We start from the raw sequence: 72089 nt of genomic DNA on the forward strand, positions 1-72089 counted from the left end.
ATGCGTGAATGCTCTGTATCTGGATAATTGTTAAGTGAGTTGTACTTGTTTATTTATCTGATTGAAAGGCTTGAGTTATAAGTCAAGGGCGGCAATAGCATGCTGAGCGTTGGCCGAAAGGATTGACTTATAAGTCAAGGGCGGAAATAGCACACTAACACTACAACAATTTTGACCAAATATAACACCAAAATATAGCATATTATTAAAAGCGTTATTGATACATACAAATGAAAAAGATACATAAAATATTTTTTATTAAATGTAAAGCCATAGGTGCCAAATGAAAATGACAAAAAGAAAAAAACTAAAACAATAAAAAATTAAGAATGTTTTCTGAAACCCTTTACACACTGCCTTTCTCTCACACACACTCCAGTCGGCTCTCTCCCACTCTCACTCGCTCTTTCTTTCTCTCAGAGTCTCTCTCCTGGGTTTCTCCCACTCTCCAGTCGGCTTTCTCCCACTCTCACCCTTCACATGGGTTCTTGCTTCTAGCTAGCTATAGAGATACACAGCGATGGAAAAGGACAAGAGCTCATCGCTTCAGCAATGGTTTGGTCATGGTGTGCTTCAGCTGCTCAATGGAAGGGATTGAAGCAAGAACCCAGGTGACTGTGAGGTATATGTTTTTTTTTTTTTTTTTTTTCAGATTTCAAATTAATATCCGTTCTTGAAACCAAATGCCTTTTCTCAACAGACTTCCTCATCCGTTGGACGCTGCACTCTCACTCTCTTTTCTCCATCAATAGTTTCTCAATCTCTAATCTTCTCATCTCGATCGATCTATCCATTTGAGCAGCAAGCCCCTGCTTTCCTTCAAAGTCGCTGCCACCAATGCCATAGATGAGCTTTGTGAGGACAACGATCTCTCCCTCTCCCTCTCTCTCTAGGTGAGCTCAACCCATCTCTCTTTATATGTATAAAAAATATTGCGTTGGGATTTATATGTGTATTTTTTTTATTTGATTCTAGAACTATTGATGATGTTTCGATTATGATATTATTGAAGTAAGTTTTGTTGTATGATTAAATGTAAAATATTTTTTGTTTTCAATTAAGTTGATAAATTTTGGGTTTGAAAAAGTTAATTTTCCAGTGTTTCTTGAGTGTTTAAATGTCAACTATATATGCACTTAATTTGATATTTTTGATATGCTGACTACATGATAAAACACATAATATATACTGAGTAAATGGCATATTTTGGGTCTTCAAGCTAATTTTTTTTTCAGTTCAGGTCTCCAATAATTTTCCGAATAGGGTATCTCTAGAACTTGAATATGATATAGTTTGGGTTTGAAGAAGTTGATTTTCAAGTGTTTTAGTCAGAACCTCTTGTTGTTATAAAACAGGGGAAGAGAATAGATTTTTGGCCTTTGAAGTTAAATGTTGGAAATTCGAATGATGCATATGATAAAGCTTTCTTGGTTGCATATAATGTGTTTGTTGAAATGCCTCCAAGAGAGTGATATAGATAAATGTCAAAATTTTTTTTATCTTAAGTGTTTGTGGTTGTATACTGGTTTAAAGATATTTAATTTTCTAATCTATTTATGTTAAAATACTCATGAATATTCTCTTCTTCTATATGATTTTCTCTCTTTCATTTTGTAATTTAATTGTTTGTTTTGTGGAAAAAAATTACTACTGCTTATCTTTTTCTTTTTTAATATACAGGCTGATAGGACCTAGATTGTTCTGGCATTGGAATATCTAATGGCAGCTATAATTGATTTCCATAATAGTGTATTTTTTTTCCTTCTATGTTGCAACATGTGCTTGTCTTCAATGATTCATGTTTTAGGAGATAAATTTCTATATTAAGATGTTCACAGCCATTGTAATTTGATATATTAAACATGTTAACAATATCATTAGATTATGAATGAACAAAACTTTAGCAGTTTTTCTTGTTTCTTATAATTTAAACAATTTTTCACTGAAGTTGAAGCAAAAATCAGGAGACATATTGATGTCAATAAAATTCATTATGTGTTTCTTTCATTGTGCTTATATTGCCAACTATGTCAATTTTGTAATGTTGATGGTTTTTTTCTTTCCAGATGTCACTTCTTGCGACCATTGTCTTGAGCTCCAGCTATGTCAACAATGACTTTGGTAATAACTATAATAAATTTATGATGAAGCAGTTCAAAAGAATCATTTGTTTAGTCTATGCTTCTAATGATGATTTTATTGAAATACTAATCCATGGTTGCCTTGTCTCATTATATCATTCCTCTCTAAAAATGCAGGGAGCAAGAAACAAATTTTTTGCCATGCAGCATGCACTGATTCAGGTTTCATGTATGGGTTTTCCAGAGACAACAAGTGCTAGTTACATCCATTACTTGGTAACTGATGAGGTATAATATGATCAAATTCTAATAATTGATACTTGATTTATCATTTTGGGATCTTGGTTTTTAATAAGGCTCTCTATTTGTTTTTAGTTTGTCTCACCTTTACTGTTATTAGATTTATTAGGATTCTATATTTGTGCTCAGTTCATAGATGTTGGAAATTAAAAAAAAAATTGGACTATAATTGAGACCAACAACATGCACCATTTGTTACAACAACCCTGAAATTTGTTCCATTACTTGGTACTAAAAACTAACATGTTTTATACTCTTATTGTTTGAGGTCTTAAATTCTCTATTTTCAATTTGAATAAAAATTACTATACAAATTTATGAAAAATAGGAACTACAAATTGAGGAAAATGATAAGACCTTGTTTATAAAAAGTAGGAAAACATTTTGTTGTAATTGTTGATTTTGCAAGGAGCACAAATTGACTTTAAAATCATTGAATTGTAATATTTTTTTATAAACCGTACTTTATAATTGCAATATTTATAGCCACATGTACTTTTTAATTGCATATGCTTGTGCCATCTATGTAAAAAATCAACATTCCCTTCCAACTAAATACTTTTTAATTGCATATGCTTGTGCAATATTTATGCTGAAAATTCATGTCTATTGTAGATTGTATTCTAGTGTTTTTTCTCTCTTTTACTTCAGAATATATTTGTTTGTTTGTGGAAAAATCACTGCTTCTTGGCCTTTTCTTTTTTGATGGGCCTTTTCTATAATTTCCATATATCTTAACTTCTTATTAGTTTTGATAGGATTTTCTTGATTTTGTTAGGATTTTCTTGATTTCTATAGTTCTTTCATGGAAATTCTTTTGTTAGAGTGCAATATTGCTTAATTGAACTGTTGAGACACTTAACTATGGAAAAACAATTGCTATTTTATTTGAGCTATGAAATCATATTGCTCAATTTACTGTGTTATCATTCGAGAAGGCAATTATATGAACTAGAAATGCCATATATCTTAATTTCTTATTAGTTTTGATAGGATTTTCTTGATTTTGGTTCCTTTCTTATAAGGTTGCATATCTTATTTTCTTATAATTTTTTTTAATTTTAAATCTTACAGCAGTAAAAAAGTAACTAGTAATGATTTCTTTTTATTTTCCCCTAAACATATGAGTTAGTCAGAGTTTGGTATTTGGTATTTGGAAATTTTGGAAGTTTCTTTGTTCTGATGTAATCCTTATTTCATGTGTTTTGGATTGTAGAAAAACTCACACCAACAGTTTGCAAGAGTTATCTTCTCTTACTTTAGTTTTTGTTATAATATTATGCTTGTGCAATATGTATACATTGCTGAATAATTAATTAGGTACGTGGTTGATTATAATTTGGATACAGATGTACATATTATTCTACATACTTCATAGTCTAGGAAACAACCCTTTTTCATTAGAATTATCTCTTAACTTCATATCTTAATAATTAATATAATATGCCATTTTCTATCTTCCATTCTAGTGTTTTATCTGAATAGAAAATCTTGCATGTTTGTACTTTTGGTCTAACGTAAAACTTAGTGATTGTATATACTATTCTATTTCATAACTTTTATGTGTTTATGGTCATTTTTCCATTAACAAAAAAGAATCCACACATGAAGCTATTTGAGTCACTACTCTATACAATCACTTTTCAATCTAAATGATTGAAGACAACATTTCTTTATTTCACTTTCCAATAAAAGCTTCAGAGAGTTTTATTGAGTTAACTCTAATCTAAGTATAAAATTAGTTTTATACTTCTTTAAGGGTCCTTAGCTAAGTCCTACAATGTTGGCCACTATAACATATTCAACAAATTTCATACAAGCTAACCATGGACCTGACCACTGGACTTACTTCTCATTAGTTGAAATGATGGGAGAAAACTTATTTTAGTATCATGTAAAGAATTTCAACTTCAAATGTCTAGTCTTAGATGATTTTCTTACAATCTATCAGCTTTTGATTCTACTTAACTTCAAAATGATGATACAACTTTCATTTTGAACTCACAGGACAAGAAGTCATCAACTTTCAAATGGCCATAGCACCTGTTGGCTTCACCTTTAAAGCTTCTGGTTACAGAATAGCTCTGCCAGAATATGCTCCAGGTATGTATCCCCAAATGAAAAATAGGGTTAAGTTTTGTGCTTTTGAAATATGGGGTTAATCTCACTTTAATCTCATTGTAGCTGGATTTACTTTTGGCTGCTGCTTGTGGTCTTTTCATCAGTGAAGAAGCTTTAAATATCTGGGTCTGTCTTCTATTATGGTACTTCTGTTTCACAAGTTCAAGAAATTTTCTTGCTCCTTTTAGTAAAATTTGTGTGTTTCATGGTTCCATTGTATGCCTGAATTCTTATTTATAGTAAATGATTTAGGTTGGGGTGCCATGGGGTGCCATAGGTTGACTAAATTTTGGAAATCATAATGCATGTATTTGCTGCTGGTCCAAAAATAATATTATAATGAATGTTAACAATATGGACAATAATTACATTGTCATGATCTCAACAGTATTAATATGATCACACATTAGATATTATATAAAATTTAGTACTAAAATTGTGACATCTTTAGTTCACTTCTATGTACATACTAACAGGAAAAACCAATACCAGAATAATTAAGCATCTGAGTCACCCTTTCAACTCAGATAGATTCACCTATAAATGTTTGATACTTTGTAACTATTTTACATATTTTTGGGCTCTCTATAATTGATTATTAACGTATACATGCTGAACTTTAATTATGATGCACTATGTTTAATTATATAAATTTTTATATATAATGTTCATACTTTATATATATATGTATTAGTTTTAAGTATTATTAATTAGAATATTGATGATTAATATATTGCTAAAAAAATAACATTGTTTATGTGGGGAAAGAACAAAAATCAGATTATAATATGTTTAAGTATAATTTGTATTATGAGTTTGAATTAGTAGTTTTCTATGAAGTTAATAAATAAATTAGAATAAAAAATTATGTTATATCTATGAAGTTAATAACTTGATCAAGTTATTGACAATGAAAGCTTATTTTGTCTTTACGATTTCGTTCTTGTGGTTTTTCAGGCCACATAAACAATCAGTATATTACTTGCTTCTGGGAGCTTGTTAAATCTGGAAAAAGTAAAATCGAGGCTCAAAATATATTAAAGGTGCAACACTTGCTCACTCTGTTACCGTTTTTTTTTTACAATTTATTGTTTTATGTTTAAGAGCACAATAACTTACTGAGTCCCAACTATTGTGGCAGTATTAGCTTGACTTTCAGTTCCTGCAAAAATCCTTGCCATTCCAAAGTCTGAAATCTTGGGATTCATATTCAAATCAAGTAGTATGTTACTGGCTTTCAAGTCTCTGTGGATGATTCAAAGCCTAGAATCCTCGTTAAGGTACAGAGCTCCTCTTGCTATTCCATTTTCAATATTAACCTGTGTGCTCCAATCTAGTTGTGCACATTTCCTTGAATCTAACCATCACAAGTGCGAGAAAAATGCAGTTTAGAGTAGGAAACATAACTATACATCTATAATTTAGTATGATGATACAAGGTCCTGAAATCAGAGGACTTCAGAGAAAAGAATGTATACAAATATTTATATTATTACTAAACAAAATGATGTCTATGCTGTTGGTTGGCAAGTATTCGTACACAAGTATCTTTTCCTTTCCATCTACACAGAAACCCAAAAGCTTGACAAGATTGTAATGTTGAAGTTTCAATATCAGTAGAACATCATTAGTGAATTCTTCTGAACCTTGCTCAGAACATATTGAGAGCCTCTTCACTGTCACTTCCTTTCCATCTCTTAGTGCCCCCTGCAAATAACCATTTTGTTTTTGTGTAATCCTATATATGTTGACTTCTTTTTCAGATTGAAAAAAAGATAATAAAGAAATACTTTATTAATTACCTTGTAAACAGGGCCAAAACCACCCTCTCCTAACTTGTTTGAATCAGAAGAGTTGTTAGTAGAAATTTTTATGGAAGCCAAATCAATGTATGGAAACTCCTGATCTGTTGAATCATCTCCATTGATGTTCTTATGAGAAATTTTCCAGAGATTTTCATTATTCCCTGAATAAGGAATCAAGCTGACGATTAAGTAGAGAACAAAAATAAAAAATAAAAAAGACAAGCAAGTTACTCTTAGATAAGCTTGAACAAAATCTTTATTACTCTTTTTGTGTCTTCTGTTAAGTGCATAATAGCAAGCATATGAACCAAGAACTTCTATCACAAGACATGATATAACAACAACTACCAATGCAAATTTCCATCTTTTATTTCTTCCATTATCTACAATTCAAATCAATCAATTAGATAATATCTCTCTATTTCTTTTTCACATAAGCTAGTAGGTAAAAGAAAAAAAAAAAGAAAAAAAAAACAAGAATCTTCATGATGAATAATTAAGAACCTTCTCCATTCTTATTATTAGCCATAGAATCAGATTCACCCATATAAAACGCATACAACTCATATCTCAAGTAGCAGCTTCGACTAAGAAGTCTAACTCCAATTGAGTAATAATAAACATCCAAAATCTCTTCTGTGGCACTTCCAAGACATTTCTTATAGTCATCTGGGGACAAGTCTCTAGTGCATTGTACTAAAGCGTATACAGTATTATCCATATGTTGGAGGTTATACTGAAACAGACTAAATTAGTATAATAGCTTTTTGATGCAAGGATAGTAGTTTTAGTTTCTTGTTCCCAGATACCGTTTCTTAATATTTGAGTTGTTTAAAATATGGTTTGAGTTGCTCCTTTTTGGGCAAGTGTTTTTTCTCTTTAGTTTTTGTTTGTGTGTTTTTGTCTCATCCCATTGCACTCACTTTAGTTCTTTTTTCTCTGTCCTGGACTGGTTACATTTGTTGAGTTCATGCAAAAAAAATTCAAATTTCACACCTGCAACTATTCTTTGAAAAAGTGATTGTTTGTTAATCAAAATATCAAAAATGTATTGTTATGCTCAATATTTTTGTTTATGAATGTCCTAAAATTGTGCCTAAAATATAGCTTCCAATCCTGTTTCGATTTAGGCTTCTTGGCTCCTTCATTTCCCCGTCTTTTTTCAACAAAGATTAAGAAGATTACTCAATTTACTATTCTCCAATCTAAAACATTTTTACTCAACTTACAGAACATATGTTCTGGATGTTATTTATCTTGGTTCTTAGCCTGCATCTGAAGCTTTGTTCTGCTTTCTTATTGAAATAGTTTTTATAAAAAAAAGGAACAGGAAAATTTAAGGACTTATGGATGCCATGCGCTATATGTTTTATGATGGCATGAAGATAATGAAAACCTTGAGGCTCTGGAGACCAACATTGTTAAAAAAAAGTTCACTAATAATTTTGTTTTACTTAGTGAAGATAAAAAATATTATGAAATGCTTGGTCCTGGTCCTTGGAGCTTGTTTTTTCACCCTGTGCTTTAACTTTGCAGCCTTTGCAGCTTTTGAGGGTTGTGTTCTGTCATGTTAATATGTATTACACATTCTTACAAAAAAGAAAAAACAAAAGGAAAAATTCTCAAACTTTTTATTCCATTAGACCATTCTCTTTTATTTCTTTATTTATTAGCCCAGTTTTCCAAGGTTCCTACTTTCCTAGTTGGTCCTGGTCTGGTGGTACAAAAAGTGTTTGATTATACAACTTGTTGTAAAGTATCTGATAAATTGGGTGTTAAAAGACAGGTTAATTAAGATATGTGTCATGATGTATCATTGGTTATTGGTTTAACATTTTTTTTTGAATTTATTTTAAGTGGGAATGTTTCTCTGCTTTGTCCTAAGATCTTCTATTCATGTTTAGTTTTGGTATTTGGGAATTTCAGCTATGCTAATGAAATATAAACACGGATAGAGATATGGAGTTTTGCTTTGCATAAGTCATTCATTAGTCCTGTAAATCAAAATGCATTCCATGCCAATCAGATTCGTTTTGTTTATGAATGTCCTAAAATTGTGCCTAAAATATAGTTGCTTATTTGAATATTTGTGGAAAGGGATAATGCTGTTTATTTGATACAATGAAAGACCACATTCTGAATCTCTTTGTAAGATCTTAACAAGTTTTTCTTAAGCTATTTTAGCAGCTAATGTTACTGATTGAGGTTCACTAATTTTATTATCATATCTAGTATCAAGAAAGACTACATGCTAACATTTTCTTGTGCAATAGTGACAACTTCTTTTATTCATACATTTTTCTTTTTTGGGAGTTTCCAACTTTCATGTTTCAGCTATATTAGGATTGATATTTAGTTAAATATAATACTAATATGTTTCAATCACTACACATTGTATGTATGTATGTACGTGTGTATATGGTTTTTCTCTGTTTTCTTTTGATTAATTTTTAGTCATTTTATTCAGCTCTCATTTTGCTCATTTTTTGTGGAAAAGTTTGTAATTATTATGCAACTTATATGAGCATAGAAGAGGTCTCTTTGACTCATTGGATTCGAGAGTGATAGATGCCAATCTTTTGAACTATTACCATACTGTTTATTTGACTAAATTTTGCAGTGTTTTAAAAAATTTCAGAGCAACATCATGAGAAGGTTTGCCTTGGAAACCTGAGGAGATTTCAATTTAGAGAGCTTCAGATGGCAACAAACAATTTCAGCAGTAAGTACTTGGTTGGATGATGAATTGAAGGATGGAGCAAGTTTCATGCATGATTTACTTTTGTGTATTTTGTAATGTTTCTGTTTTTCATTTTTAAAGTAAAAAATGTTCAAGATTATATAACTTTATTATGTTATGCTTTCAAATTTAAATTAGAACTAAGATCTCATGAATTAGACATATTCATGTTTTGAATTAGTTATTAATTAATGTAATACTTATGGTTTATCAATCTATTGAGAATTACATTTTATGATTAATTTTGATTTTTTTTTTATCAAAATACAATAATGAAAATCTTTTAATTAAAAAAAAAACCTTATAAGTATACTTATCAAAATAAAATTTAAAATATATTATCCACACTAAAGTAACAAAATTTTATTACTAGACTTTTAATATGTTATGATTTAAAAATATATTATAAGCATAACAAATCATTATGATTTATATAATATAACAAACTAAAAATGCTATCAAAATAATCAAATGTAACAGTGGAAAAGTGTTATGCATAAAGTATAAGATTAAACTCCAAATTTATAATCAAATACTCTAACTATATGTTATTATTTGAATATTATAGCAACTAAAAATGTGTTATTGAATAGTTTAAGATAACATTGAACATAACATTCGAATACTGTTATAGAAAAGACAGGACTTTTAATAACAGGGGTTATGTTAGCATTTTCAGAAGCGTTATCAATACTCCCGGTTAGCAGTTTTTAAGTGTTATGAATACTGTTTTTTCTTGTAGTGTAAGCGCAGACCGATATGGTTAGGCCTATCATGGAGCATGGTGTAAGGAAACTTATACAAGATCTTTATTTATTTTCATGTATATCTAATATTAAACAAATTAATACGAGATAGCCTAAAACATGTTTCTAAAATTGAATTCAAAGAGAAACAAAGAATAGAATACTTACAGTATACGTAGCGGAATGAAACAATCCTTCCTTCAGTTTCTCTAACTCTTATATCCTCTCTGTCGCGGAGTATTATCAACTAACTGAACCGATCTTCTATTTTCTTCACAATCTTCCAATGTATCATTAGAACCACCTAGATTGGTGTGGGAAATTCTCAACACATGAGATAGATACAGAGAAGAAGAAGAGAAAGTAATCAAAGAGGCTTAGAAAAGGACTTGTGTTTAGAGAGAATCTAAAACTATCAGAAAACCAGTGATCAAACTTATCTGTCGTCTCAGAAATCTTAACTAATGACTTCTCTCTAAGCACTCATTTTATAGACTCAATTATGCCCTTTAATTTAATTAAAAAATCAATAAAATAATAGCCATTTTGAAGCCCTAGGTCGAAATTATCATGGGCTTTAGGCCTGTGAAATTTTCCATTTGATTATAAGCCCATTGGACTTAAAATCAAGGCCTGGATTATTTTATATTGATTTAATTAATTAAATAATTATTTAAATCATTTATCAAATTAATTATTTATAATTTGAAATTTGATTTAAACTTATTTATTAATTTAGATACCAATTTATCTTAATTAATAAATCTGCCATAATTTCTCTTTTCTTCTCAAAATTACACAACTCTGTGAAACTATCCAAAATTGACCTGGTCAACTTTGATAATTCTAATTGATAATTAAATCAATTAATTGAGACTATCTAGATGATTTTATCCAAGGTACAATGAGGACCATGGGCCTATGAAATCAAGCTCCAATAAGTTATCATAAATCTAACAAATAAATTTACTAACTTATTAATTCCTCGTGACTCCACTATAGACTCGGAATTGCACTCTTGAATTTATAGAACGCTCTATAAAAAATATAGATACGCTATTAATTATCCATTGTTACAACCATAATTGTCACTCAATCTTCTATAGACGGTCTACAATGAGATAGGACTAAAATACCGTTTTAACCCTTATTGTATTTTATCCTTAAAACACTTAGTTCCTTGTAAATGATATTTCAGTAAACTAATTTAATTACTGAAATGAGATCTCTATCATTTAACACCTTGAACCAAACTAAAAGGAAACCATCATTTAACTTCTTCATCAGAAGCTATAGATATTCATATCTATCATTAACACTCCCACTCAATTATACTACCGAGTTCCTAAGATGTAAGTATGGGCTAGTCCGTAGGGTAAGCTGGTAACAAACAAGTCAAAGAACTCAAATAATACAATCAGTTAGAATTCTAACCACTCAGAATTGAGATTGAATTGACCTATGGTCAACTATATGATATGACTAGAATAGATAATAACGGTATGTTTACTTATCTTATCAACTGTCAATATCGGTCCTGTCCGATGTAACAAATACATCCGATCTTATCTACTTTGCTAATGTTATGGAAATAACATAACACTGTAATGTGTAAGTAGATCATATCGTAGATTGGCAAGTTAGTGTAAATCCGGTGCACTGACTAATCATAGGACTAACTTATTTTGAACATATAATCATATTTATATTCCACTGTGATTACGTCACTATAAATAAGATTAGATATATGCTCGAGATTTAATAGAAGTTTATATTAAACAAATAATCATGAAAATAAAACATGTGAGCAAAGTGATTGACCAAGTCATAAAATGATTTCTATTCTTTTATTGATAATAAAATGAGATTACAAAGAATTTGGGTTTTAATTAGGGCATAAAACCCCAGCAAACTCAAACTTGCACTAATTGAAACTAATGCCTTAATTCTACTAATCCCATCTCCTTGATAAGCTTATCAAATGTAGCTTCTGGTAGTGTCTTTGTAAACGGATCCGCAAGATTGTCTTTAGTTGCAATCTTCATTACCTTCACATCTCCCTTGGCCACATATTCTCGAATAATGTGATACTTCCTTTTTATATGCTTACTCCTCTTGTGACTTCGAGGTTCTTTCGAGTTGGCTATCGCTTTTGTATTGTCACAAAATAACACAAGTCGTTTATCCATTTCTGGAATAACACCAAGATCCTAATAGAACTTCTTTAGCCACACTATTTCCTTAGCTGCTTTTGATGCGACTGTGTACTCAGCCTCCATGGTGGAATTTGAGATTGCAGACTGCTTTACGCTTCTCCAAATCACAGCTCCACCCCCAAGAGTAAACACCATTCCAGAAGTAGACTTCCTGTCATCGACATCAGTCTGAAAAACGGAATCGGTGTAGCCTACAGGGTTCAGAACACCACCCTTGTAGACTAACATAAAATTCCTAGTCCGTCTCAAATACTTCAGGATATGCTTAATTGCTATCCAATGTTCCGGTCCTGGGTTTGACTGATACCTGCTCACTACTCCCATTGCATAGCAAATGTCTGGTCTAGTACACAACATGGCATACATCAGACTTCCAACTGCAGATGCTTAAGGAACTTTTCTCATTGCATCTTCCTCTTCAGGAGTCTGGGGAGACTGCTTCTTTGAAAGATGAATTCCATGGCGGGACGGTAGACGCCCTTTCTTGGAATTTGTCATTGAGAAACGTTCAAGCACTTTATCTATGTAAGCTGCTTGAGATAGAGTTAAGAATCTGTTCTTTCTATCCCTGATGATCTGGATACCTAGAACATAACTTGCTTCACCCAAATCCTTCATCTAGAATTGAGTGCTCAGCCAATTCTTCACATCTGATAATTTCTTAACATTGTTTCCAATGAGTAAGATATCATCTACATAAAGAACCAGGAATACCATTATTTGATTTGCCTTCTGTTGGTAAACACAAGGCTCATCAATATTTTGTTCAAAGCCATAGGTCTTGATTATTTCATCAAACCTAAGATTCTAGGAACGAGAAGCTTGCTTAAGTCCATAGATGGACCTATTCAACTTGCAAACTTTTCCTTCTTGTCCATATACTTTAAATCCTTCTGGCTGATCCATTAAGAAAAGTTGTCTTGACGTCCATTTTCCAGATCTCATAGTCGAGAGCGGCTGAGCATGGCTATCAGACTAAAAGTTTCTTCATAGTCCATGCCTTCTCTTTGGGTATAACCGTTTGCCACTAATCGAGCTTTATAAGTCTCGGTATTTCCATCAACACCTCATTTTTTCTTGTAGATCCACTTGCACCCAATGGCCCAAAAGTCACTAGGTGCTTCCACAAGATCCCAGACAGAATTTGAGTACATGGACTCCATTTCTTGTTTCATGGCTTCGAGCCATAGTTCCTTTTCAGGGCTAGCCATTGCCTGTTTGAAAGACAACAGATCATCATCACTAGTGTCACCAACAACCATATTGGTTTCACCATCAATACCATAGCGATCTGGGTTCCCAGAAACCCTCCCACTACGACGAGTCTCCGTGACTGTTTGCTCAGGAACAGTTGTACTTTCTTCATTTAAATCGACTAGTGTCGGTTGGACATGAAGAGTGGGAATTTCATCATCAACTCGCATTGATGACGATGGACCATTGGTTGGAGTCATGTCTTTGACCATCTCCTCTAAAACTACTTTGCTGCGAGGTTTAAAGTTCTATACAGTCATTTTTCAGAAAAGTAGCATTTGTAGAAGTAAACACTTTCTTTTCTGAATGACTATAAAAAATTCCACCCCGAGTACCTTTAGGATAGCCAACAAACATGCAAACTTCAGTTTGAGGTTCTAGATTTCCCTCCTTTTTCCTCAGGACGTGAGCGGGACACCCCCAGATTCTATAATGGCGTAAACTAGGTTCACGACCATTCCAGCATTCTAAAGGTGTTTTGGGGATTGATTTAGACGGCATGACATTGAGAATGTCATTCGCGGTTTCAATTTCATGTCCCAGAACGAATTTGGTAGAGTTGAGTAACTAAGCATGCATCTAACCATTTCCAATAAAGTTCTGTTCCGGCGTTCCGCTACACCATTTTGTTGCGGAGTACCTGGGGCAGTAAGTTGTGATAAAATCCCAAGTTTAGTTAAATGATCTTGGAACGGCATATCCAAATATTCTCCACCCCTATCATATCGCAAGATCTTTAACGTTTTACCTAATTGGTTCTGAGCCATTGCTAGGAATTCTTGAAACTTTGAAAATGTTTCTGATTTCATATGCATTAGGTAAAGAGATGAGTATCTAGAGTAATCGTCAATGAAAGTGACAAAAAACTCAAAACCACCCCTGGCATGTACATTCAAAGATCCACAAACATCTGAATGCACAAGACCAAGTGGTTCTTTGGCCCTATCACCCACAAACATCTGAATACACGCTTGGTCAGTTTTCCTTCTAGACAAGATTCACAGACATGTAATTCACCTAAAGTGAGTTCCCTCAAAGGTCTGTCCTTTGTAAGTCTTTGAATCCTATCATAGCCAATGTGACCTAGTCTTAAGTGCCATAAATACACCATATTATCGTTATCGGTCTTTTGATGTTTATTGGTCCTAGGTTTAACTACTTTGAATAAATCATTATTAAGAGCGAGGGGTTCGTTAGGTCGCAGAATATAAAGCCTGTTTTCCAAACATGCAATACACAATTTTAATCCATTGAAAGAAATAGATATATTAAAACTTGTGAAAGTTATAACAAATCGTTCTAATTGCAACATGGAAACTGAAATTAAATTTCTACTAAAATCCAGAATAAAAAATACATCTTTTAAAATTAAAAATTTATTTTCGAACTTCAGACGAGCTCTTCCTCTAGCTTGGATCGCAACGAATGCTCCGTTCCCAACTCTAAGCTTTAAGCCTCCTTTGTCCACTTCCTCCCACGATTCAAGAAGTTGTAAAGGGTTACAAACATGGTTGGTAGATGCAGAATCAATAATCCAAATGGAGTTATCATTCTCTAAAACACATGTTTCTAAGATAAATGAACTATAATCATTACCTTTGTTTTTCTCTGCTAGAAACTTGGGGCAATCTCGTTTCCAATGCCCCTTCTCTTTGCAGTGAAAACATTTATCTTTACCTTTCTTGTTTTTCATGTTCTTCCCCTTAGGCGTCTGTGCACGTGGTTGTGCACCCGTTTGGCGTCTGTGCACCTGTGCAGGCTTGGGGTTGTAGTTTTTTCCACCTTTCCTCTTGTTTCTAGCTTTCGAAGACGAAGCTGGGTTAGCTTCAGCCTTAGCTAGATCAACAGCAACATCAGTAGTCTTATTTTCTCCTCCTTTACTAGGTCCACCCATGACAGGTTCAATAATCTGAAGCTCGTTCATGAGTTGCGTCAGACCATAGTTGAGTTGAGCACGAACGTGCAGACACGATGCCATCCGAGAATTTACAAAGCCATCACGAATGTGCAGAGACAGTGATATCCAAGCATTTACGGTGTCATCACGAGCATTGGCGGTGCTATCACAAACGTGCGGACACAATGCCTGTTCTGGGGATTCCTCAATCATGACGAATTCAGATTTGTCACCAATCAACTCTATGTTGATATTCTGCTTCCAATTAAGGAAGTTTTCTCCGGTGAGTTTCTCCATCGAAAGTTGAGAAAGGATGGGAGTAGACACAGACACTACTTAGCTTAAAACTACAAATTACCAATAAAATAGAAATCAATCACATTTGCTCAATAAAACTTCTATTCACACAAATTTCAAGAAATATCACAACATATATAAAAAAATATGTAAGATATGAGAAAAAATACCAAAAACAATCATATCTCTATTTCTTTAGGTTTTAAACTAATCTATGATATCCTTGTCCCAGTTGGCGAGAGTAAAAAATATCACTAGTTAAATAAAGTTGTAAACTCATTTAATAATGGACACCACTATTAACAACTTACTATTCGATCAAAATAAGAAAACAAAATCTCTTATTTTATGAGCTAGACCCACGGTTTCAATAATCATAGATTTAGTCCTAGTAGTCACCGTAGGGGTGAGTCTAGTAGAATTTGACCTATAATTATCTATCTTTCGAAATCTAACCTAGTCAAAATAACTAATGAACACCTTCTGTAGGGGGACGAATCAAAGTGCCTCGAGGCCCCATTAAGCTATTGACTATGTTAAACCAACGGTGGAGATAGAATAAAATTCTTAAAATAAGCTCATTATAAAATTGAAAATAGTATTTTTATTATTTATTTTTAGAAAATTAATGACTATGGTTTTCCAAAAAAATAAAACAAATTAAATTTTTTAAAACCAAAGTCCTATAATTTCCTATTAATTCTAAAGTTTCACATTGAAACAAATTCAATTAATTTAGAATTAATTTGTTGCTAACCAATATTTAGGTTTAACGTAGTGGGAGTGTGAGTTATCGAGTCGTACCATTGACAACACTGTAGGCAGATTACCCAAAAAAGGTTGTCAGGTCTTCCTCTGAGGCAGCTAATCTGCATTGGCTGACACCTGACTTATCCTTAAGACTTCGAGGAGTAGGTCCTTGGCCTGGAATATAACTGAGGGTATGGAAAAACGTGGACTACCAAGCATCCCCGGGATATAACCTCATGAAGACATTCATAGCTCTTGGGTCATGGCCCAGGAGAGATGTCGACGCCCTCTCATTATCCGAGGAGAATGTCCTCCAACCGTGGACTAACCTCCCGAGGACATATCCTTTGGGCGTTGCCTCATAAAAAAGAGGCACGTGTCCTACTCGGGTGATCACGTTGTTGGGAATTGTGCCCTGAATGCATATGTAGTAGACAATGTTTTATGAAATAAATAAATAAATTGAATTTGTTATGCATATATTTTATGGACTATATTATTCTGTGATAATATTATGTAAATATCATAAAATATTCCTAAGTTCATATATGTAATCTCAAACACGTATTGGTACGAGAGGACTGTGTTTGAGATAAATGAACTTAAATAGTTCGCAGTAAAATAAAGTTATGGAATCTTTAGATTAATTACTACAACTACAGTCCACTAGTATTATGAATACATGTGATCTAGATCCGGATCACTAGTGTGGTAGGATACTTTAGTGGAGGTGCTTTATATATTAGAGAATATATATAGAACAGGACTAAATATGTTTATTAATACTTAGTTAAATATCGTTTCGAAGTATTAATTAAATATATCAACTGATGATCATATACAAATAGACCTTAATCCTGAAGTTACTACGACCTCCTGTTTATGTTATATGAGTTATTTGATTCACTCGTTAGGGTCTGTCAGAATGATCAGGCTAGAAACTTTCGTTTTGGGAACTCATTAATGTAGATGGTTGGGGACATAGTATACATATATGGAATCTATGCCTTCTCATAAGAGATTGAATAATAGTTCTCTTAAGGGTTGACTTTTAGGACGGAAAAGTTATTGAGCTCAAATTCATAATTTAGTTATGAATTAACCTTCACCAGTAATAAATTAAGATTATTTAATTAAAGAGTTTGATTAATAATCTCAAATTTATTGGAGCTTGGAATTATAGGTCCATAGGTCCCCATAGTAGTTCTATCAACACTATTCAAGATAAGAGTTGATATGAAGGGAAATATAATTTAAAGACATATTTAAGAAGAAATTTGTTCTTCGAGCCAAATATGCAATTATATGATAATAGTGATTAATTAATTAATTACAAGTTAGTTGCAGTTAACAAAATTAATTAATATTTAATTATTATATAATTTTCAAAATTATATTAAATGAATAAATTAATTTTGAAATTTAATTAAATAATTAATTAATTATGATTTTTGAAATTATAATAAATTAAATATTTATTTTTGAAAATATTGGATTTAATTAATTAGTAAAATTAATTAAATATCTTTATTTGAGTGGGAGATAATAATATGATAAGTTAAAATTGGATTTGAATTTAAAAGATTAATATTTATTCAAATAATTAACTATATTTGATAATTAGTTAAAAAGATATTTAATTTAAATTTAAATTCAAATTTTAATTAGTTATCAGGTTGTTAGATCTTATCTGACAAAGTAGTTTGAATAAATAATTAAATAAAAATTGAAAAATCAACATTCCTAAAAATAGGGATGCTACACGTGCACACAAAGTCCATGGACTATGTGTGGTGTGTATTGCTATTTTTCAGGGATATAATTTTTATTTTTATTTAATTAATTAATTAATTTATGGATAATTCAAAAATAATTTTTGGATATTTTCATTAATAAAATAAATAATTAATTAAAAAGTAAATTGTAAGTTGGTTACAAATTTATTTTTTAAATTTGAATATTTTCTTTTAAGTGTGACTAATCAGAAAATATACAGATAACTCAAATATCTCAGAAAACTGAGTAAATTTGCTCTGTGAAAAATAGAACGATAGTTTTCTCTCCCTGAAAAATAAAGAACCATTTCTCAGGCCTATTCTCTTGATCTCATGTGTTGAGTACATCAAACATAATCACAAATAATCTATCCTTCATTATCTAAATGCCCACACATTTCTTGAGGTGTAGAGAATGCTTTGGAAGATCTTGGTGTGAGTACTTGAAAGCAGCTTGGATGGGAAGATCGTTCTAAATATGAAAAGATAGCAAGGACCCTTCATAGGCTTCAAGAGGTATGATTTCTATTCTTAACTTGCTTATGATTAATGTATGTATATTAATGGATCCGCATATTTAAAGGTAGTTTAAATATCTTACAAATTTTTTGTTGTACACTGGGCCAACCCCACCACCATTCCGCTGTGTATTAGGAAACTCGTTCCTAACAATTGGTACCAAAGCGGTCGTTAATCTCTGCATACATTAATTACTGTGTGGGCATAATATGCATTCTTATGTTATTGCAATATATCTGAATGGATGGATGTATGTATGATTGTTATTTATTCTTAAGGGTCGTTAATTATATGGTGTTTTGGGTTTAGGAAATGTTCTTAAAATTCTAGATGAAAAATGTAAGCCATTTTGGAGAATAGGAATTTTTGTAATTTTAATTTTCTGCGTTTGAATTATTTGAAAAATTCTGTAAGGCCCGAGCCCCGAAGCCCGAGCCTCACCCAGCTGCACTGCTGCGTGCCCAACCCCTGTGTGATGCCTGCCCAGCGCGCCCCACACACCTCGCCCAGCCGAGTGCACGCGCCCCTACGCACCATGCCTGCGCACCCAGCATGCCTAGCGCGCCCCTGCGTGCCGCACCTAGCAGCAGCCCGTGCGCCCCAGCCGCACCTCCCAGCTGCCAGCCGCATGCCCCATGCCGAGCCACCATATGCAGCCGCCCATAGGGTTTTTAAACCCTAGGGCTTGCATCCAAAAATTATCCATTTAAATTATGGGCTTAATTAATGTAGCGTTCTGGTTACCCCAGAACAGTTACGGTGAACCGGAAATTTGACCCGCCACCCGAGTCCTTTGGTTAAAAATGTGTTCTAAGTGTTATTAATAGGTTAAGGTGGAAAATAAATAAAAAGAAAGGATATATTTTATTAAATACATAAAACTGTTAATGGGCCCACAAGAACATTTTCAAGTTATTTACAACTCAAAATGGTCATTACTGTTTCAAAATTACAAACCCGCCGACCTAAGCGGCAAAAATAGGGTAAACCCCCTAGTTCCTCTGAGCAGTCCTTGGTCGTGGTGGTCAAGCTGCCGCATATGTACACATCACCACCTAAGCTCTCCACTCAAGGCTGGGTGAGCTTTTCTTTCCCTTTACCTGCACCACATAGCACCCATGAGCCAAGGCCCAGCAAGAAAACACAATAAAGCATGATATGATATCATCAATGATCATAATAATCATTCAGGACCATCAGTCCAAACAAATAGGTGACAATTGCAAAAGTCACTAAATTGGGTCTAGCTCCCTTTAGCCTTGTGACGATAAGGTCACCGGGGCTTAATAGATAAGTGAACTTTTATTAGTTCGAAAAGGATAGGTGCATGGTGACTAGTCACCAACATAACCTTCCTCATGACCATAGAGTCATAACTCTAGAACATCGTTCCCTAGCCATGTGACAAACAGTCACCTGGGCCTTTGGCCCTGGCTCTAGTAACTAGTCTTAGACTAGACAAGCGCTTATAAGTTCATCGACCTTAGAGTTGGTCCAGCGTTAATGCCTTAGAGCCATTCAACGCTGATATTGATTAGATCTAATCTTCATTTGGCCCTACGTTCATGACGCTATGCCATTTCTGACTCTTAGGTCAGTATCCCTAACTAGTCAGTACATATACAAGTATACAACATTCGCTAGCATTTAATAGGCAATCCATGTCCACATTTATCAATCAACATGCCTCAATAACAATCACGCATGTCATATATATACAGGGTGCAGTTTTCTTACCTCCTGTTCAAGCGAGAGATAATAATAAGAACGATTCCTGAGAACGATCGACCTTTTGGCTAGCGCTACAGCGCTAGTCACAGACCAACAACACTTTGTTTTCCCCTCTTCGACTTTCCTCGAACCAAAAGCCCTTGGAACCTTTCCAACCCTCAATTACACACCAAATTGAGTCTACCATCACCTATATCTCACCCCATACAACTCAATAACACAAGACTTAACCACATGCATCATCAAACTAGAAAAACAAACATTGAACCTAAAAACTGAAAGATTCAACCAGAAACTCAGATACTTAGAACATCAAAGCCAGAACTAGTTACCTTCTATGGAGGATTTCGACCTTAAGTTATCCCTAGCATCCAACCAGCCTCAAGCCCTTCAACTCCACAGGTTCATATCCCTTTATTCCATCCAAAACTCAAACTTAGAAACCATCTCATTAAAACCTAGAAAAACACATTAGGAAAACTTAAAACTTACCTCAATTGACTGGCTAGACCCTGCTAGTTCTTCTAGTTCACCAAGGTCCTTAGCCCTAGGCTCCATCCTGAGCTTACTCTGGAATTCCAGCTCCAAAACTCACAAAGAATGGTGAAGAGATGACCCAGCTGAATGAGAGAGAGAGAGATAACTCTAAGTGTCCTGTTTTTCTTTCTTTCCTTCTTCTTTTCTTTTCCTTAAGCTTCCGAGTCTATCTACAACTTCCACTAAAATTATAAAGCAGAATATAGCCTATCCTTTAGTAAGCCAAATGACCACCTTGCCCTCCCAATAATAACTAAACCTTTAAATCATCCTAGGGGCATTTTGGTCATTACTCCCAATTCCCGCTAATTCCTTTAATGTCTTTCATATTTACCGCTTACTTTCCAATACCCAACTAATCACCAATTATATTTCTCAATATCAAATCGTCTTCAATATATTCTCCAAATTCCCAGATACATCCCCAGGCTCACCCCGAGCCGGGTATAAATCCCCACTGTGACTTTCTCGCTAAACCGCTTGTTAGGATCGCCTTGAGCCACAAGCTGCAAACATACCCACATAATAATGTGGTCTCAACATTAGCCTACCAATATACACACAAGTATGCAATTACGCTCTCAATGAGACAAATTACCAAAATACCCTCACAATAGAGTATATAACCCCATGCTTGCCTTTATCATCATATAATAATATGACCCACATAATCATGCATATAATCATATAATAGCACAATAAATCAATTATGGCCCTCCCGGCCTCCTAATCAAGGTCTTAAACCTTATTAGGAAATTTGGGTCGTTACAACTATCCCCTCCTTACAAAAATTTCTTCCTCGAAATTTTATCTGAACTGCTCGGAATATAAATTCCGCACAACTGATTCCAGTTACCCCGGTCATTCCTTGACCCTACTATTTCTAGAGCGTTACCTTGACTCAAGGTACAATCCTGTTCTTCAAAACCTTAATCTTTCTATCTCATAACTGAATTGGTCACTCCACATGGAATAACTCCATCTTTAACTGCAGATTCCTATCAATCAACACATGAGTTTCTCCAACACATGTCCTCAACATGGAGTACAGAATACACTGCGTACAACTAACAGTGCACAAAACTGTGATCAACTTAAAAACAACCTCACTGATCCTTTCTTGGATCCATACAGTCTTAATACTCTGGGGTCCAACTAGCTCTTCACCCCTTTATCTCTGGTAATATCCTAAGGAAGATACCATCTTCTACTTGAAACTCCATACTCCTGTTTCCTAATTCAGTAAAGCTTTTCCATTTACTTTGAAAGGTGAGTTTCCATGTTCTAACCTTTTAATAATCTCAATTATCCCCTGAACTACCTCAGGATCCAAATACAACATCTCATTTATCTCATTCCAACGAATGGGTGATATACAATCCTTATTATACTCCATCTTATCAAGTGTTCTTCCAATAACTAGATAACTCCATTTCTCTCTGATTTACCATCAGTCTGAAAATAATAAAATTCATCAGATTCCGATTATCTATTCATCGCCTTCCTTAATCCTCCCAAGACATGAGAGTAAAATAAAGTCCTCATTCAATGAAATTAACCCCGAATTCCATGGAGGCTTACCATCCATCTCGCTTAGAGTTCAGAATACTGGTCAGTTGAATAAATTATCCTTACTAATAAAAGCAAGTTCTCCCCAGATGTTGGTTGATAATTACCCAACCGTCTTGGCAACCTCTCTGCGATACCTATCACGATTTTTCCTTATTCCCATTATAGCATATTCAAAGGCTGCGATGCCTATCACGATTTGTTAAGAATTTTGTCCCTCATTCATTATATTCCTCTCCACCTAGGCCTCCAATACAAAACCTTCAGATTATGGTACCTTTTTCCTGATATCTGGATGAAAAGATCAAGAGAGTAATACAAGATTCATCCAGAATTTCCATGTAATTTCGGTGCCCATTAAAGTCCAGATTTGATCCTTATGTCACAATAAACTTATACATGACACTGTAAAATCCTTAGCTAACCCAATTACGATTTTGCCTTTAACTCCTTTTATTTGGGATTTCCTTAACTATCTTTCTTTGACCCTTCATATGATAATAATTCTAAGTATCAACTGGCTATCAAGCCCACTAGAAACTCCACTCTAGATCTAGTCGGATCCTTTAACCAACATCATGCATAGACCATCATTTCCTCCTATCCTTGAAGTGTCATAGAAACTCACCAATTGATTCTAACTTGTAAAAAAAAAACGTAGAACACCACCCAAATACATGTACCACCATGCCTGCCTAAGGAAACACTTACTCCCAAGGCATTCCTTAACCTTGACAAAGTTCCAACCAGAATACATCACTATGCCGTCGATCAAGACAATCACAAATCTAAATTAGATAATCTTTGAATACTCTTTTGACTTATTTCACAAAAAAAAATTTGGCATTGACCAAACCCTCAACACATGACCCAGCATCCTCAGTGCCCTTATCTAATATAATAGCAATCTCCCACCTATCCTCTTCTCTGATCTCCAGCTGGTAATAACCAGATCAAAGATCCCTAACTGTTCCTGATCTCTTCCCTTCCTGTAGCTTAACCTTGAATACCTTTGAAGAATGAAGTTAATACCCTCTGAAACCTTACCTCTGACCCTGCTACTTCAGTCGTGATATCATCAGTATAGTAGTCGTTCACGTTCCACTTCTAGCTGGGGAGTAATTCAACTCTTCGTTAGTGAACCTGAATGCAACCCATCCATGTCATTTCTCTATTCTCTGCTTGTCGGACTTACCCATACTGTTGAAGTACAAAATGATTAGGAATCCTTACTATTAATGCATCACACCCCGCTCGGTACAAGTAATAATTCCTGAGATGTCTCTTTCCTTGATCCTTATCTAGTAATAACCAGATCGATGATCAACTCCTAAAGACATCGTCCAGTCTCGTAATGAGGCATTTAAACTCTTCATCCCTAGCAGGCAATATCCACGAGTCCCACGATACAATATTCTGTCCAATTCACTTGTAAGTCGCGTACTTTTCCAGGTGATCCAATAATTCCTTAAGCCAAACTAATATCCTTCCTCATAGCGTCCCTGATACCAAATCCTTCCATACCTAAGTTTCAAACTGTACTCAAAAGCTTCTAGCATACTCATCTGCACCCTTACTGACTAATTTAATTTCCATTCGGTCTAATCAATATACTTTAAGAGATGCTCATGACTATCTAAAGTTGTCCCTTATGTAACACATTAACTTTCCTCAACAAATACTCATCTGAATCTTTCCTATTAGACACACAGCACCAAGTCCTTTCAGTTCTTTTTCTAACCAGAGAAAAAGCTATCCAATCCACTGGTCACTTCCGAGGAACTAACCTTGGGCTCTAAATGAATAAAATATCCCAGTCTTCCCTATCTTGATGGCCAACCTGTAAATTGAACCCCCTTCCCGTCCAAACCAGGAGCCATAAAGCCACCGAAGGTTCTCATTATTCCGATCACTGAGTAGCCACACTTACTAAATTTCCACGAACGAAAATATCATCATTTGTATCCCTTTCATCTTAGATAATGAGGCCCTCTCCCTACTGCCCAAGCACAGACAACCATCTCAGAGTTTAACTCACAAATGACTTATCATCTCCGGCTACATCCATTTGTACCATAACCCATAGTGGATCGATCAATCCACCAAACTCGATAATATATATTGCCATTATCTTACCACTTTCGACATCCTTTTGCCACAAATGCCCAATACGGCTACTCTGTCCCAATTTATCCTTCTCATATTACTAAGAACAAGATTAACCACACCCATTCACTAATCGATTCCTGAACAAACCCAAACCTTCCTTGAAACTAGAGGATAATACTTCCAAGATCTGCCATACAATGATTCTTGTCTGTTCCCCCTCAGTAACCTGCTTTTTCATCCATCCAATCCCTTTTATCAGACCTCACAGCTAGCCTCATATATCAGCAAACATCTGCTGCGAATCTCAGGGGCAGGTGGAGGATTCCAACCCTAACTGTCATCTTTTATCCTTACCAAAACCAAAACTGAGTCCAATTAACCATTCTCAACACATACACCCTGAATTAACCTGTCTTCACCGACTAAACCCCTCAGCCCTGATGTTTATACCCAAAACCATCCCAAGGGCAGATCCAAATAACCATAACAATCAAACACACATAAAGCATATCAAACACCCACAATATGCATAAGTTATCAAATTTCTTTATCACTAGATGCGTTCATACCTATTATGCCTTCCATACCGATAAACAGGTATAGCATATAGGTTCAATTTAAACATATAATAATCTGCAATCCATATATCATCATTATCCATGTATTCATCCACATGCAAGAGCAATGCTAATCAGCATGCCTTAAAATCATCACATAGCAGTCAAGGGCCAGGCCCTATCAGTATCTCATGCTCCCTTTTAATCATACCAATTAATACACTCATATTTTATTCAAGCACTTAAGCATACAATTTCATGTATTCCACTACAAACCCTTGAGTCGAGCTTGTCTTTAGCGGCGAGTGTACATGTCCAGCTAATCTTTAGGAACCCATAAACCTAGACAGCTCTGATACCAAGTTGTAACACCCTGGATAACCAAGACCGTTACACTGTGTGTTTAGAATTAGTGCAAGACTTGCTAATCAAGTCATTTAAACAAAATGTGAACCCGACGTCATCAACAGATTAGGAACAAAAGATTTTGGTCACAAACAGTCTATTTTCACTAAAAATGACAGTTTAATACAGGGAAACTAATAACAGGGTTTAGATGACTCAGTTACAGCAAATCTCAAAAGTTATAAATAATTCAAGCCACTCTAATGGCAAAATACACATTTTAGGTTTCCGTCCCTGTACAATTCCTTGACTGTGGCGGCCGAGAAGCTGACAATGTACACCTCGCCCCCAGAGCTCTCCAACTCATGGTTGACTTAGCATACCCTTGCCTTTACTTGCACCACGTAGCACCCGTGAGCCGAGGCCCAGCAAGAAAGCATGATATCATAGCAAGACCAACATCAATAATCAAATATTCCACAATGCATAACTAGGAATTCGACAATTCATAACATTTAACCAATCAGTGATAACACTCAACAAATTAACAATTTTTCATCCAGATAGTCAACCAATCATATCCATAACACAATATTCACGTTCATAATCAACAGTTTATCACATCCATCAAACAATATTCGGGGTCGGCGCCCTTAGGTCGCACCCTCTATTTAATTGACTGTCTTCGGCTCACTTAGGCCGCCCCCAGTGTAATACTCACTGACTTCGGCTAGCTTAACCGAGCTCAGTGATAAATAAGCTGCCTCAGTTACCAGTGGCCGAGCTACGCCCTGTGCACAAATATTGATTTCGATACCCTTAGGCCGGTTATCGCATGTCCCATGGCATAATACCACCTTATGACATGATACACAAAGATAGGGAGCTCTTAGTCCCATCATGTTCACATGGTTAATCACATTCACATAACAAAGCACACAAACATAGGGAACACTTAGTCCCAGCCTAACCACATAATCAGGTGCAGCTTTCTTACCTTTAGATCTGGCTAGCTTGTTCAATTGATCCTCAAGCACGATCCCGTCTGAACCTTAGCGCGTACCAAGTCACAGCCATAGATCAGAATCACCACCAAACTTCAAATCCAAAACCTAGCCTCGGGACCAATCCTGAGCCCCCGGGAAACCCTAATTCCACCAAACGGGGTGGTGGAATCAAACCCCGAGCCTCCGGGCAAAAACCCTAAGGAAAAACTCAAAAACCCCTTTCTGGAGACAGGGTAGTGCTACAACGCTCTAAGGAGGGTGCTATAGGGCTACAAACATAACTAAAACGCCCAGGAAGGCCTAGCCTAGCGCTGTAGCGCCCAAAGGCTAGCGCTACAGCGCTAGTCACAGACCAGCAACACTCTGTTTTCCCCTCTTTGACTTTCCTCGAACCAAAAGCCCTTAGAACCCTTCCAACCCTCAATTACACACCAAATTGAGTCTACCATCACCTATATCTCACCCCATACAACTCAATAACACAAGACTTAACCGCGTGTATCATCAAACTAGAAAAACAAACATTAAACCCAAGAACTGAAAGATTCAACCAGAAACTCAGATACTTAGAACATCAAAGCTAGAACTTGTTACCTTCTATGGAGGATTTCGACCTTAAGTTATCCCTATCATCCAACTAGCCTCGAGCCCTTCAACTCCATAGGTTCATATCCCTTTATTCCATCCAAAAATCAAACTTAGAAACCATCTCATTAAAACCCAGAAAAACACATCAGGAAACCTTAAAACTTACCTCAATTGACTGGCTAGACCCTGCTAGTTCTTTTAGCTTCACCAAGGTCCTTAGCCCTAGGCTCCATCCTGAGCTTACTCTGGAATTCCAGCTCCAAAACTCACAAAGAATGGTGAAGAGATGACCCAGCTGAATGAGAGAGAGAGAGATAACTCTAAGTGTCCTGTTTTTCTTTCTTTCCTTCCTTCTTCTTTTCTTTTCCTTAAGCTTCCGAGTCTATCTACAACTTCCACTAAAATTATAAAGCAGAATATAGCCTATCCTTTAGTAAGCCAAATGACCACCTTGCCCTCCCAATAATAACTAAACCTTTAAATCATCCTAGGGGCATTTTGGTCATTACTCCCAATTCCCGCTAATTCCTTTAATGTCTTTCATATTTACCGCTTACTTTCCAATACCCAACTAATCACCAATTATATTTCTCAATATCAAATCGTCTTCAATATATTCTCCAAATTCCCAGATACATCCCCAGGCTCACCCCGAGCCGGGTATAAATCCCCACTGTGACTTTCCCGCTAAACCGCTTGTTAGGATCGCCTCGAGCCATAAGCTGCAAACATACCCACATAATAATGTAGTCTCAACATTAGCCTACAAATATACACACAAGTATGCAATTACGCTCTCAATGAGCCAAATTACCAAAATACCCTCACAATAGAGTATATAACCTCATGCATGCCTTTATCATCATATAATAATATGACCCACATAATCATGCATATAATCATATAATAGCACAATAAATCAATTATGGCCCTCCCGGCCTCCTAATCAAGGTCCTAAACCTTATTAGGAAATTTGGGTCGTTACAATATCATTTGGTAAAAATATATCACTTTATTTTTACAACCAATTAAAAAACATATGATGTTTTGAGAAAACACATATTCTAAAATAGTGAGTGGGAGAGGGAGTTATGAAAATAAGTCTCATGGTCTCCATTATTAGTTAGCACCGAGGTAGCATGGAGAGGGCCTCGCGGCACCATTGCTTGTGTCCCCCTAAGGAAGGCTTCCGTCTTGTGTTATTCTCAAGGCAAACTTCTTTTTCAAGAATAGGATTTAATGATGTATTTCAAGTTTGACTGACCCTAAGGCACACTCTTGAGTTAAGTCATTGATCTAAAATAATGGGTTACACTCACAAGGTACATTAGGCTTTCGAGCGGACTAGTGTATTTTTGACCAAACAAGCGGTTGTTTATAAGTCAAAAGAAAATTATTGATTTAAGTTTTCACTTATAAATTTATGAACTTGTCTCAAAATTAATTTGGAATTAGTCTAACCTACCCTAAGGCTGGTCCATTAATGTTCAAATTAATTAATCGTGGAATTAGTAATTATTTTTTATGTGTTCTTTAATTGTTGCATTCATGCATCACGTTTACTATTTCAAAAATGACTGATATTTATTATATGAATAAATTCATTTTTCTTATTTATTTATTTTTAGCAATTATGTCTAGCTCAAATCATGTATCTTCTTTACTTGCTAATGAAAAGTTGACTGGTGAAAACTACATGAAATGGAAATCAAAGTTGAACATTGTATTAATATGTGAGAACCACAAATTTGTCTTGACTGAGGAATGTCTTAAAGTCCCCCCCCCCCCCTATTGTTGCCAAAACTGTAAGGGAAAAGTTTGATAATTGGATCTTATCAAACAACAAAGCAAAGTGTTATATGTTTGCGAGTATGAGCGATGTGCTTAGAAAGAAGTTTGAAAACACTGAAAATGCTTATGAGATCTGGGATACCCTTCAAGATATGTTTCGACAGGAGTCAGACCAGTGCAGGCATGGGACCACCAGATCCGACATGATCAAGAAAATGAAGAAAGAAGTTTCTGTCAGAGAAAATGTATTAGACATGATCAATATAATGCACAATGCCATTATCCATGGGGCATTCATTGATGAAAGGGCTCAAGTAAGCATTATACTTGAATTGCTTTCCCCAGCTTTTAAAGGTTTCACAGCCAATTATGTCATGAACAAATTATCATATAACATGACACAGCTGTTGAATGAGTTGCAAACTTATGAATCTCTTAACAAAGGTTCAGAGAAAGAAGGAGAAGCAAATGTTGCTGATTCTAACCCATCCTCTTCAAAGGCTAAAACCAAAAAGAGGAAAAATGGACATGGCAAAGACAAGGAAAAAGAAAATAATACAAAGAAGCCTAAAAATTCATCCAAAGGCAAAGAGAACAAGAACACTAAAACCTCCAAAAAGTATCTCATTTGCTTTAGGGCGAGTGGGAGATTGTTGGGAATAGTGCCCAGAAAGCATATGTAGTAGACATTGTTTTATGAAATAAATAAATAAATTGAATTTTTTATGCATATATTTTAGGGACTATATTATTTTGTGATAATATTATGTAAATATCAGAAAAAATTCCTAAGTTCATATATGTAATCTCAAACACGTATTGGTACGAGAGGATTGTGTTTGAGATAAATGAACTTAAATAGTTCGCAGTAAAATAAAGTTATGGAATCTTTAGATTAATTACTTTAAGTACGGTCCACTAGTATTATGAATACATGTGATCTAGATCTGGATCACTGGTGTGGTAGGGCACTTTAGTGGATGTGCTTTATATATTGGAGAATATATAGAACTGGACCAGTTATGTTTATTAATACTTAATTAAATAATGTTTCGAAGTATTAATTAAATATATCAACTAATGATCATATACAAATAGACATTAATCCTGAAGTTAGTATGAACTCATGTTTATGTTATATGAGTTCTTTGATTCACTCGTTAGGGTTTGTCAGAATGATCAGGCTGGAAACTTTTGTTTTGGGAACTCATTAATGCAGATGGCTGGGGACATAGTATACAGATATGGAATCTATGCCTTCTCATAAGAGATTGAATAATGGTTCTCTTAAGGGTTGACTTTTGGGACTAAATGGTTATTGAGCTCAAATTCATAATTTAGTTATGAATTAACCTTCACTAGTAAGGTCAATGGTACTTAAGGAAACAAGAGATAATTAAAAGGGTAAAACGGTAATTTTATTCCCGATTAATTATGAACCATTATTAGAGGGTCAATTTGTATGCAATGTTATATCAATGGACACTTTATAATTATAAAGTACTCAGTAAATGAAATGTCTATAATTACAAGAGTGCAGTCTCGTATTTATAGTGGAATAATCATGAGATTAATAAATTAAGATTATTTAATTAAAGAGTTTAATTAATAATCTCAAATTTATTGGAGCTTGAAATTATAGGTCCATAGGTACCCATAACGGCTCTATTAACACTATTCAATGTAAGAGTTGATATGAAGGGAAAAATAGTTTAAAGACATATTTAAGAAGAAATTTGTTCTTCGGGCCAAATATACAATTATATGATAATAGTGATTAATTAATTAATTACAAATTAGTTGTAGTTAACAAAATTAATTAATGTTTAATTATTATATAATTTTTGAAATTATATTAAATAATTAAATTAATTTCGAAATTTAATTAAATAATTAATTAATTATAATTTTTGAAATTATAATAAATTAAATATTTATTTTCGAAAATATTGGATTTAATTAACTAGTAAAATTAATTAAATATCTTTATTTGAGTAGGAGATAATAATCTGATAAGTTCAAATTGGATTTGATTTAAAAGATTAATATTTATTCAAATAATTAATTATATTTGATAATTAGTTAAAAATATATTTAATTTAAATTTGAATTCAAATTTGAATTAGTTATCAGGTTGTTAGACCTTATCTGACAAAGTAGTTTGAATAAATAATTAAATAAAAATTGAAAAAACCAACATCCCTAAAAATAGGGACGCTACAGGTGCACACACAGTCCATGGACTGTGTGTGGCGTGTACTGCTATTTTTCAAGAATAGGATTTTTATTTAATTAATTAATTAATTAGTGGATAATTCAAAAATTAGTTTTTGGATATTTTCATAAATAAAATATTTAATTAATTAAAAAGTAAATTGTAAGTTGGTTACAGATTTATTTTTTAAATTTGAATAATTTCTTTTAAGTATGACTAATCAGAAAATATACAGATAACTCAGATATCTCAGAAAACTAAGTCAATTCGCTCTGTGAAAAATAGAACGATAGTTTTCTCTCCCTGAAAAATAAAGAACTAATTCTCAGGCCTATTCTCTTGATCTCATGTGTTGAGTACATCAAGCAGAATCACAAATAAACTATCCTTCATTATCTATTCAAACTGTGCCACCTATATGTTTCGGGAGGATGCCCGGATTTGGTGGGAAGTGATTACCCAGACCAAGAATGTTAATGCCCTGACTTGGGAAGAGTTTCAGACTCTATTCAATGAAAAATATTATAATGATGCTATTAGAGTGGCGAAGGCTGAGGAGTTTATTAGGCTACTTCAAGGGAACTTATCAGTTACTGAGTACGCCTTGAAGTTTGATCGTTTGGCAAAGTTTGTCATGGAATTGGTGCCCACTGATGGGATCAGGAGGGAGAGATTCCTTCAGGGGATTTAGCCCAGATTAGCCCGAGATGTACGTATTACCACTGTGGCTGGGGTTACTACCTATGCACAGGTGGTTGAGAAGGCACTCACAGCTGAGAGTGCAGAGAACAAAATCTGGTGTGATAGTGCAGCCAGAAAGGAATTTAGGAGGCCAGGTCCTCCATTTGTGGGTTCAGGTAGGGGTGGAGGCCCTAGTGATCAGAAGAGGAAGGTTCCTGACACTTTCCCAGTTCTAGGTCCTGATAGGCGGCCCCGTGGTATTTCTATGGGTCGTATAGGTGGTAGTGAAGCCTGGAAGTCTTATCTTGAGTGCCCTAGATGTAAGAGGCATCACTTGGGAGAGTGTAGGGAAAAGGCCTACTTCTCATGTGGAGCAGTGAGTCATCTTAAAAAGGATCGCCCTAAGGAAAGAAAAGAAGAACCCAGAAAAGCGGACAGCTCGGCCCCAGCTCAAGTGTTCGCATTGACTCAAGCAGAAGCTGAGGCTTCTCCCTCAGTTATTACAGGTCAGCTTCTTAGCACTGGAACCCCTTATAATGTCTTGATTGATTCTGGTGCTACACAATCTTTAGTTGCTAGTAGTGTTATTGATAGATTGTGTAGACCCTGTGATTTTTATGCTGTGGGGTTTAGTACTTTGTTACCCACCGGAGAGTTAGTGGTATCCAAAAGGTGGGTCAGATCTTTGCCAGTGACAGTAGAGGGCAGAGAGTTATCGGTGGATTTAATAGAGTTGGTTATGACTGACTTTGATATGATACTGGGTATGGATTGGTTGGCAAAGTATGGGGCAACCATTGATTGCAGAAGGAAGATGGTCACCTTTGAGCCTGAGGGTGAGGATCCTTTTGTGTTTGTTGGTGCTGTGCATGGACCTCGCATCCCTATGGTTTATGCATTGAAGGCTAGGGATTTATTGCAAGGAGGTTGCATTGGATTCTTGGCCAATGTGGTTGATACCACTCAGGTCGTGCCAGTGAGACCAGAAGATACTAGACTGGTTTGTGAATTTCTGGATGTGTTTCCAGAGGATTTGTCAGGGTTGCCACCGCATAAAGAAATTGGGTTCGTTATAGAACTGGCACCAGGGATAGAGCTAGTTTCTAGAGCGCCTTACAGAATGACCCGGGCTGAGTTAAAAGAATTAAAAGTGCAGTTGCAAGAACTGTTGGATTTAGGTTTTATCAGACCTAGTTTCTCACCTTGGGGTGCGCCAGTTCTGTTTGTAAAGAAGAAAGATGGTTCTCTGAGAATGTGAATTGATTACAGGGAACTGAATAAGCTAACAATTAAGAATAAGTATCCTTTGCCAAGGATAGATGATCTGTTTGATCAGTTGCAAGGTAAGAAGGTATTCTCTAAGATCGACCTTCGTTCTGGTTATCATCAGTTGAGGGTCAAGAAAGGAGAGATACCGAAGACTACTTTTCGTAACAGGTATGGGCATTATGAGTTTTTAGTCATGTCATTTGGATTGACTAATGCTCCTGCTGCGTTTATGGATCTGATGAACAGAGTGTTCAAGGATTATCTGGACCAGTTTGTGATCGTCTTTATTGATGATATTCTGGTGTATTCTCGGTCAGAGTCAGAGCATGAGCAACATCTGAGGTTGGTTCTACAGAGACGGAGAGAACCCAGACTATTTGCTAAGTTCAAGAAATGTGAGTTTTGGTTATCTCAAGTATCCTTTCTTGGGCACATTGTCAGTAAGGAGGGGATTAAAGTGGATCCAGCAAAGATCGAAGTGGTCAGAGATTGGCTAATGCCAAAGAATGCTTCTGAAGGTTAGAAGTTTCCTTGGATTGGCAGGTTACTATAGGCGTTTCGTGGAAGGGTTCTCAAAGATGGCTACTGCATTGACTGAGCTGACACACAAGAGTCAGAAATTTGTGTGGTCAGATAAATGTGAGAACAGCTTCCAGGAACTGAAGCAGAGGTTGATTACAGCTCTGATTCTGAGTCTTCCAACAGATAGGGAGAAGTTTGTGATTTACTGTGATGCTTCTCATCAGGGTTTGGGCTGTGTTTTGATGCAATCAGAGAAGGTAATTGCTGATGCTTCTCGTCAGTTGAAGGAGTATGAAAAGAGATATCCCACTCATGATTTAGAGTTGGCGGCTGCGGTTTTCGCTTTGAAGATATGGAGGCACTATCTCTATGGAGAGAAGTGTGAGATCTATACAGACCACAAGAGCCTGAAATACTTCTTCACCCATAAAGACTTGAATATGAGGCAAAGGCGTTGGCTGGAGTTAGTAAAAGATTACGATTGTGAGATTTTGTATCATCCAGGAAAAGCCAACGTGGTAGCTGATTATTTAAGCCGGAAGGATCCAGGACAGATTTATGGTATGAGGCTGATAGCCAAAGAGTTAGCAGATGATATGACCAGAGCTGGTATAGAGTTGCTGGTGGGCTAGTTGGCTAATATTACGCTACAGTCTACGCTGTTGGAGAGAATCAAGGAAGGTCAGCTGAGTGATCCACAGCTGATCAAGATCAGAGAGGATGTTCTGGCTGGAGCATCCCGAGATTATACAGTGTCTGAGGTAGGCTTGTTGAGGTATAAAGGACGGATATGTGTTATATTAGACACTGCTTTAAGGCGAGAGATTATGGATGAATCTCATACTACACCGTACTCTTTGCATCCAAGCACCACGAAGATGTATCAGGATGTGAGATCATTGTATTGGTGGCCAGGGATGAAGAGAGATGTAGTGGAATATGTGGCTAAGTGCTTGACATGCCAACAGGTCAAGGTTGAGCATCAGAGGCTGACAGGGTTATTGCAGCCTCTGGATATCCCAGTGTGGAAGTGGGAAGACATCACAATGGATTTCGTGGTGGGCTTACCCAGGACTGTTGGTCAGCATGATTCTATTTGGGTGATAGTGGATCGCTACACCAAGTCAGCTCACTTTCTGCCACTGAGGACTACTTATACAGTTGATCAGTATGCAGATCTCTATGTGAGAGAGATCGTGCGACTCCATGGGGCGCCTAGGTTGATCGTGTCAGATCGGGACCCTACTTTTACTTCCAAGTTTTGGGGAAGTTTGCAGAAGGACATGGGGACACAGTTGAAGTTCAGTACTGCTTATCATCCTCAGACAGATGGGCAATCTGAGAGGACGATCCAGATATTGGAAGACATGCTGCGAGCATGTGTGCTGGACTTTGGTGGATATTGGAGTAAGTATCTGCCTTTGATATAATTCTCCTACAATAACAGTTATCAGTCTACCATTGGAATTGCTCCTTATGAGATGTTGTATGGTAGGAAGTGCAGATCTCCCATTCATTGGGATGAAACAGGTGAAAGGAGATACTTAGGTTCTGAGGCAATTCAGAGGACCAGTGAGGCTATTGAGAAGATTAGAGCTCGGATGCTTACTTATCAAAGTAGACAGAAGAGCTATGCAGATCCCAAGCGCAGGAACGTGGAGTTCCAAGTGGGAGACTATGTCTTCCTTAGAGTCTCGCCATGGAAAGGGGTGAGAAGGTTTGGGAAGAAGGGCAAGCTGAGCCCCAGATTTGTAGGTCCATTTGAGATCCTAGAGAGGATTTGTCAGGTGGCTTACAGATTGGCTTTGCCTCTGGCGTTGTCTGCCGTGCATAATGTGTTTCATGTATCAACTCTTCGGAGGTATGTATCTGATGTGAATCATATTTTGAGCTATGAAGATCTGGAGCTTGAGCCAGATCTCTCCATTGAGGAGCAGCCAGTTCAGATACTTGACAGAAAAGATAAGGTCCTCGGGAATAAGACGATACCTTTGGTTAAGGTATTATGGAGGAACAGCAAGGTCGAGGAAGCGACCTGGGAGCTGGAGTAAGATATGCAGAACCAGTATCCCGAGCTGTTCAGGTAAATTTTGAGGACGAAATTTCTGTAAGGAGGGGATAGTTGTAATGCCCCAAATTCTCCAATTTGGTTTAATGGCGGGATTAGTAGGTCGGGAGGGCCATACTTGCTTAATTATGCCATTAATTGATAATATACATGTATATGTGAATTATATTATGATATGATGTTATATGTGTGCATGTGGGTCCACATTAGAATATTATGATATTTTGATAATTTGGCCCGTTAAGGGTATATTTGTGTATTTGGGTGCATAATGTGATCTGTGAATGAGATTCCATTATTATAGAGATATATTCGAGCTATTCGGCATGAGATGGTCCTATATAGTGGATTAGCGGTTTTATCATAACGGGGTCAATTATGGGGTAATAGAAATGTTTATTTGATGATAAATTGGGAATATTTGAGATCAGGAGGAAATTTCGGAGGTTTTGACTATAATATCCTCTGGGGTGTTTTTGGGACTCTGAGCACTAGGTTTTATTTGAGGTTACTTAAGCTTGAAGTATCTTATCAGATAGAACGTACGTTAGAAAACCTCTCGTTCTCCTTTTCGTCAGTTCATTTTACCGTTTGAGCCTTTTCGAAGAAATCTCAAGTTTTTGGAGTCGAAATCAAGCGAGGATCGAGGAATAGAAATCCTAGAAAAGATTAGAATCTTCTTAACTGAAGGATTTGACAAAAAACAACCCAATCGAAGGTAATCGAAGTTTAAGTTTTGAGTTTTTCGAGTTTCTAAGCTTTGAATTAGATTTTGTAAATTGTTGAGTTTTTGGTTCATTTGAACCTTGGGTTTTGAGGGTTTTGGAGCATTGGGAAGCTTGGGAACTTTGATTTGATGATTGGGGAATGTTTAGGTATGATTTTGGAGGCTTTGGAGGGTTAAAAACGTGTTTGGGAATGGTCCAGAGTTGCTAGGGTCGCAGCCCTTGCCCAGTTTTCACCCCGTTTCCATGTTTTGACCCCGGGAACTTAGTTATAGGCCTTGTGAGTGTTCCTACTACTTGGATTGGTTTGGATTAATGTCCCGGAGGCTAGATATTGGTTTGGAAACCTATGTTGATCATTATTATTAATGATGTCCCGTGTTTGGTTATGATTAGGTGACCGCTAAAGGACTAAAGGTTGATCGTTCTCAAGGGTCGTTCTTTTAATCTTTCTAGCTCGAATCTAAGGTAAGAAAACTACACCCTGTGTATATTTGACATGCGTAATTGTGATTGAGGCATGTTGGTTGATAAATGTGGACATGGATTGCCTATTAAATGCTAGCGAATGTTGTATACTTGTATATGTACTGACTAGTCAGGGACACTGACCTAAGAGTCAGAAATGGCATGGCGTCATGAACGCAAGGCCAAATGAAGATTTGATCTAATCGATATCAGCGTTGAATGGCTCTAAGGCATTAACGCTAGATCGACCTTAAGGTCGACGAACTTATAAGCGCTTGGCTAGTCTGAGACTAGTTACTAGAGCCAGGGCCAAGGGCCCAGGTGACTATTTGTCACATGGCTAGGGAACGATGTTCCATAGTTATGACTCTAGAGTCATGAGGAAGGTTATGTTGGTGACTAATCACCATACACCTATCCTGTTTAAGCTATGAAAGGTTCACTTATCTGTTAAGCTCTTGTGACCCTATCGTCACATGGCTAGAGGGGGTTGTACCCACTTTGGTGACTTTTGCGACTGTCACCTGTCTGTTTTGGACTGATAGTCCTGAATGATTATTATGATCATTGTTGATATTATATCATGCCATATTGTGTTTTCTTGCTGGGCCTTGGCTCATGGGTGCTATGTGGTGCAGGTAAAGGAAAAGAAAAGCTCACCCAACCTTGAGTGGAGAGCTTAGGTGGTGATGTGTACATATGCGGCCGCTTGATCACCGCGGCCAAGGCGTTCTCAGAGGAACTAGGGGGTTTACCCTATTTTTGCCGATTAGGTCGGCGGGATTGTAAATTTGAAACAGTAATGACCATTTTGTACTGAGAACAACTTGTAAATGCTTTGATTAGCTCTGCAGAGCAGTTTGTAATGAAAAATATCCTTTCCTTTTTATTGGTTTTTCCACCTTAACCTGTTAATCACATTTAGAGCACATTTTTAACCAAATGACTCGGGTAGCGGGTCAAATTTTCGATTCACCGTTCACCGTGACTGTTCTGGGGTAACCAGGGCGTTACAGGCCTACTCCTTCCCCCGCTGAGATACTAGAGTTTTCGGAAATGCTCAAAGAATGGGGAGAAAGGGGGATACTACACCCTGATGAAACATTCAATTTTGGGGAAAAGTTATAAAGCTCCATGCAACAATGAGCACCACGATCGAGCTTACAAAGATAAGTTCTTTTGGGTGGATGACTTCCCAATGAGGACTAATCCCACCTTACTACTAGGCTTCACCACCGTCAGTAAGTATCGAACCCTCGTAAGTTAGCCTGATAACACCTAGTTCATAACTGATATCTGTAGATATTTTCCCAATCAGGTCCGTACCATCGTACCCCGTTCATGGACTAGATGGGCTCCCTCCCCGACAAGGAGCTAGAGCTCCCCCGTCTCATCACCGATGCCCGTCTTCGACAATGTGGGCTGCTGCAGGCGAGGAAAAGTGTAAATCTAGTGGTCCTTACTTCATTTTGAGACTCAAAGAGATCTCGGATAGAAGCAAAGCTACACACTGACTTCATGGCGGCCAAGGCACTTCAGCAATACCAACAGCATCTTTGCGAGGAGCGTGCAAAGAGTAATCTTTCCATCAAAGCTTTCGAGGAGGCGAAAGAAGACGAGGAGCTTGAGGCATAACTAGAAGCAGGGATCAAATCATCCTCCACACACCAAGGTAAATCTCTGAACATTCTCCATTATGCTAGGTGCGTAGGGGAGGGAACTAGTCCTGACCATATCTTATTTTCTCCCTCCCTTCTCGAGTGTGGCCAAGTTCTGGAGCGTCGCTGGTCTACAGAAGAGTACCAAGACTACTAGGATCTCATGACGTGTTCCTTCACAACCTGACGAGAAAAAGGCACCTTCCTGGCTTCATACCTCTTGACGAGTTGACGACCATGTATGTGTCTTGGTTTTGTTAGTACGAGATCAATTTGACACAAGAGATGGGTTGTCTCGTGTGTGAATTTGCTAGTACCCTCCTCCATTTCGAGAAGCCTGATCATGGTGGGGATCCCGATGAGTTTTACCTTTCTTTTATGCATGTATTATCCTGTTATGTTTTCTTTTCATTTATTGTGACTAAGCAAAGGGTTTCATTTGTACAGATAGCATTGGCCTTCCAGATTTGGTGTGCTCGTAGCACCAAAAGGTGTCGGGCCCTTCCGAGATCCACCTCCCGATGGCAATAACATCCATGCCACCGCCCCCTCCTTCTGTTTTGGCACCCTCAGCCACTACTCCAATGACCTTTACCTCAAGCGCAACAGTCATCGGTGAGGTCGTAGACCTTGAGGTCTCCTCCCCCCGAGAAGAGGGGTTCTTCGGGAAGAGTAAATAAATTCCTCCCAGTTCCCGCCAAGCTAAGGATCCCCGACTGGTTATCTTTCCAGAGTATTATGATGATGATGGCTCGGGTCTACATAGGGAGGTCACCGAGTACTACAATGCTCGCATCAGTGAAGGCAACGAGAGTGTTCGACTGCAGATAGAGTTTATGTGCGAAGACTGGCCGAAGGAACCAGCCTCTGCCCCTTGCAACGAAGAACTTACACCTCTCCTCATGGGGAGAATTGAAGAGAGAGCCATACCACTCGGCACGGAACTCCTGCAGGGATTAACGACATCCTTGTGCGAGATGATCACAGGTAGCTTCGCCTATTGTGGTGGTGACAACGAGGTGGCGCTGGTGGAATCTAGCGTCACGCTGCCACTAGGTAAGTCTTGGTTTTTGTTTAAGTTCGATGACTATCTTGTCTTTTTGGCTGATTAGTCATCCTAAATTTATAGGTTGTTTCTTTAAACCAATAACTCGGGGACAAGTTGCTGACATAATCTCTTGAGCTGAAGAAGACTCTGGAGGAGCTGGCTCGCGTTCAGGTGGAGCTTGCTCAAACCCAAGAGACTATAGTTCCTCTGGAGGATCATTCACGACTTCAAAAAGAGGTGTAGGACACCAGGGGCCACGTTCGGGAGGTGGAGGGTCAACTGGTCATGGAGAGGTAAAAGATGTCCGCCTTGGAGGAGACATCTGCCAAGTTATTGGAAGATGTCGCGGTCTGGACTTGGACCGTGGAGGAGGAACTGGCCCGAGTCCGCGAGGAGTTTTGGTTAAGCCAAATGGAACTTGAAACATGTGTTGGTGAGCTAGAAAAGACCAACGGGGACTTGTCCAAAGACCTCGACGTGATGGTTGAGGACATACTCTTTATCAAGTGGCAGAGCAAAAAGGACATGGATCTCTCCTTCACAGAGGATCCTGGTATGAGGACCAATATCGAAGCGCGTCTCGAGGCGGACATTGCCTACGAGGCTCAAGAAATAGAGGCCTCGGCAACAGGCTAGATTCCCGATGACAATCCAGTGGTCAAGCTGGTGACAGAGGTGCCATCAGGCGCAGGCCCCCAGTAATTCCTTGAGTAGAAACAGGCCTGCGCCATACTTTTTAGGGGTATAGACATTTAATGCTCGAGTTCCAGAACACACTTGTACTTATTTTCCTGTTTATTTATGCCTCTTTTCCTTTCACTTGATTTTGTGTTTTGAATTCAGCATAACCTAAGTTGCCACACGAATAAGTACTCAAACTGTTTTATACAAGTGGTTCTATAAATTCAACATAACATGAATGTAATGAGAACAAGAACTCAAATCGTTTTGAGCACAACATAACACAAATTCCATGAGAATAAGAACTTTAGCCATTTTAAACACTTGGTTCTATAAATTCAACGTAACATGAATGTCACGAGAACAAGAACTCATACCATTTTAAATACTTGGTTCTATAAATTCTCCGTAACACGAATGTCACGAGAACAAGAACTCAAATTATTTTAAACACTTGGTTCTATAAATTCAGCGTAACACGAATTCCACGAGAACAAGAACTCATACTATTTTAAACACTTAATTCTATAAATTCAACGTAACACTAATGTCACGAGAACGAGAACTCAAGCCATTTTAAACACTTGATTCTATAAATTCAACGTATCACGAATGACTTGAGAACAAGAACTCATACCGTTTCAAACACTTGGTTCTATAAATTCAACGTAACATGAATGTCACGAGAACAAGAACTTAAGCCATTTTAAACACTTGGTTCTATAAATTCAATGTAACACGAATGTCATGAGAACAAGAAGTCAAATTGTTTTATTCCCCTGCAATCCAAAGATTCGAGCTTTCAGGGGTCCTGGCATGTGAAAACACCTGCCCCCCGAGTATGCACTACTCGAGAGGTCGGGGGTTTCGACCCTACTCTCGAGTGCATATCTCCTCAGGAGGTGATGTTAATGAGACGCCCAAGCGTAGGCCGCCTGGGATCCGTTCGTATCGCACAGATTAGGATTTGGTCTATCCTCGGGAGGTAACCTAAACTCTTAAGTCTGTTATACTTGTTTTTCTAGATATGGGATATAATGACACTAAGGGCGCTTCGCACATCGACTAGCCAAGCTTCCTATGTCACGGATTTCCTGAGGTCAAGCATAGGGTTCTCGCCCTTCCGTTCGCATCTCGAGACTAAGAGACTTGGTCATAACTCCTCGGGCTCGGTGTCCACAGGAGGTGAAAATAGTCTATTCCCGCGCTACGTTGGTTATCTAGCTCTTAGGTGCTAAGCTTTGTTCTGCCTGTAACAAGCTGCCTTATAGGCTAGACTATATTAGTTTCCTAGTTCTTTCTATTTTCAGGATTACGACGTTAGGCTTATTCTTGGAAATTGACAAGTTTAGTTTCCTGGGTCGTTCCTTGTGAGGTGTAGTGCTGCCCTACTCCATGCCCCCCAAGTGATCAGAGACTAGTCTGCAGTCAGTTGTCCAGGCGAGTGGGTGCTCTTACACAACACTAATATAATATAAAGGAAAACAAAGAACATAAGCAAAACAAACAAATTTTTTTACCGTGTTTTATATACATGGTTTCCATTACATATGCCCGAAGGCTACAAGGGGTATTACAGAAATAGACAATGTTTGTTGCTCATATCACTGGTAATACCAGAGAAGATGCTCGACATTCCAGGCGTGAAGAATCAACCCCCCCATTAAGTCAGGTTAATTTGTATGTTCCCGGACATACAACGCTCTCGACATGGTATGGGCCTTCCCAGTTGGGTCCCAACACTCCTGCACCGGGGTCCCGGGTGGCTAAGAAGACTCTTCGCAACACCAAATCTCCGAGCCCAAATTTTCTATCTTTCACTTTGGAGTTAAAATATCTGGCCACCTTCTGCTGGTGGGACGCTACATGTAGCTAAGAAGCTTCGCGTAGCTCCTCTACGATGTTCAGGGACTCTCGAAGTAAAGCATGGTTCGTTGTCGGATCATACGTATCTCATCGGTGCGTGGAGATTACTGCTTCAGCCAGGAGCATAGCCTCATACCCATAGGCCATCGAGAAGGGAGAGTGGCTGGTGGAGGTCCGGGTAGTGGTGCGGTAGCTCCACAATGCCCTAGGTTGCTCCTCAGGCTAAGCTCCATTTGCCTACTCCAGCCTTTTCTTCATAATGGACTTGAGTGTCTTGTTAACTACTTCCACTTGGCCATTGGCCTATGGATGGGCCACGAAAGAGAAGCTTTTGATGACAACATGTCGTTGACAGAAGTCCATGAACACTTCAGTGTTGAACTGCAATCCGTTGTCGGAGACTATCTTCCTCGGAAGCCCATACTGGCAAACGATATTTTTTATGACGAAATACAAAGCCTTTTTGGAGGTGATTGTGGCAAGCGGCTCGGCCTCAACCCACTTTGTGAAGTAGTCAATGATGGAATATTTCACTCCTCCTTTCCCCATAGGCAGGGACCCTATAAGGTCGATGCCCCAGACAGCAAAAGGCCATGGGCTGGTCATCTGAGTAAGCTCATTTGGAGGTGCTCAGGGGATGTTTGTGAAGCGCTGGCATTTGTTGCATTTCTTGACGTAATCCATCGCGTCTCCATTCATGGTGGGCCAGAAATACCCTTGTCTTAAGATCTTCTTGGAAAGGCTCTACCCCTCCAGCCTGATATCTGTAGAAACCCTCGTGTACCTCTCGTAGTATTAAACTTGCTTCTTGCTTGGACACGCACCAAAGCAAGGGCAAAGAATAGCCTCATCTGTAAAGCCTACTATCCATGAATATGTACCTCGGTACTTGGTACAACAACTTCCAAGCTGCCCTCTTATCTTGGGGCAACTCCCCAGAGATGAGGTATTTAACGATTGGCTCCATCCACCTATCTTGGGGTTGTACTGATTCAACCTTGTCTGGAGCCGAGATACTCGGAGACTCCAAGTAATCACTGGGAACCACATTGACTAATTCAACATCTTTGGTCATGGCTAGCTTAGCCAGGGTGTCCACGTTGGAATTTTGCTCCTGTGGTACTTGCCGAATAGTGAAACTTTGGAATTTATGTAGCATTTCTTAAAACCTTGCCAAATACGCTGCCATCTTTATTCCCCGGGCCTAGTATTCTCTAATGACTTGGTTCACCATGAGTTGGGAATCGCTAAAAATTTCAAGTCCTTCGGCCTTGAGCTCTAGTGCCATGCGGAGTCCTCTGATCAAGGCTTTGTAATCGATTTCATTATTAGAGGCACTAAACCCAAAGCGGAGGGCACTATGCACCCTATGTCCTTCGAGGAAAACCAAAATAAGTCCCGTCCCAATTCCATTCTCGTTTGAAGACCCATCCACGAATAACTTCCATGCTGGTCCGACCACTGGTGTGAACTTGGTTCCCTCCTGATTCCTGGTGCACTACGTGATGAAATCGGCAAGTGCTTGATCTTTTATGGCAGTCCTCAGGTGGTAGGTGATGTTAAACTGAATCAACTCCACCGACCACTTCAAGAGCCTTGCTGATGACTCAGGCTTCTGAAGGACTTGTCTGAGTGGGTGGTTTGTGAGGACTTTAATTGGATGCGCCCGGAAGTAGAGTCTTAGTTTCCGAGTGGCAACCATTAGGCAAAAGGTTAACTTCTCCGTCAGCGAGTACCTAGATTCTGCCCTGAGGAGTCTTTTGCTGACATAATAGACGGGGTGCTGAACATGTTATATTATTTTATAATATAATTTTTTAGATTAAATAAATGTGACAAAGAGTGTCACATATTGTAACATATAATAGAGAGTTACAATATTTAGATATAGGTGAATATCCAAATATGTAACATATATGGTGTTACAAATTCAGTTACAAATTTGTAACTTCAAAATATTGCCCTTTATTGTGTAGATTTGTTGTTACACAATTTGAGTTGAATTTCTTAAAGCCATATGTGAAATGGCTGTTAGAGATATGATTTTAATCCCAATAATGTGTTTTGGGGGTTACAAAATCAATTGGGAATGGTTAGGAGCTGTTTGGAAAAACATCACATTTTTATGTGCTAAAAAAGGTCAGTGGCCGCAACCAGGGATGTTGGTGGCCGCAGCCTAGGGAACAGAGACCAGTGGTCGCGGCCACAGATGTTGTCTGGCCAAATTTTAGTTTTTTCCAACTCTTTTGAACAACTTCGAAAACACAGATAAATCTCAAATCTCATTTCTAATTCCATAAATATCCAATTAATCATTGGTAACAACCATGGGGGTTGGTGGAATTTGAAATTCAAACGGTGTCTCTAAACTCTATAAATAGGAGCCTATTGCTCACTTGTTTGACACAATTTTTCTATCCATTAGAGCACCTGGCTAGAAAACACCTAGAGGCTTGATAATTCCAGAAAGCTATTTCCAAAAAATTGTGAGAGTTCCCTTAGTGCTTGAGTTAGGGGGAAATAAGCTTTTGGACAAAGGTTTCAAACCTTGTTCAAGTTGGTGTTCCCCAACACTCTTCACTTTGGTTGTGTGAGTGAGAGTTTCTTGTTTTGTTCTTGTTCTTACATTTTCTACTATTGCTTTTCATCTTCTTATTCTTCTTTTCTATTTACTTGTAACTTTTGTTTAGAGTTGTATTCCCTTCATTTCTTTTGTTACAAACACTTTTACTTTATTTGTATCTTTTGTTTAGAGTTGTATTTCTCCACTCTCTTCTTCTAATTCTTGTCTTATTTATTTGTGTTTTTTCAGTCAGAGTTGTAACACTATTTAATCAATCTTGTTTATTTGTATAATTTTGTATAAAGTTGTAACTAATCTTACCATTTCCATTGATACAACAAATATTTTCCTAACAGAACGCGCCTTTCTTCCCTTACCAACACAACAATGATGGCGTCTTCTGAAATAGCCATGTAGAGCAGAAGAGGTTCTCCGTCCACTGGCTTGGATAGAATCGGAGGATTTTCCATGTGTGCCTTAAGCTGTTGGAATGCCCGTTCGCATTCTTTTGTCCATTCAAACCTCTGACTTCCTCAGAGAACATTGAAGAAGGGGATGCACTTGTTTGTTGCCTTGGAGACAAAATGGCTCAAAGCTGCGATCCTTCCTATCAGGCTTTGAACATCTTTATGCTTCTAGGGAGAGGGCATTTCGATTAGAGCCTTGATCTTTTCAGGGTTCGCCTTGATCCCTCGAGTGCTTACGATGAAGCCTAGGAATTTATTAGAGGCAACCCCAAAGGTGCAATTTTGGGGGTTGAGCTTCATCTCGAATCGACGAAGCACCGCGAAGACCTCAACCAGGTCGCCTACGTGATCGGGGGCGGTCTGGAACTTAACCAATATATCGTCCACATAGACCTCCATGTTCCACCCCAAATAGTTTTTGAACAACTTGTTAACCAGCCCTTGGTAGGTGGCGCTAGCATTCTTCAACCCGAAAGGCATCACAATGTAACAATAGACACCTTTGTCAGTTCAAAAGCTAGTGTGTGCCTGATCGACGATGTGCATGGATATTTGGTTATATCCCGAATATGCATCCATGAACGTCAACAACTCATAACTGGAGGTGGCATCAACCATTTGGTCTATCTTGGGGAGCGAAAAATAGTCCTTCGGTCAGGACTTTTTAAGGTCCAAAAAATCGATGCATGTCCTCCAAGTGCCATTCGGCTTTGGCATGAGGACAAGGTTTGATAGCCACCTGGGATATTGGGCTTCTCGGATAAACCCATTGGAGAGGAGCTTGTCCACTTCGGCCTTAAGGGCCTTTTTCCGACTTTGGTAAAACGTCTGTTGCTTCTGTTGGATGGGAGCAAAGCTGGGGTCTACATTCAAGGCATGGCATATGATATTCGAACCAATTCCAATCATTTCGGAAAGTGACCACGCGAAGAAGTCTTGTTTTTCTAGGAGGAAAACCACCAATGCCTCGCAGACTTCTGTTTTCAAGCTCCCCCGACTTTTACTTTGCTGTCGGGGTGGAGGTATCAAGAACTACCTCATCCACCTCTTCTATTTGTTCAATGCAACTCTCCTCTTAAACCCTTGGGTCTAACTCGTCAGGCCCTGACTCTTGCATAGCTTGTACCTCTGAGGCCTCAAAATTCTCGGGACCTTTCTCCCTTACCATCATCACGGGAGCCTTGAGGGAGACATTGTAGCACTGTCTCGCCTCTTTTTTATCACCACGGACTGTGTCAATACTTGCATCCGTGGGGAATTTCATGCACATATGATGGATGGAGGTGACGACCCCATGCTCCACCAATGCTGGTTGCCCCAAAATGGCGTTGTACGCTGGGGGACAGTCTACCACTACGAAGGTGCAGTATTTGAAGGCTTGGTGTGGTACCTCTCCAAGCATCATAGGGAGCTTTATCTGCCCCATTGGGAGGAGGGCTTCTCCCGAGAATCCATAGAGTGTCGAGGCGCATGGGGATAAGTCTGCCGTAGTCAACCTTATCTTCTTGAAGGCTGACTTAAATAAAATATTCACCAAACTCCAATTGTCTACTAGAATCCGCACAATTATTTTGTTGGAGATTTGACGCTCAATCACCAATCGATTGTGATGGGGGAAATGTACTCTCCGAGCATCTTCTTCGGAGAATGTTATGACTTGGTCAGTCATTCGCAGCATTTAGGCAGGTAGCTGGGCCAAAGCCATTACCTCATCATCGTGGTTCAAAGCTCGCACATACCTGTTTTGCGAGCTTCGTGAGGTGCCCCCCAAGTGTGGTCCTCCTGAGATGGTTCCTACCCGCCCGTTCACTGGTGGAGGTCCTTGGGCCACTGGATTTTGGGGAACTACAGGAGCCACTGCTGGGGCCTGTGGTGCGCCAGGTGGGACAACCGGTCCTGCCACGAGAGGCTATACTTGATGCACTACACCCTTAGCATATTGATGGAGGTGCCCCAACTTGATGAGATTCTCAATCTCATCCTTGATTTGAGGACACTCATTGGTGTGGTACCCTATGTTGTAGTGGAAACAACAAAATTTGCTAGGGTCTCGCCTATCCCTGTCTCTTCAGATGGGATGCGGCTTCCTGTAATGAACGTGTTGTGTCGTGGCCACGAATATGTTCTCTTGCGAGTCCACCAAGTTAGTGAACTCAGAATACTATGAGATGTACTTCTTTCCTAATGTGATTCCCGTCTTGGGTTGTGTGGTTCTGCTCCCTCTGGGTTTGCGGCCCTTACCCTTCCCTCCATGCCTTGTGCCATTAGGAGCTCTACTGGATTCAGCTGGCTGGAATGGGGCGAAAACTCCAGCACTGAATGCAGGCTTAAAAGCACTGTATCCCGTGGGCGCTGCCCCGAACCTTGCCGGAGCCATACCAAATCCAAGAGCAGACAATGCGCTGTAACCGGAAGGGATGGCGCTCTAGCTGGGTTGGGCTCCCACCGAGCCCTGTTGGATGTGAACATAGGGGGAGTATTGGATTCCCGAGGCCACGGGTCCAGGTGCGACCGATGCAGGGAAAAGGGCGGACGCTCTGAATGCCCCGATTTGGGAATCCTCCTAGTTGATGTATTCTTGTGCTTCACGAATGAATTCGTTGTGACGCCGGCATCCCCTTTTCTGGAGATCATCCCAGAGTGGGGATCCGACACGTATGCTAGCCTGCGATGCCATCAACTATTGGCCATCATCGACCCTCTTGGTTCTCGCCACTTCTTCTTTGAAGCGTGTGATGTAGGCTTTGAGGGTCTTGAAAGGACCTTGCTTGATGTTGGCCAATGTGTTGACCTCAAAGCTTACTGTAATGCCCTGGATAATCCAGACCATTACACTCTATATTCTTAAAATAGTACAAGACATGCTAGTCAAGTCGTTTGAACATAAATGTGATCCTAAAGTCAACTAACAGGTTAGAGTTAAAAGATTTTGATCATACACGGTTAATTTTCATTCAAACAAATGTTTAATACATGGGATCCCAAAACAGGGTTTATGTGGTAAATACAACTCTCAAAAGCCGATACAACAAAAGCAAGTCTAACGGAAAAATACAATTTAAAGCTCTATTTCTGAAACTTTTCCTCGGCTGTGGCGATCGAGCAGCTAATGATTTACACTCTGCCCCCAGAGCTCTCCAACTCATGGTTGGTCTAGTTTCCCTTTGCCTTTACCTGCACCACGTAGCACCCATGAGCCAAGGCCCAACAAGAAAACCATAAACAACAAACATATATAATAGTAGTAGCATTCAATCAAATTTAATCCAATTGATTCAATTATTCAACAGAGTACAAGCATTAGGCTAAACAATGGTAAACATGTATTTTCAAGCATACATCTCAATCAGTAATACAATAGTTCAGGTGTTGATGCCCTTAGGTTGAGCCCTCTGATTATATAGCTGATCCTAGCTCGCTTAGGCCGAGTTGGGTTCAGTAACCTAAACATCATATCCAATCTTTATAAGCAATTCGTACTCTCCCTAACACCCAAGATCAGCCTTAAAAATCAATCTCATGCACGCTCTAAGCTCATCATCATTTCAACAGAATTCAATAATCATAGGTTAGGATTTTACATGAATTGATAACTTGAATCCCCCAGCTAGACTCTGTCCACTTCTAGCCTTAACTCCTTAGTTTCTTCTCAATCCAAACTTAGCTAAATTTCCAGCTTGTTCCCTTAGCTTCTCCTTCAAAATTCAGAGGTCCCCCTTAGTTCTAGAGAGAGGAAAAGAAACGTGTATGTGGAAGAGTGAGAGATATCAAATGTGTTCCATTACATTCTGGTGTTTCGCTAAGAGTTCTGAATTATTCCTTGCTTAAACAAAGACCAAATTGCCCCTAAGTTTTTCCATAGCCCTCTAGTTATCTCTAGGGGTAAAATGGTCATTCTGCCCCCCGTTTCCCGCTAATCCTCGAGTCATCCTACCAATTTCCAATTAATCCCGTCGTGCCGAACTAATTACCAAATACTTATCCATTACTCAATAAACCCCAAAATATATTCTAGGTTCCTAAAATACCCCTAGGCTCACTTCGAGCAGGGTATTAAACCCTGCTGTGACTATTTCGCTAATTCGCTCACTAGGATCGTCTCGAGCCGTGTACTGCAATATATATATATCCACATAATAATGTGGTCTCAACTATTTATCACAATCACATTTATGCCCTTATAAACAATAGAGGGCCCACATGCATATCTAGTGCTCATAAACATGCATATAGTATAATCACATCATCATATAAGTCATGCATGCCACGTAGTCACGCATTTAAATAACATAATCTCATAAATATCCAATTATACCCTCCTGGCATGCTAATCAGGGCACTAAACCCTATTAGCATTTTTAGGTCATTACACTTACCTTCTGAAATCCTATGCATTGTCTTCAGAAGGCGGATGATAATTGTAACGCCCTACTTCCTTAGAGACGTTACCAAGTGAGTTTAAAAACGTGCTTTCAACTCGCTAATCGAGGTTTTAGGTCAAACAGTGTAATTAAGCCATAAACAAAACAAAATCTTTAGAAATAACAATTTCCATATAAAATCATAAAAGTTTTACACTTGGGATCCCAAAATACAGTTTAGAAATTCTTACAACATAAAATAGAACCAAGTCGGCTAAATGAAAAAATCTAAGTTCATTTACAAGCATCTCCCAAAACCCTCTGGCTGTGGCAGCCAGGCTGGCCAAACATGTACACGCCGCCTCACGCCTGCTGTACTCATGGTTGGTTGATCTTTTCCTTACCCTTACCTGCACCACAGAGCATCTGTGAGCCGAAGCCCAGCAAGAAAACCCACAAACAAAAAACATATGCAACACATATATCAAGCATATAGACAGGTCACCAATGGGCTAAACACATACGGCCTAGCCGTCCCAGGCGTTTACCAAGCCCTGGGTTCGCGGACCACGCCGTGAGGATATCCCAGGTATCCTTTTAGCGACTCGCCCTAGCAACTCGCACTCCACGTGCTCAACGCTGCTCTCGGCCCTTTGCCATTCTCGGTCTTGCACTCAACGTGCCCAATTCCGTTCCCGGCCCTTCGTCGTTCTCGGCCTACATCGTTCCCGGCTCTTGCCGATCATTCACATACTAACATTCACAGTATAACAAGCAAGTACAGAATTCTAGCATAATCAGTTAAGGGCTACGCCTCGCAGTTCTAACATTTTGGGCTCGGCCCTGCATATCAATTCTATTCAAACACATTGGGCTCAGCCCTGCACACAAGCTCTATGGGAACAAGGGTTTTCTGACCTGAGTCCCGAGCTCTCCGAGCACCGATGTCCTGAGCACAGTCCCCTAACTTGAGCCTCGCTGATACCCTAGTCACAAAATATTTACAATATCCATCCATCAAGTTCTAGTCCAATAAATATCTCCGAGTCATAACTCTAACCTCCGGGACCTTGAATTATATCAATCCGGGTGATAAAATCCATCCCGAGCCTTACCCATTGGGTTCCCACGCCCAAATGCCCTTAAAAACACAAATTGGCACTAAGAGCTGCGACCCCACCCTCAAGAGCCGCGGCTAGCCTCGAAACAGAGGCTAGCACACCCCTACAACACCCACGGGCCGCGGTGCGCGCACCAAGCGCTGCAGCGCGCATGAGTTTGCTGGCCACCCTCGGCCGCGTGCGCACACGGGCCGCAGCCCTCACCACCGAACCCAGATTTTCTCACCATTTTTCTACACCTTTCCTTAAGCCAATTCATCCTAAACTTAGCTAAAAATCTTAGGTAACCAGCACAATCATTACAGCTCAATAACAGCACCAAAACCCCATTGCATCCTACCCCAAAACTCAGCTAAAATACTCAAAAGTAGATCAAGCTTGACTAACATGCAATCCCCAATAACCAGCAGAAATTCAAGACTAAACCTTAGTAATTAGAGCTTACCTCTTGTTGAATTAAGCTTCAAAACCAGTTCCCTATGCTTCAATCTTCAAGCTTCAAGCTCCCTTAGATCCCCCAGCTAAAATCCCTTAGCTTTAAGTTAGTTTCCGTTAAGTTTCCCTTTGAGTTTGCCTCAGAGAGTGAAAGAGAAAATAGGTTAAAAGATATCTCAGCTGAATGAGGAGGTATAAGTCGGTTCCCCAAAGCTTCTAATTAATTCTTCCTTTTTGTTTTATTCAGCTTAAGTCTATGTGGTTACCTCAAGGCTCGGGGTACCAAAATGTCCCCGAGGGCAAAATGGTAAATTTTCCCAATATTCCCGCCTAGACATTCTATCCTCAAATATATCTCCAAATATTTATTTTCATGTCCCGATAATCCCGTAACACACCTAGTACCCAAATCACCCCTCGACTCGCTCCGAGTCCGAAACTCAACCCTGTTGTGACTTTCTAGCTACCCGCTCCCCAGGACTGTCTCAGATCGTGCTGCACAGACATATCAAATATATATAACATTTATCACATTTATCACACCTATGCCCCTAATACACAGACGGGGCCCACATGCACATTTTACTCATCTAAACATGAATCATTATCATATATACACATAAATCCACATATTAGCATATTAAATCACGTATTTCCCTCCAGGCACACTAATCAAGGCCCCTAAGCTCGATTAGCAAATTTGGGTCGTTACAATAACTAGTGCCATGATTAAATGGACCCTGGTCGGAGTTTCTTAAACCATTCATCTGCTAGTCCTGTCAGGGTGAGTGGGAACATATGACACTTAGCGTCGTCAAAGACACGATGCACCGACATTAACCTGTTGAACTAGGACAGGTGGTCTTTGGGATCCCAACCACCATCATAGGATGGTATGGATGACATTTTGAATCCTAGAGGTAGCGGGGCCTCAACAAGGTGAGGAGAACATGGGTCTACCTCTTCATCTTTCAAGTCAGACTCATGGCCTTGCCACCTAGCCATTCTGAGCATTATCCACTTCAGACTTTCTAACTCCGCACGGAGGGAGTCGCGATCCCGGTTGATGCTCTGATCCGGGTTATCTCTTCTTCAAGCGTTGAGATTATCTCAGAGATCTAATGGGCCTCTTCCAACAGGCATGCGTACTCTTGCCTTATTGCACCTACTAGCATTGCAGTTTGGCCTATCCTTGGAATGCACCAGTATCTTCTGGACGAGCCACTTCGGTCTCTCCATCGGACTCGTTTCCGTTTACCAAGATACTGATGCCACGTTCTCAATTTTGCAAGGTATTCCTCGAGTGGATTCCTGGACCGTTATTCGTGTGGGACTGTTTAGGCCCCGAAGGGACACCAGCTCCAGGCCTCGGGTGGTCTGTGTGGGCGCATCGGGGGGGAACGCCCCGAGCTCCACAAGCGTCGACTGCCTGGCGGTGTCCTCAGGCCCTTGTTTCATTACCTTTTCCAGCCTGTTGCGAAACTTGGTGGCCTTCAGGCTCTTGACAGGCCCTCTTATGCTTTGAACCAGGGTTATCATCAGCTTTTCCCTTACCATGGTCTCGTGCTGGCATTGAGGCTCCAACTCTTGCTAGGTCCTCGGTGGGCATCCCGGCTGGCGGATCCCGTGCCTCTGCAGTTGGGTGCTCAGGAGGCACACCGGTTGTGTTGACAGGTGGCACTCCAACGAGGTGCACAGGTGGCATGCCCATTGGGTGCCCAGCTGGCACATTTCCATTGGGGTCCACTCGCAACCCCTAGGTTGCAAGAGTGGCCTTCATTGCAAGTACCATCTCCTGAATGGCAACGATGATACCTTCTTGAGCATCATTTTTTTGTTGTTGGGTGGCCACCTGCTCACGAAGCACCACCACCTCTAGTGTCTCATTCACCTCCATGGGCTGATGATATTCATCCTCATAATACCCTTGGTCGGCACCATTTTCTTTGCCATCATACTCGGCGTATTCATCGTAGTCCTCCATTATCTCAGATACATCCTAAGGTGGTTGCCTACTGGGTTCTCCTCCTTCAACACCGGTAGGAGGGAGCCCTCATTTGTAACATTTCTTCATGTAGTCACCATGGCTATGAGTGTTTCAAATGATTTCTTCAAGCTCTCAATGAAAGCACCAAAATGTTGACTGCCTTTTTCGCTATCAACCTTAATAGGAGAGATTAAAGAAATAAATTGTAAGAACACAAGGATTTTTACATGGTTCAGGTTATAAAAGAACCCTAGTCCACGAGCCTCTGGTATTAAGAGGATTGTAAGCTTGTCATTGCAAGCTCCAATGGTGTATTCTCAGGCAGCGTTTAGATTGCTCTGAGTACCAGGAGTTTTCTCTCAAGAAAACCCAACCCATTACAATGAGACCCTCAGCCCTATTTATAGAGGCTGGGGTCATTAATGTTAATCATAAGTAATTAATACACATTATCCCCATTATTGAGGGGTTAATACACTTCAATGCATTGGGCTGCATTGAATAGAGACCACGACCCAAGCGAGATTTGTGGGGCCCACTGCAGAAAGGTAACCACTTTACGGAGAACATGCCACTAGGATTATCAGGGCATGCTGTACGTACTTACGTGTCAGGCGGCGTACTGGGAGTGAAAGTTGTCGAGTCGTACCATCGACAACATTTTAGGCAGAACAGCCAAAAAAGGTTGTCAGGTCTTCCTCTGAGACAGCTAATCTGCATTGGCTGACACCTGGCTTATCCTTAAGATTTTGAGGACTAGGTCCTCGGCCTGGAATATAACTAAGGGAAAGGAAAAATGTGGACTACCAAGCACCCCCGAGATATAACCTTTTGAAGACATTCATAGCTCTCGGGACATGGCTCAAGAGAGATGTCGGCGTCCTCTCACTATCTGAGGAGAATGACCTCCAATTGTGGGACTGACCTCCCGATCATATATCGTTTGGGCGTTGCCTCATAAAAAAGAGGCACGTGTCCTACTCGGGTAATCACGTGTCCTTGGGTGAAAATATAGACAACAAAAGCGTACCTCACACTTTATATTTCATGCGTCCATAGGTTCGTACAAACGTATGTTATTCTTCTGGGTTGGCATAACAGCATGCTATTGCCTCCCTTGACTTATAAGTCGAGCTTTTCAATCAAATATAATAGGTAAGCATACATCACTTAACACAGATATGCACATCGCAGTATGTTCCAAACATCTATCTAGTCGTGCAAGCATATATCACGCTTCCGGGTTGGCCCAGCCATAACAGCCTGCATTCCACACGCTATTACCGACCACGGCTTATCAGCTGAGCTTCTATATTGGCCCAGCCACAACGGCCTGCATTCTTCATGCTAATGTTGTCCCCGTCTTATAAGCCAAGCTTCTATATTGGCCTTGCCATTATGACATGTATTCTACATTTTAATGTCGTCATTGGCTTAGAAGACCAGTATCTATATTGGCCCTACCATTACGGCCTGCATTTCGCATGCTAATGCTAACAACGACTTATAAGCCGAGCTTTGATATTGGCCCTACCATTATGGCATGCATTCCGCACGCTAATGTCGACCATGGCTTATAAGCCGAGCTTTTATATTGGTCCTGTCATTATGGCTTGTGTTCCGCACACTAATGTCAACCACAACTTATAAACCGAGCTTCTTAATCAGATACAAACAGAAAGCATCTATTACTTAATACAAGTAGGCACAATGCAATTGATTCATATTTAATCAAACATTACAAGCATGGTTATAACCATGTCCAATAACCGGGGCTCAAGCCCTGAACTCAGTTCAGGTGTAGTTTTCATACCTCAAGTCCTGGACAATTTAGTTTGGCGACCCTGAGTGCGATCCTTTCCCCTTGAGCCCAACGGTACACCCTAGTCACAACCATAACAAGGAATAACCATCGAGAAACGAACCAATAAAGGCTTTCGGACAAAGTCCTACCCTCCGAGACCTTGAATTCTACTAAACCGAGCAGTAGAACCATTCTCGAGCCCTCAGGTTTGGGTTCCCACAACCCAAAACCTGATTTTTTTTAAAAAAATTCTCATTTGACCTACGACGCCCCCACAAAAAGAGTTGTGGCGCCTTACTAGGCAGAGAACCTAACCCAAAAATCCCCTGCACTTGCACTACGGTGCAACCCATCAAGGTACCCCAATCTCTTCTGTGTTCATGCCGGCCGCGGCGCTCTAGAACAGCCCTGCAACACTACCCTATGAACCTAGAAAACTTGTGATTTTCAAAAATTACAGCTCCTCCAAATTCTCCCCAACATACAGTTTTAACCAAGTTCAACCATCAAAATTTTCCCAGCAAGACAGAACAAGAATAATTAACCTTCAAAACTCACTAAAACAACACTAAAGGCTTTCTCAAAAAACACAAAAAGACACTTAAAGGCTTAAGAACTTGAATTCTCCACTGGATTCCTAGCCTTGGCTGCTCCCTAATCCTTAATAGAAACTTCCAAACCCCACTAAGATTTCTTTACTTTTGATCCTCCAAGGCAAAGTCTTCAAAAGACGAAGAGTAGCACTTAAGGAAAAGAGAGAGAGAGTAACGAGAGAAAGAGAGGGAGTGAGTTTTTCTTTTATGAGTTAATCAACTCAGCTTGGGCTTACTAGCCAAATGGTCCAAAAGACCTAAATGCCCCCACTTCCAAACTTTCCTCTCAAAGCCCATTAGGGTAAAAGGGTCATTAAACACTCTAATCCCATTAAATCTCCAATTACACTTATAAATCCCAATTAATTACGCCAAATAAAAAATATCATTATTTTTACTAGAATACGACTCATACTCCAATGAGTCCTGATAAATCAATAAATTACCAAAATACCCATTGGCTCATCCCGAGCCGGGTATTATTCCTCCTTGTGACTTTACCACTATTATGACACCTTGCATAGCCAAGATCGCTACATTGTGTACTTTAAATAGTGCAAGACTTGCTAATCAAGTCATTTGGCCATAAATGTTTAACTAAAAGTGATTAACGAATTAGGGTTAAAAATTTTGGTCAAAAGGAATGAACATTTCATTAAAATGTTTAAAATCGTACATGGGATCCCAAGATAAAAATTTAAATGGTCGCTATAGGTGGTTGCAAAATTTGAAATTTTGAATTTCAAAAACTCCTACAACGACGACATGTGGTCGCTGTAGGTCCATCGACTGCCCCATCTACAACGATGATATTGTTAGAAAAAATAATATTGCCTCAATGGAAATGGTAAGATAATATTACAACTCTATGCAAAATATTACAATAGACAAGGATTGATTAAATAAAGTGTTACAACTCTATAACTGAAAAATACAAATAAAAGGAGAAGAAGATGTAAGATAATAGAAATAGAAAGTACAACTCTATTACAAAAGATACAAGTAAACTAGAAGTGTTTGGACAAAGGAAATAAAAGGATTACAACTTTTAAACAAAAGAACAAGTAAATAGAATAAGAAGAAAAGAAGAAAGAGCAATAGAAGAAAATAAGAACAAGAGCCAAAACAATAAACTCTCACTCACACAACCAAAGTGAAGAGTGTTGGGGATCATCAACTTGAACAAGGTTTGAAACCTTTGTCCAAAAGCTTATTTCCCCCTAACTCAAGCACTAAGGGATCTCTCACAGATTATAGGAAATGCTTTCTGGAATAATCAAGCCTCAAGGTGTTTCTAGCCAAGTGCTCTAGTGGATAGAAAAGTTGTATCTTACAAGTGAGCATTAGGCTCCTATTTATAGAGTTTAGAGACACCCTTTGAATTTCAAATTCCACCAACCCCCATGGCTGTTACCAATGATTAATTGGGTGTTTTATGGAATTAAAATAGATATTTGGGAGTTAATTGGCTGTTGGAATCGTTCAAAATTGGATAAAAACCGAAATTGTATGAAACTGTCAGCCACTAGGGCCGCGGCGCTTGTTCCAGGCGTCGTGGCTCTCAGTCAAGTTCAGCAACAAATTTTTCAGTATTTTCCAAAACGTTCCAACTTATTCCCACTTGATTTTGTAACTTCCGTACATAATATGAGAGTTAAAATCACATCTCTATCAGCCATTTCTCATATGGCTTTAAGAAATTTATCTCAATATTGTGTAACAACAAATCTACACAATAATGGGTGATATTTAGGAGTTACAAATTTGTGATGAATTTGTAACACCAAATATGTTACATGTTTGGATATTTCACATATATCCAAATAATGTAACTCTCTATGATATGTTACAATATGTGACACTCTATGTCATATTTATTTAATCTAAAACATTATATTATAAAATAATATAACATTCCCCCACTAGATTAAATAGTCATCTATTGTAACACTTATTTAATCAATCATTATATTTAAAAATATAACATATCCCCCACTTGATTAAATAAGAACTCTCTCTTATAGGAGTCATTGCATTGATGCATAAAGTAAAGTGTTTTTCAACTTGAACTTTAGTATAGTGTAATTATCACAAAATTTGTCGAAAATTTGGTTGCACTAGGCATTGAACCATCTTTTCATGATGACAAATCGGTGATAATACACACACCTTTGCAATGTTCACTTGAGACCTCTATGTCTCGCTTTGCACCGTTAATGGCCATGTGCACTTTCCATTCATGGATGTTCTTGAGAATACTCCCAATTCTCATGAGAGGCGGCACCACCCCTAGGTCCATATAGGTAGAATTCTTACAGTATTTTGTTACCAAAAATACTTTTCTTTACAAGACTGAATTCTATTAAAAAAGCTTTCGGTTTTAACCCTCCACTTGGTAACACACAAGTTCTCAATATCTCAGATGGGACTTGTTTTGAGTACAACTAATATTCACTTGATTGACTTGTTATTACCTATTGAACCTAACACTGGTTGAATAACTAGTGTTAAGATAGGTTATCATCAATCGTGAATCTCTTTAGGGAGCTTAAGTCCCATCCCTCGAGATGATGCGGCCACTAAATCCCTCGTTAGTGGCTTAGTGAAAGGATCCGCCAGATTTTCACTTTTTCTCACATAGGATATTGAGTTGACTCCTCTTTGAATCAATTCTCTTACATATCTATGTCTTAGACTAATGTGTCTAGACTTCCCATTATACACTCCGCTGTATGCTCTATCCAATGTCGCTTGGCTATCACAATGTATCGATATAGTAGACACATTCTCTTTGATTTAGGGGAATCTCTATCAACAGATCCCTTAACCATTCGGCCTCTTTGCCAGTAGCAACTAGAGCTATGAACTCTGCTTCCATAGTGGAATGAGATATACAGGTTTGTTTCTTGGAACCCCAAGAAATTGCACCTCCACCAAGTGTAAATACCCAACCAGTTGTGGACAAGTTGTTCCCAAGATTGGATATCCAACTTGCATCTGTATATCCTTCTAATATCGAAGGAAATTTTGAGTAGTGAAGGCTTAGTCCTTTGGTTTTCTTGAGATAACCTAGGACTCTTCCAATTGCCTTCCAGTGATCCACACTTGGATTACTTGTAAACCTACTAATTTTACTTACCGCAAATGCTATATCAGGTCTAGTACACTGGGCAGCGTACATTAGACTCCTTATAGCACTAGCATACTCCAATTGAGCCACCGCTCTTCCTTCATTCTTCTCTAGTTTTACACTATGATCGAATGGAGTATTGGCATCTTTAACCTTGAGATGGTTAAATTTGCTCAATACTTTCTCAACATAGTGGGCTTGCCCTAACGCAAAACCCCCACTATGTTTCTTTACTTTGATACTGAGTATGGTATCAACTTCTCCAAGATCTTTCATCTTGAAGGTTGATGATAGAAACCTCTTCTTTTCTTCTATCCCCTTCATGCTATTACTTAGAATAAGCATGTCATCCACATATAAGCAAAAAATGATCACATATCCCTTACAAGTTTTGGAATACAAACACTTGTCTCCATTTTTATGCCTAAACCCATTAGACATGATGACTTGATCAAATTTCTCATGCCATTTCTTAGGAGCTTGTTTCAATCCATATAAGGATTTTACAAGTCTACAAACTTTATGTTCATATTTTGGTAGGAAAAACCCTTCGGGTTGTTCCATATAGACCTCCTCATTGAGGTCACCATTAAGGAATTCCGTTTTGACATCCATTTGATGAACATACAAGTTGTGTATAAAAGCTAAAGAGAAAAAAATTCTTATAGAAGTTGTTCTTGCAACAAGCGCATAGGTATCGAAATAATCGATACCCTCTTTTTGCCTAAACCCTTTAGCTACTAATCTAGCTTTAAAGGTTTGGATAGTGCCGTCAGTGGGGTATGTTCTCCTAAATACCCACTTACACCCAATTGGCTTAGACCCTGGTGGGAGGTCTTCCAATTCCCAAGTGTTATTGGAAAGAATGGAATCCATCTCATCATTGATGGCTTCTTTCCAAAATGCGCTATCTCTTGATTGCATAGCTTCTCTATAAGTCTTAGGATCATCCTCAACGAGAAGTACAATAGGAATTTTCCTAATGACTTCCTCTCTATTTCTTTCTACCATGTAGAATGAAATTTGTTGAGAATCTATCTCATCCACTACTAGACTTTTATGATTTTTAAGCCTTTGACTTCTTCTAGGTTCAAAGGGTTGCTTTACATCCTATTGAGAATTCTCCTCTTGAGAATCAACTTTGGATGTAGACGCTTGAGAATTGTTCTCATATAACAAATTCTCCTTTAGAGATGTTGAAGCGTGATATTTGTTGTCACATAACATATTCTCAAAGAATTCAACTTCTCTAGATTCAATCACAATATTAGACTCTAAGTCTAATAGCCTATAAGCTTTACTATTGTTGGCATAACCAACAAAAGCACACTTTATGGCTCTTGAACCCAACTTTGTTCTATTAGGTTCGTTTTTCTTGCAATATGCAAGACACCCCCACACTTTGAAGTACCCTATGTTGGGTTTTCTTCCTTTCCATAACTCACATGGAGATATAAATACCATGTGAAATTTTTTCAAGAAAATAATCACTAATTTCGCTTTTAGTTGTCTAAATAATCTCAAAATCTCTTAAACAACTTTTGTGCATTTTCTATGAGTCTCTTTGAGATTATTTTGAAAACATCATTTTGACATCCATTGATTTTCTCATCAAAATCAATTTGAAGATGTCAATTTTAAACACTTAAATCAAAGAAAATAAACCCTCAATGATTTATTTAAACACTTTGATTTCTAATGCTTTGGTTTAAAATTATCTCCTCATTGAGATTAATTTAAACATATCACAATCTTTAACCAAAAAAGAATAAAATTCTCTTCAATATTATTCACCATTGGTGTAAAGATTCAAAATTGATTCTCCACTTTTGTAATGTCTCCTCATTGAGACATTGAATATTTAAGAATTATTGTCACTAAATAATTCTCAAATATATTTCATTTGACCACACTCTAGACTATAAGTCTATTGAGTCAATATGTCATCCCACAATTTTGAATCCATCTTGATCAATTTTTCTTGCAATAGCAAGATACTTATCAAAAGATGTAACCCTTTTAGGTTCATCTTTTCTTATCTCATAAGTTGAGATGGTCAACACTTAAATGAGAAATTTTAATTTCTCAAATAATTCTCTTTATTTACCAAATAAATGGTAACTCATCACATTGCAATAATATAGGATAAAACATATTTATATTATTATCACCTTAATAATCATATTATATGGCACACCATAATAATCATGATAATTCTCATGTATATATCAATATACTTTTATATATTAACTTAATTATGTCTCAAAGAAATTTCACATAATTTGTCAACATATATCCATCATATTAGCATGCATTTTGAATCTCATAATTATATTGTAAGTATATCAAAAATATCATACAATAATTCACATATCTATTGATTCACAAAATCAATATATAGGCATGTCAAAAACTACTTAATTATCATGCTTTATAAATTCTCAAAACATAATTTTTATGTCAATTGTATGTACTACTATCTCACGTATAGCATACACATAAGATTAACAATCACTAGATTATGTAGATCTTCTCAAAAATTCACTTCTAAGGATTTAACTTTCATAAAAGATGTGTAACCTATGTTACAATGTATCTCATATTATATTAACATGTTAACATTTACACAATTATTCATATACCAACATTTGGAAAACATGCTAATACATGAAAAAAAAATTCATCACTATTATATAAAGTTTACACTTACCTTGTCTTACCACCAAGTTCAATTGAATCCATGAAACCTATTCCACCCTACTAGGTCTTGGTTCATGATTTTGATAGTCTCACCTTCCATTGAAACAAACAATGGGGTTAAGCTTTTGAATGTTAGGAAAAATAATATTGCCTCAATGGAAATGGTAAGATAATATTACAACTCTATGCAAAATATTACAATAGACAAGGATTGATTAAATAAAGTGTTACAACTCTATAACTGAAAAATACAAATAAAAGGAGAAGGAGATGTAAGATGATAGAAATAGAAAGTACAACTCTATTACAAAAGATACAAGTAAACTAGAAGTGTTTGAACAAAAGAAATAAAAGGATTACAACTTTTAAACAAAAGAACAAGTAAATAGAATAAGAAGAAAAGAAGAAAGAGCAATAGAAGAAAATAAGAACAAGAGCCAAAACAATAAACTCTCACTCACACAACCAAAGTGAAGAGTGTTGGGGATCACCAACTTGAACAAGGTTTGAAACCTTTGTCCAAAAGCTTATTTCCCCTAACTCAAGCACTAAGGGATCTCTCACAGATTATAGGAAATTCTTTCTGGAATGATCAAGCCTCAAGGTATTTCTAGCCAAGTGCTCTAGTGGATAGAAAAGTTGTATCCTACAAGTGAGCATTAGGCTCCTATTTATAGAGTTTAGAGACACCCTTTGAATTTCAAATTCCACCAACCCCCATGGATGTTACCAATGATTAATTGGGTGTTTTATGGAATTAAAATAGAGATTTGGGAGTTACTTGGCTGTTGGAATCGTTCAAAATTGGATAAAAACTGAAATTGTATGAAGTTGTCAGCCACTAGGGCCGCGGCGCTTGTTCCAGGCGCCGCGGCCCTCAGTCAAGTTCAGCAAAAAAAATTTCAGTCTTTTCAAAACGTTCCAATTTATTCCCACTTGATTTTGTAACTTCCATACACAATATGGGAGTTAAAATCACATCTCTATCAGCCATTTCTCATATGGCTTTAAGAAATTCATCTCAATATTGTGTAACAACAAATCTACACAATAATGGGTGATATTTAGGAGTTACAAATTTGTGATGAATTTGTAACACCAAATATGTTACATGTTTGGATATTTCACATATATCCAAATAATGTAACTCTCTATTATATGTTACAATATGTGACACTCTATGTCACATTTATTTAATCTAAAACATTATATTATAAAATAATATAATATTACATTATATTATAAAATAATATAACAGATATGTCGTCCTTGGAGAGTGTGTGGGTTTATATACCTATAGCGATGGCATGTCGTCACCATAGTGTCACGAAATCTTAGATTTTTGTGTTCAGCGAGCACCCTTCGGTGATGACATGTCGTCGCTGTAGGTTTACAATTTTTTTTTTTAATTTATTTAATTATATGGATTAAATTTTATTTAATAAAATATTAACTATTAATTAAATAAATAAAAACAATTTATTTAATTAAATAATAAAATTAATTTATTAATTAAATATAAAACCAATTTAACAATATCCATGGTCTCCAAAATGTAAAAAAAAAAAACATAAGTAGTATTCTCTCCAAAATAAAAATATACAACACAAAATATTAATAAGTTCAAAATTCTAATATAATAAAACTAAATGTCATCAAAATCAATTCCAAAGTCATTATCGCCGGGCTGTGGTGGTTATGGCTGATGTGGTTGTTGTAGTTGAAAGTTTGCCATCATGGAATGTATTATATTCATGTCCAAGTTGACATGCTGAAATTGTGGAGATTGGATGTTCAAATTTGTTGCTTGCAAAAATTGTTGCATTTGCTGGAAGTTGTTGTTCTGGGTTATAATGGTTTGATTGAAGTGTTGAATCATGGACTAGAAAGCCTCAGGTGGTACCATTGGAGGGTCGACTGTGGTGGACAGAAATGGTGATGCCTCTGATTGTGAAGAAGATCTGGTTGTGCCTGAGGCAAAGGTACTAGTGCCCTTCAACTTGCGTCCAATACCTCGGTTGTGGCCACGACGTTGACCAAGTACCTTTGAGACGACTTGTGTCTCATTGACAATGGCACTTCCTGCTGAAGATTCAGATTGAGATTGGGATTGTGTCTGGACTTTCTACTAGGCATCCTGTAGTTTAGAAATAAGACAACTATTACATAATATAATTGAATAATAAACATATATAAAAAAGTTAGAAAGTTACTTGCATATGCATCCTTAGCATTCGTGTCAACCATCCACGTGTTGGATGATTGCGCAAGTCATGGAGTGTATCGATAATGCTGGGCAGTTCCTCAGTCTGAAGAGTCATCTTTAGAAAACAAAATTTAACAAAATCTCAGTTAAATATTGAAATTATTATTAAGATAACTTAAAATATTTCAAATTATCTATATATTTTTATTTACCTTCTTAAATCGAGCTGAATCATAAGAAGTTGATCCATGGAGACTTGGATACTTCTGTTTTGCTCTGTTGATAGTGTTATCCCCAAAAATTGGAGTTCGACGACGTGGCAATAGAAATGACAAATGGCAAGGAATGGTTGGGTGATCTGGCTTAGGAGTGACCCAGTAGACCAATTAAGAATTTTTACTGGCCAATCAAGTGTCATGACCGACCAGGCATGACCTTGTCCGACCAGTCATATGATTGTCTGCCCAGGCATGACCTTGGCCGACCAATCATATGATTGTTTGCCCAAGCATGACCTTGTCCAACCAGTCATATGTTTGTTTGCCCAGGCATGACCTTGACCGACCAGCCATGACCATGTCCAACCAGTCATGACCATGTCCGACCAGCCAAGTGCATGTCTGCCCAGCCAGGTGCATGTCTGCCCAGTAAAGGTTTGGTCGACTAGCCTGAATGTGATATGGATCAACTAGACAAAGCAGGGCTACGTGAAAAATCCCAGAAACGGCTCCAACAAGAATCGGTCTTGGCTTGCGCGAGAATCTCTCAGTTTATCCCATGAATATAGTGTATTGTTATGTTTTGAATATTACTATAAATTAAATATAGTGAGAATAACGAAATATCCTGATTATGAGGGACATCATCTGTACGATCCTGGGCCTATAAATACAAGGCTTATGGCATCATAAAGGGGAATTTTGATTCGAATTCTAATTTTCTAGAGAGAGAAAGTACTTGTATCTTGAGAGAATTCTTGTATTCTTGTAATCTGCACTGAAAAAACTCAGTTGGCTCAGGTTCATCTAATCTTGAGTGTAGATCTATAATCACAACTCTAAGTGGATTAGGCTATTACCAACACATTGGGGCTGAACCACTATAAAAATCGTCTGTGTCGTTTATTTCTCTTGAAGGTTTTTGTCGTTTTTGACATCTACACGTCGTTGGCCAAAAACGCGGTCAACATTTTGGTGCTCTCGTTGAGAGCCTGAAGAGAAAGACTGACGATCCCTGAAGTATTATGGCGCCTAAGAACACCAATGCGGCCTTCAAGAAGACAGGCTCCTCTAAAGAGCCTGCTAGATCAGAAGGTCCTGGCCCACAAGACCAAGAGACTAAGCCTAGAGCCATGCTCGAGGACGTGACTCCAGAAGTTGAAGAACTCCAGGAAGCCATGGGGGCCTTCCAGGAGGAGATGGCATAATTCAACGCCAGACAGGAGGTGTTCGCTGAAGAGATGGCTAGGCAGAAGGCAGCGTTTGAGCAGCATAGACAGGAGATGGAGGCCAGGAGCCAGGAGATCAAGCGACAGTAGGAGGAGGCCGATAGGAGACATCGTGAGGCTGCACTCGCTCTTGAGGCAGCTACGCAGCTGGCCCAAGCTGCAGCACGAGAAGCAGCCACCCCAGGAGCAAGGACCACAAAAGCTGGTCGTAAGAACACTGATAGACCCAATTCTCGAGGGCCAAATAGGAGTGGTAGTAACCCACCTGGTCGGGAAGAAGATGGGGTCCGATCGGGCACTGCCTCAACCCAAAGGGGGAACTCCAGAACCCCCTCATGGAGTCACCGATCGGGCAGTAAAAAGACTCTACCCAGGCAGGATCAGACCAAGACTCCTCGAGATAAGAGGACTTCACAATTCAAAGATGGGCATGGTCGTGATGAGGCTGATAGTCATCACACCAACCAGTCAAGGGAAAAGGAGGGAAATGACCAACAAGGAGGAAAAGACTGCCCGGGGCATACCGAAAGGCCTCCACTGCACCCCGGTCAGCAGCGTAGTGGGAGAGCACAAGTCCCGCGTAGTAAGCCCTCTGAAAAATCGAAAAGTACGGTGTTCGATCGGGTAGGAGAGCATGCTTCCCGGAAGGATCTAAGGGATGTTATCACCAACAAGAGGAGGACCGTCCTAGTCGAAGGGCAAAATCTGAACTGCCCTGCCAGTCAAGTAAAAATACTTGACGACAGTGCACCATATGGTAATGCCCGACCAGGCGGTTAAGACCTTGGAACTTCATCAGTTGCACCAGCCATCCAAGCCCAGCTTGACATGCTAACAGCTGTAGTGCAAGGTTTTTCAAAATGACCTTCCGGGATAGATGTGATAGACCACTGGAGTGGCAGCCCATTTTGTGCCCGGATTAGAGTAGCCCAGCTGCCGGCAAAATATAAAGCACCAGTTCTGCCAATATATACAAAAAAGGCAGATCCCATCAGACATGTTAGGAAGTTTGAAGATCAGATGGAATTGCTCAGAGTAAGTGAAGATTATCGATGTAGAGTTTTCCCGACTACATTGTCGGATACTGCCCAGGAATGGTATTGGAAGTTTAAGCCGAACTCCATTACCTCTTGGGAAGCATTTAGGAAGGCCGGACTCCAGCAGTTTATGCCAACCACTTGGAAGATATCAAATAAGGAAATGATGAGTCTCTAAAGAATTATATACAGAGATTCATGAGAGAAGCCAATAGAGCAACTGTTGTAGGAGACGAGGGGAAGATGGTTGCAATATCTGCTGGGATAACTTATTGGAGCCCTTTGTGGGATAGCATACATAGAAATCCAATTTCAACACTTCAATAATTTCTTGACCGAGCAGACAAGTATATGAAATTGGATGATGCAATCGAGAAAGAGGAGAATGGCATAAACAATCCGGGCGGATCAACTGACTCTCCTAAGGATGGTGGAAAGAAACGTGGAAATAACGGGTCTGACCACCATGAGGAAAAGAAAGCAAAGTTGAGTTCAAATGAAAAGCCAACCAAGTATGAGCCTCAGTTCACTAATTACACCACTCTCTGCCAGTCGAGCAGAAATATATCTTGCTAGTCATGAAGAGGTTCCCTACAAGAAACCTCCACCTATCAGGAAAGAGATGAGGAAGAGAGATATGAATAAGTTTTGTCAGTTCCATAGAGATTATGTCCATGACACAAACGAATGCAATCACCTCAAAGATGAAATAGAATTTCTTCTCCGGTTGGGCAAGTTGAGGAAGTACCAGGTAGAGACACCCCAAGGAGAAGGAGGCAGCAGCAATCCTGTTTTCAAACGACAACGATCTCCACCCTTGCAGCCCGAACCTGTGGACTTTACCTTAGACACTATATGTGGAGGTCCACACTTGGCTGAGGAAAGCAACGAACCAAGGGAGAAGCATGCTGAGCGGGAGTGCTAGGATCAGGAGCCACTGGAGCGGCGAGCGTCTATGAATATATTATTTCTAAATACCGCTTTCAGAGTGGTAGTTTAATGTCAAGTTGTTTAACTTGTTATTTAAATTTGGTTTATGAGCTGGTTATTTGCTGGCCAGCCATCTATTTTTGAACAATTTTTGTTGTTTAAAACTCGTTATTAGACACGTTTTGTCCTTTTTAATTTACGAGTAATAAAAGAGACTGTGCTCAGCGTGGTCGATTCTTGCTACAAATGTGCATGTGTGTTAATTATCCGAACAGTGTTCAACTGGACGGTAAAATCAGACAGTATTCAATTGGTCGATACATTCAAGCAGTGTTCAACTGCTAGAATATTTTCCATATATTCTATGTGTTTCACGAGTAATTAACTACTCGAAAAGATTCGGTCAAGTAGCAAGTGACTAAGGATCTTTCAACCCTCGATCACTTGGGGGGCACATGGGGTATACTGGTATATAATTTAACACAGGAAATAAGAGCACGAGTTAAGATATCTGTTTTTAGGCTGACTTTTAAATTTTCGAAGTCCAAAAAGGCCATTAAGCTAACTTGTTTGACAAAGCTTAAGTAACTTTGAATTTTTTTTTAAAAAAAAAATCAAGTTAGAAGCAGATATTCGTGTGACAATAAAAATTATGCTCATAAAATGTTAGAGCAATAAGAGTGTGAGAAAGTATACTCAGTATGGACTTATGAAATGTCTAGAATTTCAAAGTTAGAAAACTAAGTACTTATGTGAAAATATAAGGCATACATGAGAGTGGCTTTACTATTCACAAAAAAACTTATAACTTTTTAAGTCTAAGAAGACTTAGAATGTTTTATGTTAACAAAGAAAAGTAAAGTATAAATGCCAACAGCTCGGCTGTACGAGAAAAATATCAAAGCTGCTAAGCAACAATTGTCTTCACAAGAAAATGGAGTAAACTACTGGCCAGGTACAAAGTTTAGCTGATCAGGTGCAATGTTTTCCTGGTCGGGAGAGCAGATACAACTTCCCTGGTCAGCTGAGCATATATCACTGGTCATGTAAGAAACTCTGTTGTTGAGCATGACGAACAATGATGAGTCCTTGGAGTGGATCAAACAAACATGAACAAATGAATGCAAAGTAAATACTACATAGTGAAAAAATGTCTTTGAGAAGAGAAGTCAATTTTTCCCCAAGATTGATTGAGAGAAATCGATCTCTCAAAATCATGCGCGTGTGTCTGGGCGGATGAGGCTGCACGTGTCCGAGCGGGGCATGCATGTCTGAGCAGTCATACAAGTACGAGCCGGGGACCAAACAGGAATTTCAAATCAGCTATTCAAACAAGCTCAAAGAATGGAATTTGAAGAAATCAAAAGAAAAGTTCGACCGTGGGTTCATTACAAGAGTGAAAATTACTGACTGGATGGAAGTTTTTGGATGACCTCAAAAACATTTTGCTAGAAGAAAAGTTTATTATGTGAGTATATCATATAATAAACTTGGGAGGCAAATGTTATCCCAAAAAATTGGAGTTCGATGATGTGGTAATAGGATTGACAAATGGCACGGAATGGTTGGGTGATATGGCTTAGGAGTGACCCGGTAGACCAATTAAGAATTTTGAGTGGCCAATCAAGTGTCATGACCGACCAGGCATGACCTTGTCCAACCAGTCATATGATTGTCTGCCCAGGCATGACCTTGGCCGACCAGTCATATGATTGCCTGCCCAGGCATGACCTTGTCCGACCAGTCATATGTTTGTCTGCCCAGGCATGACCTTGGCCGACCGATCATGACCATGTCCGACCAGTCATGACCATGTCCGACCAGCCAAGTGCATGTCTGCCCAGCTAGGTGCATGTCTGCCCAGTCAGGTGTGTGTCCGTCCAGTGAAGGTTTGGCCGACCAGCCTGAATGTGATATGGATTGACTAGACAGAGCAGGGCTACGTGAAAAATCCCAGAAACAGCTCCAACAAGAATCGGTCTTGGCTTGTGCGGGAATCTCTCAGTTTATCCCATGAATATAGTGTATTGTTATATTTTGAATATTACTGTAAATTAAATATAGTGAGAATAACAAAATATCCCGATTATGAGGGACATCATCTGTACGATCCTGGGCCTATAAATACAAGGCTCATGGCATCATAAAGGGGACTTTTGATTCGAATTCTAATTTTCTAGAGAGAGAAAGTACTTGTTTCTTGAGAGAATTCTTGTATTCTTGTAATCTGCACTGAAGAAACTCAGTTGACTCAGGTTCATCTGATCTTGAGTGTAGATCTATAATCATAACTCTAAGTGGATTAGGCTATTACCAACACATTGGGGCTGAACCACTATAGAAATCGCATGTGTCATTTATTTCTCTTGAAGGTTTTTGTCGTTTTTGACGTCTACACGTCGTTGGCCAAAAATGCGGTCAACAGATAGCATTTTCCTTTGAGCATGCCATGAACTGTGGAGTGGTGAAAAGGTCAACCAACTTCTGCCAACTCTTGTTGTCCATGTCCTCTAGTGGATTCTTTCTGGCTATCTTGAAATGATAATACCCTCCATGTTCATTGAAGTGTCTTTTCTTGCAACCTTTTCTATCCTTGTAGCGATCCTGAAACTCTCGCAATGCCAGTCTCTATCAATCGCCACTCAGGGAGAGCAAATAATGAAAATTTCCTAAAAAAATGGTTAGATTTTTTAAATTATAAAAAAAACATTACATGTCAATAAGTTGATAAATTTACCTCAAGCTTTTGCATCAATCCTATTTCGTGCTCATCCGGAACACTCTGCCACGAGTCATAATATAACGGGACATGGTGACCAATAAGGTTACCAATAAGTCTCGTGAGCAATGTCCCAAAATCACCAACTGTTTTGTAGGTTCCCTCCTTCAGATCAAATTGTAGAGCCAATGGACCTTTATTGTCGTTGCCGAGCTGCTGTAAATTTTTGGATCGAGACCGACCTCTTCTTTTTGCAGCAGCCACTGCATATGTTAATTAAACAATAAAATGAAATTGAATAAAATAATAAAAATTTGTCAATTATTGATAAAAGATATACTAATTATAGTATATTACCTGTCTCACAAGAAGTAGGAACTCGCGTGGGAAGAAGTATGAACTTGCGTGGGATTTGGATAAGGATCACCTGCTCCATCACCGCCATGAGAACGAGAACCAGTAGCAGACATATCTTTGCAGTTTAAATAATTATTAACTTAAAATCATTTATAGTTGGAGGTTAATTATAACTTAAATAATTTTGGTAATGCATTTGAAAGTATTGAAAGACAAACATTGTTGAGAAAAGTCATATATTGATTGAAAAGTCTTGAAATTAAAACATACACATTAAACATACAAATATGAATATGCATAAGAAAATATTATTCCTCATCAATGTCTATTCCTACATCATCATATGTACTTTCTAATTTCTTCGTCATCTTCACTAATTTTTTCATCATCATCATCCACATCCGGAATAGATCGAGACGTTTCCCTAATTATGCTGGTGTGACCAGATCGATCCAAATGCATAATCTCTAACTCTCCTAATTCCACAGTGAGTACAAAATTTGATGAAGTGATATCATGCATGACATCAACCACGTTATCATCATCAATACTTGGATGATCCCAGTTCTTTCGATGATTGACTTCTTCTACTACCTTCCATTTTTTTTTTCTTGAAGGATCTTCCAAGTAGAAAACTTGTTTTGCTTGAGTGGCAAGAATAAACTGCGCATTCTTGTATCATTCAGAATTAATCAAAATATTATTTATGTTATTCTCAGTCACATTTCGACCCTTGCTTGCATCAGTGTTGAACCATTTGCATCAAAACAATACTACCAAGTAACCATGGGAATAGCATAACTCTACAATCTCCTCAAGTTGGCAATAGAAAGTGAAACCATTGGTTCGTGGCACCGAAACTCTGCTATTTTGAGTGGTACGTCTTTCTTCATGACTATGTCCCAAAAAATTCACACTGTTAACAATGCAAGTAGTGTAGGAGTATGCATTCTGATTGGACCTGTTTGCTAAAGCAAATAATTCATCAGTACACTGAGTTGATTGTACTTGTCGCAAATGACCCATCTATAGAGTATGACAAAAAAAAAACACAATGAGATGAGTATTAATCGATACGAATTTCGTAAGAATTATACAGTTTCAATAATTTACCTTCAATTTAAACCAGCTAGGAAAATCTTTTTGAAGACTTATGTTTGAATTTTCTCGAAGGCATTCATTGTATAGCACAAGGATTAAAGTAAGATAACAGTTTGCTATGAATTAATTTTAATGAATTCATATATGTGTTGAACTACTTACTCCATATATGGTTGGATTTCAGGGCAATTGTTGAGTACAAACCACTCCGCTTCTTCTCAATGAAGATAGTCAAGGGATATGATTTTTGTTTTGCTACTTGGACGAAATTGTGATTAAAAAACTGACAACTGTCTTTTAGGAATAACAATATCCGCATTTCTTTCCGAATGATTAAATTTAGTCTGTACGCCTTGACGATATTGCGAACAAAAAGTCAAAGCTTCATTGACAACATAACCATCCGCTATACAACCTTCAGGGCGCACCTTATTCGTGACATAATTTTTCAACTTCTTCATATATCGCTCAAACGGTTACATCCACCTCATGTAAACTGGTCCTCTAAGGATAACTTCTTGCGGTAAATGAAGAATTAATTGAATCATTATTTTAAAAAAGACTAGAGGAAAAATTAACTCCAACTTGCACAAAATTTGTATCACTTGATCTTTTGCATTCTCCATGCCCTTAACAACCAATGTACGAGCAAAAATTTGCTTAAATAAATTGCAAAGCCCAATGATTGTCTTCGAAATAGACTTATCCAAGTAGCCTCAAACTCCTACCGGCAACAGACGTTGTATAATAATGTTACAATCATGGGATTTTAACCTAACAATGTTGCCATCATTTTCAGTTACTTTCTTAGAGAAATTTGAACTGAAGTCATTAGGAAGTCTAACTCATTTTATGAACTGACAAAAAAACCGTCTATCACCCGGTGTGAAAGAGTACATAGGATGTGGTTTGATCAACTTTGTACCGCCTTCATTGAGGTGAAACTCTTCTCGCATACCCCAATTCTTCAAGTCTGCTCGTGCGTTGGTGGTGCCTTTAGATTTCTCATTCATAAGAAAAGTATTGAGTAAACTGTCGCAAATTTTTTTCTCTACATGCTTCACATCTAAATTGTGTTTCACATCAAGTTAGGACCAGTAATCAAGTCCAAAGAAAATACTCTTTTTACTCCAGTTAAGCTATTTTGGATCTCTCTTTCTTTTCACACCCCCGAATTTGACATGTTTACCCGGCA

General features: G+C 38.3%; 1 pseudogene; it reads right to left on the reverse strand.

The window, feature by feature from the left end:
* Positions 1-5617: 5617 nt before the first annotated feature.
* On the reverse strand, positions 5618-52867 carry LOC133791665 (cysteine-rich receptor-like protein kinase 10; annotated as a pseudogene).
* Between the last annotated feature and the right edge of the window lie 19222 nt (positions 52868-72089).

Source organism: Humulus lupulus, chromosome 7 (assembly GCF_963169125.1).
Source record: "Humulus lupulus chromosome 7, drHumLupu1.1, whole genome shotgun sequence".
Lineage (NCBI taxonomy): Eukaryota > Viridiplantae > Streptophyta > Magnoliopsida > Rosales > Cannabaceae > Humulus > Humulus lupulus.